We start from the raw sequence: 72,089 nt of genomic DNA, 5'->3' as shown, positions 1-72,089 counted from the left end.
GTTGGCAACCTTTCAGAAGTTATGTGCCGAGTCTTCATTTATTTACTTTAATTTAAGGTTTCGCGTACCAGTAATGCATTTAAACATTTTTAGAAGGTCTCTCTCTGTAAGTCTATATATTATATAACTAAACTATTGTCGTATGTAAAGTAAACAAGGTTTTCAAAATGTTTAAGAAGTTTCATTTAAAATTAAATTAAAATGCTGATCTTATGCCGCTGGCCTGCTCAGCCCGCTGCCAGCCTAGGGTTCCGTTCACCGAGGCTGGCAGCGAGCTGAGCGGGGCCTGTGGCCAGGACCCCGGCTGGCAAGGGACTGGCAGCCAGAACCCCAGACTGGCAGCGGGCTGAGCAGGGCCGGTGGCCAGGACCCCAGACTGGCAGCGGGCTGAGCGGCTCAGCCCGCTGCCGCTCAGGGGTTCTGTCCGCCAGCTCCTGCCAGCCAGGTACCGGCTGCCGGCCCCACTGCCAGTCTGGGATCCCAGCCCTGCCCACAGGGAGTGGGTACCTACCTTCTCCCTGGTTCTAGCCCATTCTCTTCTCTCTCTGCACTGAGCTGAGGGTGGGAGTGCACTGAGCACAGGGCTGGGGGTGAGGAGCAGGCTGGGGTGCAGGGTCTGGCTAGGAGCTAGAATGAGGGAGGGGGCTCAGGGTTGGGGCAGGAGGTTTGGGTGTGGAGTGCTTACCTGGGCAGCTCTCATTTGGTGCGAGGGGTGCAGGTGGGAATGTGCGGAGGGGGGTGCAGGAGCTGCCATTTGGTGCGAGGGTTGGGGGTGGGAATGTGGAGGGTGCAAGAGTCAGAGTATGGAGTGGGGGGACTGGGGATGTGTGAGGAGCATGCAGGAGTCAGGGCAGAGGGCTGGGGGCAAGTGTGGGGGTGCTGGAGTCAGGGCGGGGTCGTGGGGTGGTGCAGGGATCAGGGCAGGAGGCTGGGGTGTGTGGAGGGTACAGGAGTCAAGGCAGAGGGCTGGGAGTGTGTGAGGGGGGTGCAGGGGTCAGGGCAGAGGGCTGGGAGGTGCAAAGGGAATGCAGGTGTCAGAGCAGAGGGCTTGAGGTGTGGGGGTTGCAGGAGTCAGGGCAGAGGGCTGGGGGGGTGCAAAGGGAATGCAGGGGTCAGGGCAGAGGGCTGGAGGTGTGTGAGGGGGTGCAGGGGTCAGGGCAGAGAGCTGGGAGTGTGTGTGGGGGTTCAGGGGTTAGGGCAGAGGGCTGGGTGTGTGAGGAGGTAGGGGTCAGGGCAGAGGGCTGGGTGTGTGAGGGGGGTGAAGGGGTCGGGGCTGGGGGCATGGGCTAGGGTCCTGGGGGTGCTCCCAGCCCCCTTCCCAGAGCGGCTCACTGCAGGGGGCTGGAGGAGATATGCCCTGATTCTCCTTCCTTCCCCAAGGCCCCATCCCCACCTCTTCTCTGCCTCCTCCCCGGAGCAGTGAGGGTGCTGCGGTTCCGCTTCTCCTGCTCCTCGCAAGAGAGAGGAGGAGGGGCAGGAACCCAGTACACTGGGGGAAGAGGCGGGGGGGGGGGACGACCTTGCCTGCCCTGCAGCAGTAGCTGCAGACCAAGCTTCTTCACCCTGCCCCCTCGGCAGGGGGGCGGGGGGAGGAAAGAAGGCACAGAAGCGCGGAGAAAAGCAGCTGGGGCGGGCAGGATTTTTAATGGCACACTGCTGCCTGCCGGGGTCCCAGCCGCCGGCCCCGCTCAGCCTACTCCGGCCTGGGTTCAGCACTGGGCTGAGCGGGGCCGGTGGCTGGGACCCATCAGGCAGCAGCATGCCATTAAAAATCGGCTCACGAGCCGTCTTTGGTACATGTGCCATAGGTTGCCGACCCCTGAATCAAATGGAGGATGAAATCCTGACCCCATTGAAGTCAATGGCAAAAATCCCAATGACTTCATTGGCACCAGAACTTCACCTGGAGTCTTTTGTCAGGAAATGCTCTTCCCCAGCCTACATATGAATCTTGAAGGTCTGTGCCAAGAAGTACATAGCGCTCCTCAGTGGCGCATGGATGTTGGCAAATATGTTTATAGATGCAAAAAAAAGATAAACCGTGACAGCTTCTTAATAAATCTGCAGTAGGAGATTCATTTACAGAGTAATTACATGGTAAATATAGCCAACGGAGACACATCAGGTGAAATGGAGTACTAGTCTTTCTCTCCCCCAAGATACACACAAACTAAAACATTTTCAGGGACTAAGTCATCTGGGTGCTTAATGAAGGAGGTAATTTTTAAATTTAATTTCCCTGTAGCCCATCTGATTTCCAATTGAAGCAACTACATTCTAAATGATGGTACTTTCAATTTCTATGGGATACTGTATTATCTTTACTTCCTGCCCTAAACAGAAATAAACCAGAGATGCAAAATTTGGATGCAGATTTCAAACAGCCCAAAGTTCCTGGGAGATATCACATCTGGGGGTGTGTGCCAAAATTTTCAAACTTGGGTGTGTAAACTGTGGCACCTAAATCCAAATTTAGGTGTAGTGGCCCTACAGATTTTAAAAATAATTGGTTTTGTTTTCCCTTCAGGCCTGAGTCTGATATTTTAGTGAGCAGAGGAATTTCCAATATCATCACCAGGACATGAGAGCTTAGCCCCATGACCCTGTGTAACTGTGCATCAGATGTTTTGAATTCTGGACTACATTTATGACTCAGACCTCTATTTCTCCAATGTTATCACCCAGGCTTCTGGCACTTCACTATCCTGCATGTACTCAGTGCTTAATTTGTGCCAGGGCTGAGCCCAAGTGCCTCTGGACTTGCTGCATCAGTTATGAATGTAAAAAAAATTGCTTTCACCCCGGCTCCGCTTTCATTATAACTTAAGGTACTTATGCTGCGACTCACATAATAACGTCTGAATAATACTTTATAATACTGTATTTTTGTTCAGCTATGTTCTTATCTGGCAATATTACAACTCTACTCTTTTATAAGGTGGTGAATTACCTGGCTCTCATTACAATACATCTCTTTTAATAATATATGCCTTGTTCACATATAAGACCAAAGGCAAAATCCTGATCCGATTGAAGTCAGTGACAAAATTCCCATTGACTTCAACGGGGCCAAGATTTTGTCCAGAATCTTCAAATATGGCCTCCAGATTACATGCACACACTCATTGGGGTAACAATTCTAGTACGATTTTTAACAAAATAAATCTCTGTAATAAACCTCACATTTATTTGCTAAAATGCGCTCACAGAGGATACATTATAACCAAATTGTGCTGATCACTTGAGGCCATGCAGAAATTCCCCCCATCAAATAAAAACTCAATTAGGTACATTATGGTGCAGGGATGGGGCGGAGATGAGGGAGGTTATCATCTTTCTCTGAAGCGTCTGGTTCCTCCCACTGTCAGCAACAGGATTCCATGACAGCACCTAACATATCAGTCATCGTGAACCAACAGGCTATGACTGGGTGGGCAGACTACGGCCTGTGGGTTGGATCCAGCCCATCAGGGCTTTGGATCCAGCCCGCAGGATTGCCACCCCTGTGGCACCACAGGCCCTGCGCCGCTCCCGGAAGCAGCCAGCACCACGTCCCTGCAGTCCCTGGGGGATGGGAGACAGAGGGCTCCACGCGCTGCCCTCGCCTGTGGTACCTCCCTAGCAGGCTAGGGCATCACGCGGAGCACTCTATCTCCCCGCCCCCCAGGGCCGCAAGGACGTGGTGCCGTCCACTTCTGGGAATGGCATGTGCAGGGCCAGGGCAGGCAGGCAGGGTGCCTGCCCTGACGCACCCCGCTACCATCCCGGAGCTGCTCCAGGTAAGTGGCGCCGGGCCAGAGCCCGCGCCCTGAACCCTTCCTGCACCCCGCACCCATCCTGCACCCCAACCCTCTTCCCTGAGCCCCCTGCTGCACCCCTCCTGCAATCCCAAACCCCCTGCTGCACCTCAACCCCCTGCCCTGAGCCCCCTGCCACACTCCTCCTGCACCCCGCACCCCTCCTACACCCCACACCCCTCCTGCCGCACCTCAACCCCCTGCCCTGAGCCCCCTGCCGCACCCTGCACCCCTCCTGCACCCCAACCCCCCGCTGCACTCCTTCTACACCCCAATCCCCTGCCCTGAGCTCTCTGCCACACCTCACACCCCTCCTGCACCCTAACCCCCTGCCCTGAGCTCCCTCGTACATCACACCCCTCCTGCGCCCCAGCCCCTTGCCCTGAGCCCCTTCCTTCACACTGCACCCCCTCCCAGCCCTACATTCATGGCCTTGCATGCAATTTCCCCACCCAGATGTGACACTCGGGCCAAAAAGTTTGCCCATCCCTGGGCTATGACAAAAAATGTCAGTTGTGAACCAGCTTGCTAATATTTCAACAAGATTATAAAGCCCAAAGAATGGTACCAATAACTGCAGGGAGGGATGTGTTTTGCTCTACTTCTGACAAAAGCAGGTCTGAGTTATTTTAAAACACCCAAATTCTTGATTTGGCTACAGCTTTGCGTATGTTCTCTTTGATTTCAAAAATACATTTGCTTCTTACAGTCACCATAACAACTTTCAGAGTAGCAGCCGTGTTAGTCTGTATTCGCAAAAGAAAAAGGAGTACTTGTGGCACCTTAGAGACTAACAAATTTATTAGAGCATAAGCTTTCATGAGCTACAGCTCACTTCTGTAGCTCACGAAAGCTTATGCTCAAATAAATTTGTTAGTCTCTAAGGTGCCACAAGTACTCCTTTTCATAACAACTTTGTGTGCATAAAGAAATACAAGAAAACTTTCTTTCCTTTAGAGAAATGTCCTTTTTCATTGGCTTACTTGACTCATTTTATTGTGGCCTTTCTGAGTGGATTTTGTAAAGGATGATAGGCCTCAAGTTCAAATCCACATCAGGCACTTTCAGTACAACTCTCCCAGGGATTGAAATTCATTTATATTTTTATTTTCAGAGCGATAGCCCAGGACCAGTCCTTGTAAAAAATGTACTGGTCTTGAAAATATTTGTACCGGTCTTCCCTAAGTGTTTGTAGCCCTCGCAGGTCACAAGATTCACATCATTCTGATTATCTTGTTCTCCAAATACACTTAATTCCTAACATGATTTTAGTAACTGCTGTCTTGAAATCATCAAGCACCAGAAATCATTGTTTCATGCTTTTTCAGAGCCTGGAATCCCAGTTAATGATATAAAGCATTATTCTTTACCTCTGACGTTTCTTGAGATATCAGCTAAAACCCATTTTGTGCTTAAAACACACACGTTTGGAATTGGAATTGAAATTGGGAGAGGGCAAAGCAAGAAGGTAATAAGAATGATGCGACTTCAAGGGCAGATGGTTTTCAAGATATTGGACATGAAATTGTAATTGATCTCTTCAGTCTAGCGGGTTTATTTTGACATTGGTCCAGGACTGAATATAAAACTAGAACTTGGACCAGGGCCTACAGCCCCTTAACCTTTTGTCTATCAAATCTGTGTTCGGGCATGAATCTCAAAAACCCGGGCATTCAATTCCATGTGCATAATTACATGCTTAATTTGTACATGAAGTTACTGCTGTTGTGCACATAAACCAGGTATCTGTGCACACAGCCATTTGTGTGTCCAACTATGCTTGCAGTTGTAATAATTTTGCATGCAAATTAAGCATGCAATTGCATGTATACTTTTGTATGCATACAGTACTTGAAAAGCAGGCTCTATATGTAAAATTACATTGCTGATCCTTAAAGTAAGCCACCAATTCAGTGTCCTGTTTATCCTATGGATCTTTGCAGCTTACAAAGTAGTTCCTTCAATCTTGCACTTCTTGTCTCATGACAAGATCAACATTTAAATCAAAGCTGTCTGGAAATCATTCTTTTAGCAACCGTGCTCTTTTGATTTGGAATTCTGCGTAGCAGCAGAAATTCATCAAACAAATTCCCTCTCTGGTTTTAAAACCAAAGCTGAAACCGGACCTGTTTTATTTGGTACAGAATGAATGAGCTTTGATGTGATTTGATTTTTATCATATTTCATTTGAACTTTTACATCTCCTAGGGACCCTTGTGAGCAAAAACCTTCATAAATAAAAATTGTATTGAATTTCCAATCTCTGTCTGACTCTTAAAAGTTATTTGATAATTTTTGACCATGAAATCTTATCTCCATAAAACACCAATATGCGGAAGGTGACTGCAGATGTTTAGTAATGGAGCTAGATGTCTCTGTAGGGTTTTTCTAATGGGTTTTCCTTTCCCTTATTAAAATAGGGGATAGGTTGTATTACTAACCCATAAACAGTTTTTTTGCATTCTGACTCGTGGGAAAGCCCTGAAATGCTATTGATATTTCCATTATTCCCTGACTTCAGTTTTGCTTTGAATGGTTTTGTTAACATCAAATTAATGGTAAGGTGTTTAATTGACATCCCCCCAAAAGCTGCTATAATTTAAGTAGAGCAGATGGTGTTTGTAGTCGCTTAGTAGACTTAGGTGATTAGAATTTTTATACTGAATCCTTAAGAAGTTTCGCAAAAAGAAAAGGAGTACTTGTGGCACCTTAGAGACTAACAAATTTATTTGCCACAAGTACTCCTTTTCTTTTTGCGAATATAGACTAACACGGCTGCTACTCTGAAACCTTAAGAAGTTTGGGTCCCTCTGCCTTAGAAATGATTCTTCTGGTAATTTTTGGTGGAACAGTGACTTCCAGCAACTGGTTAGGTTAATCACAGCCATGTATTCCAGATGGATATCCCATGAGATATCTTAACTCTTGCTTTCCTACTTAAAATTCATATTGTGGATGCAGATTAAGCATATATTTCTCACCAAGTCTGGTTCATTTTTTAAGTCACCTTTTAATGCCTACTTATTTCCATATCTCAGAGTGGGCTCCTCTGAGTGCCAATGGACTTACAACAGAGGTCTGACCATGCTCCCACTGCAGTCAATGGCAAAAATCCTACCGATTTCAGCTGGAGCTCAATCAAGTCCACAGGGTGGTATCCTTCCCACTTGTGGTATAGAATGGATTATGCCCCTCTGATGTGTAACCAGAAATATCATTTAAAGGTGGTCTAACCAACATTTACTTTAGAGTCATATTTGGAAAGATTTATTTTCCTGTTGCTGCAAGAGATCAGCTAAGCAAATAAATCAGAATCTAGACGTTGATCTATACAATTTCACAGAACCACAAGAATGTTAAAAATTCTCCTTGAACTCAAAAGAGCTAGGACACTGGCCAATTGAAACGTTCAGGAGACAAGTCTGCTGTGCCCCCAGAAAAGTTAACACTCTGAGTTTTACAGACATTATCAAGTGGCAGAGATATTTTCATGGTACATTTTTAATACTGTGTCTTTTTTGAACTTTTTTGCCCCCCATCAGTTAAGGGATTCAGCTGTTCAGGGAAAATATCAAGTTTCTTCGCACAATAAGTACACTAGATGACTGTTCCAAGCTGCATTACTTCACATGGGAGGACACTCATTCAATTTTTAAATAAGTATTTTAACACAGAAGGTTGTATCATATATCAGATATGAACAGTGGGAAGGAGCTTTCAACACCATGGCCTTGTGCCTGTTCTCCTTGGTATCCTGGTATGAGAACATGGGCAGGCCAACAAATGGCAAAATACTTAAGCTATTAACGTGCAAATCACTGAAGAACCCAGGTTCTTGTGCATAATGATTATTGCTGCATGTGTTGCCTTTGCCTATTTGCCTCCATAAGGGATTCCAGAGAATGAGACTTACAGGTCCAAATTCAGAGTGAGGTGCATGCTGCTATGTGTCAGTCTGCCTTATACTCCCTCACCAACACATACATGACTGTAAGGGAATTTAAGCCAGTGTAACTGAGGAACTGGAAGGTATAAGTCACATCCTCTGGTTAGTTGCTTTTCTTGCTACATTCTTCTCTTCTTCCCTTTCAGCATGTGAGTGAAACCGTTTGAGACTCTCTTACATTCAGCTACCTGCAGCAGGCACAATTCAGAGGTGATGGGTGAGGACAGAAAGGACAGTTTGGAAAGTGGGAGTGCATCCCGCAAATCAGGATGTTTAAGGGAATCAAAGTATGTGTATGGGACTGTAGGAGGTGTTTAAATTGGTGCAACATGTGGTTATATCAACTTAGACTCCTCTAGATTCACCCCTGAATTTGTCCTGCTGTCTGAAGGGTATTCTGATGTAAACGTTTCACACAATGACTACGGATCAAATCTTGGTCACACTGAAGTCAATGGGAAATTTGCCATTGACTTCAGTGGGATCACAATTTGGCCCCCTGGCGTCACTACTCAAGGCACCTTAAAAGAATTAGTGTATTAAGAATGCTCAAGTTATTGTATCTTCTGAATTACAGGTGAAATTTGCAAACACCTTGCAATCTAGGAATGCATGTTGTGTGAAGGATGTCCTGTTTAGCACGAGCAACTTAGAAAAGACCTCTTCAAACTTGTTTGCTATGGCCCTTCCCAGCAGCTAGCAAGGAAGCCAGAGGACAAACCAGTAACCCCACATCCATTCAGGGAGCACACCACTTTCTACTGACATTTTCATCTTGGCTATTATGTAATAGGGGCAATGGATTCTATCACTGGCATACATTATAATAGACAAAGTTCCTATGGCAGCCACCTACGAAAGCAATCTCCATATAAAATACTTGGCAGGATCAACTCCTTCCATTGGTTTATCATGGGATTTTTTTTTAATCATCAGGAAAAGCCCAAGGCACCTGTTCTTAGAGATTTGGTTAGAGACTAAGTTATACCAGCATAAACGTACTGATTTCAGTGGTATTCTCAGTATAACAGAGAGCAGAATTTGACCCTCAGCTCAAAGACATCTTAGGGCACACCAGACTGACAACTTTGCCCATCATTCTGAGAGGTTTTTATCCAGGCACAGTAATAAGCATACCAAAACTTAACACGGCTGAAGTGTCTGCTGTGACATTTGGGACTGAGACAAAATATTGCCTTTCTCCTCTCCACAGGTGTTAAGATGACCTTAGCTCGATAACTGGTTACACTGTTTTTAAAATGTTCTTTTCTACTGTGAGTGGAGCCAGACAACAGCTAAGGTGAGTTTAAAGACAAGGCTAGGTCTGAGAGAGGGTTCTTCTTCCCCCACCCTACCCCTTTCTATTTATATTCTTACATCTGAAAAGGAGGAGTGTAGTGCTCATGAGAGATGCCAGACTGACAGGCCTGGGTGTTGACCCCTTCCCATCCATAGAAGAGGTACAACTACAAGCAACAGCAATGCAAGCTTCCTCCAGACTGTTATGTCAATGTTCCTCAACCCTGACCTGGAGGAATGATGTCTGAGGGTCAGAGCGGAATGTGAATCTCCATAGTCCATTTAGACCTTGACCTTTCTTCTCAGAGTGCCAACAAGGAAACCAACCATGATGATACTTTTTTTTAGTAACTTGGATATCTATCCACTAGGAGCTAAACTGAGACCCACCAACTCACTTCACATGGGACAATGCGCAGCCATCAGCTGGGAATGACTTTCAAACCCTGCTGACCATCACTAGATTTGAACCAGTGATCCAGAAGGAAAGGTGCACTATTCTAGTAGCAATCCCTCAAGTCATGTATTCCTTTTTCCTTTTCTGGTTCACTACAGAAAGGAAGAATCCAACACTGTGAGCCTCTTTCTGAGATGAGTTTGAATTTGGGGAAAATATTAGGCCTGATTCTCCTCTCACTTACACTTTTATTACATAAGCTTTCATGAGCTACAGCACACTTCATCGGATGCATTCCAATGTGAGCTGTAGCTCACGAAAGCTTATGCTCAAATAAATTTGTTAGTCTCTAAGGTGCCACAAGTACTCCTTTTCTTTTTGCAAATACAGACTAACATGGCTGCTACTCTGAAACCTACTTTTATTACACCAGTGCAACTCCATTGACTTCAAAAGAGTCAGACCTATTTTACACCAGTGCAATGGAGTAAAAGTCAGGCCCCCTTCTCTTTTTATATTAGTGTTTACTCACTATTTGCTTGCTTCCTTTCCTTCTTTAAGAAGTTATCAATTAACTCTAACACAGGCTTTCAATTTAAAAGGTCAAGTGAAACAAAGCAACTAAACCAGCTTCCTAATTAAAATCAATCTTGTCCTGCAGCATAAACTTCACTGTGTATTTTATCACTGCAAACCACAGCAAACAGTCAACATACCTCACCACTGATTAAAAAATAAAGGTGATCTCTGCACAATTTGCCCATCACTGGAAGAAGGGAACTTTTGGGACCCAGAGCTTAAGCCTTATAAATTATTTGTTGGGTCAGCTAATATTAACTACATCTGCAGAAGGATGGATATGGCCTCATTAATCTGTGTTGTAACTCCAGTAATTTCAACAAATAGATCTCGCTATGTTTACTTTTAACCAAGTCCTGATGCTCCCTCTAATAAATATTCTTTTACAGGTAATTTCTTTGGCACAACTGTGCCTTGAAGCAGCCAGTTAGGTGAATGGCAGATGTATATTCCTTATAGGAATCCCAAGAGATTTCCAACAGCTGCTTGCCTAATCAAAGCTAGTGAGGTGTATAGTCTAAATTCAGCTCAGGTATCAGTTACCCAGTGAGTCTACTACGCCCCTATAAACCACCTTCTATTTTCTGCCTATTACCAATTGTTGATGGCTGTCTGTGCACTTTGTCAAATTACATCATTTACTAAATCAGAAACACTTTCATAAGAAGCACAATTTATTTATTTTTAATGATTATAGCTCAAGTTTAGCTCCAAAGAGTGACCTCTTTCATTTCTGTGATTAGTGCTGCATCTCTAGAAACATTACTAGCAGCCAAGGAGTACACATATACACCTTGTTTCTCCCTTCCCTAGATAATGTACAGTGTTTCTTATACATGAATTGATAACCTTTATTGCCTTTCCTGTTAAGCAGTGCACAAAACACTCCTTGTTATCTGCAAATACCCAATATCTCCTAACGCAAGAAGAATAGGTTTCTGAGAGCTTTGAAGAATGGTGTTGACAAAACCAGAGGGATAGCAATTGTAGAGTAATGATAAAACTTTGCCTTTCTATAGTGCTTTTGATCTGTGGATCTCAAAGTGATTTACAGACAATTAATTACACCTCCTACAGCAAAGAGCATAAAGTAAATGTGTTTTTATATGTGCTTTATTCATGGCTAAACCAAGACACAACAAAGTTACGTGATTTGCCCAAGTTACAGAGCTGGAAAAACAAACCAGGAGTTCTAATTCCCCCACCTGTGCTCTTTCCTCTAGACAACTCTCTCTGCACTTGCTTCTGTATTAGAAAGTTCACATTTATTTACCTGACTCTAACTGGGAATCACTGTTTTTAATTTTAAAATACTGTGGTGATCTCACCAGCATTTTTGAAGGAAGGGGTCAGGTATAGGGTCAATGTGAGAAATGGGTTCTCTTGCATTACTGTATGCATAGTGAGGTAAGTTTTCCCCACTCTGAAGCCAAGGAATGAGAAAATGAAATTGTGGAGCTGTATAACATTTTAGCACCAGCACTTTACTTCTGGTAACGAAGAACCAGAAGCACCAGCAGGCCAGAATAGGGTATGTTCTCCATAGAAAAGCTGGCAAAATCATGCAATTTTACAAAGGGTGACTAGGAAAAGGCGAAATTCAGAATAAATATCTATATTAAGACTTTACACATTAGAGACTGGGTTCTCTAGTGAGATGGAGCCCTTTGTAGTCACAGGAAAGAATCTGGTCTTAGGTAATAACCCACCCTGCAAAAGGGAAGGTAGTATCATCTGTGTTTCAGACTCTTTGTGCGGCAACTGGAGTTCAAAGATCAGAGACAATAGTAATACTTTGCACAGGTTACTATTATTGGTGTGGCATGAACAATGTACTAGGCACTTGGTTCTGTTCTTTTACCTAGTCCTTTTCTTCCAAAAATCTCAGAACCATTACAAACACTAATTAATCCTCCCACCCCATTCTGAGATGTGTCAGTATCATTATGTCCATTTAACAGATAGTGGAACTAAAGCAGACTGGTAAAGTGACTTGCCCAAGGTCACACAATGAGACTGTAGCAGAACTGTGACTACAACTCAGGTCTCCTAGCTCTGAGGTTTGTGTTGTAGCCATAAGACCAAGGACATTGCAAAGCCCAGCAAATATAGAGAAAGAGGTGATCTTTATTAGCCATGAGACTTTGAGCTGCAAAATTTTGGATGGGATCTGAACTTCCCCCAGTGTTGGGGTGCTTTAATCCAGGGATTCAGTATGGGATCCTCTGTATTCTTTGAGTATGTCTACATTGCAATTAAAAACCCAAAGCTGGCCTGTGCCAGCTGACTCTAGCTCACAATGCTTGAGCTATGGGAGTGTTTAATTGTGGTGTAGACATTTTAGCTCGGGCTGCAGCCCAAGCCTGAATATCTACACCACAATTAAACAGCCCTGCAAGCCCCAGTCAGCTGGCATGGGCCAACTGTGGGTTTTTAAATGCAGTGTAGACATACCCTCTAAAGCTAGAATGGTTCATGGAACAGAGGGATCTTAAAGCGGTTTTGGAGGAAGAGGAGGAGAAGGAAGCTAGGTAGGGTAAACATCAATGGAGACGTTGTTCTAAGCCTAAGGGATGGCGTGGAAGTAGGAGAGAAGCTGGAAGCTTGCCAAGGAGACAAATGGAATGATCAAGAGAGAAACTAGATCATAGAGCATGGGATGAGATGTAGGCTGACGTGAGAGGAAAGATATAGGGATGGCCAGAGTTGTGCAAGACTTTGAAAATGAGGATGGGAAGCTTTGAACTTCATCTGGAAGGAGAGTGGCAGGCACTGAAGGGATTGGAGAAGCAGGAAGACATGGTGAAAGCATCTAGCCCTAGTAAGTTGCCTGGGGCCTGAGGAAAAAAAGGTATCTTTTCAATTCAATTGATTTAAAGCAGAGAATGTTAGAAACACAGAGGATTTTCCAATCCAGTTATTGGTCCCTGTTCAATAAGGTACTTCAGCACGTGTCAGACGTTAAACATGTGAATAGTCCCTTTGAATCCAGTGAGAATATTCACATGCTTAAAGGCAAGCACATGTTTATACTTTGCTAAGTTGGGACTTGGGCAGAATTGCCATGTGGCTTGGTGGAAATGACCACATCTCCTGCAGTAAAGAACTTATGGAAAAAAAATATCTAGAATTAAGATACACAGCATATCTATTACAGAATGCATTATTATGTGACATATAATTTAATAACACTTCCTGTAGTGAGGAAGGTCTGCCTATATGGTGTCACTACCCTCTAACACTCTGCTGCTCTTTGCACTGTGCAGCATAAATTCACGACCCATATTGCAGACTACACTGTGACTGAAATCAGAGGGTGGGTTATTAAATCATTCCATCAAACACTCAGAGGGGATGATACAACATACATGGAGATGAGATGTTTGCCAAGGAAAATAAGGGTGGTGCACTTATGAGCACATATATATATTTCAGCCAATTTTTAATAAATCCTTTACTTTCAACCTCAAAGTATCAGATGGTAGTAAACTGCTAACGTTCTAGTTCCAGCTGAGCAAAACTGGGGGTGAAATGCCTTCTTTTGGAAAATGCTGGTACATGATCTGTTATGTTTGCTTCAAAACCTTTAGGGACAGGCGCAAGTGTAGCTGATATTCTGACCTATGGATTCAAAGCATGATGGTTCATGAATCAAATTGCCAGAAGGGCTTCATATGCCATAATAGAGAAAGAGAGGACTCAAAACCAAAAATTCAACCAGTGGGAAAAACAGATGTTAAAAAGAATACCCTAGTTTTACAGATTTGTAGGAAGCCAACAAAATATAGACCTTCATGAACATGGTCAAACATTTTTTGCATTCCTTTTTCAAAAAAATAATTTTTAGCATGTTTTTATTGCACCTAAACTGATTGAAGGGACTCATTATACATTTTAAATTATTTGGATGAATTGGGTATAAATGTGAGGTGCAGGGATTAATCCTCCCATGTCTCTGAGCTCAGGTATGTGGAAAGTGGGGTAGGGGGGTGCCATTCTACTCCAACTTGGCTCCAGTGTGTATTAGAGCATCATAGAAGGTGCCCTAAATTACATCACTGCTGTAGACCCTTCATGGATCCTATGCCAGTGGAGGATTTGCATAGTAGAGCTCCACTATGCCCTCAATCCACCCCCTATGCTGGAGTGTATATGGGGGGTGCTGGTGCGGGAGCTAGTTCTGACGACTTTATACCCACCAGGGGAATTATTTGCTGGCAAATTAAGGCCAGAATCCAGTTCTTTTGAGCTAATTGAGACACACAAAGGGGCAAAAACACAATGCAGAATCTGGCCACCAGTCTTTCAGAACTGCACACATACACACTAGTGTGTGTGTGTGTGTGTGTGTATATATATATATATAATAACTGCACATGCAAACTATGGTCCCCCAAGCAATCACAATCACTGTTTGTGCAAATGGACAATTAGATATCTACTAGTGGATTGTTTGCATGCACAGTTACCATGAGTGCATGTAGAAACACAATGATTAGATGTGCAAATGATGAACATGGATATTTGTGCATTCAGTTGTGCATGGACACCACTAAAAAAAACCCAAGACAGAATGGACATAGCGCCAAGTAACTTTTTATAGAGTTTTAATTTTTTCCTCCTCTCCTTTGTTTGCAATACTCTAAATTACCTCTCAATTGTCCCTTCCAATTTGGCAAACGGTGATGTATTTCAGAGTTCCAAGTAAAACTGAAATTAACATGTCTGCTTTTGCTTAACAGCCTCCATTTATACAGTGCCACATCTTTCCAATACTTCTTTGTTTGCATACTAGCATTATGGATGTCAGCACTGCCTTGGGAAAAATCTGAGTTAACATGTTAAAGGGCAACTTTACTGTCATTTTGATTCTGTCAGTAAAGAGCATTTAAAAACCTGAGTGTTGAGGAGAGCTCTTAAGAACTGGCCACCTCAGTTAACCAGAGATGGGCCATGGATGAAACAAATAATTATTGCGGGTATGTGCGAACTTTCCCATGAGTGTGAAATTAACTCTGAAATCATGAAGGTGGCAGTGGGGTTGCAAGAATCAAAAGATGTGAGAAAGACTTTGGCTTAAAACTGTTTCTACCAATAAGCTTTTTTGCTCCTGTCCCTGTCAAGCTTTTATTACAGTACTAATTATTGGTTTAGAAAGTTTAGAGAACCTGGGTTTTCCAGATCTTTTAGAGATTGACCACAGAATTTCCAGAATTCCACCCTGAGCAATTGTATTGGACTTTCCACCATGAGACACTTGGGTGGCTTCAGCAAAATTTAAAAGCCCCATCTTCTCCCCGCCACCCCCCCCAAAGAGCAGAAACAACAACTCCAAAGCAAGACAATCCTCGCCCCACAAGAAGAAAGGAAAATGAGTTCAGGACAAGGGACGAAAGTTTTGCTAGCTTTGATTAGAATGCTGAGCAGTGCTCCGGGCCTGCCAAGGCTGATTGAGCTCCTGCACTTCATGGAGGTATCTCTAATGGGAGGAGGCCACATTAAATGACAACAGCCCCCAGAACCTACCCCAGCTCTGACAGCGGGATCCAAACACACAATTGGTACTGCCTTCTGTGAGCAAGACAGACCTTGATGGACTACACAGTTTTCAACCAGTTTTTTCAATAACTATACAAAAAACAATAGATATGGAGTGGGGAGGAAATTCATCCCAGGCGTGCAAGCTTGATAGAGGGGCTTTAACTTTGTCCACCACAAACCTGAATGTCCCCACTTAAGTCCCCCTAGGATCTTCAGGGGCAGCTCTCTATAATGGAGTGTATTTCACATCCCCTGTAGATCTATTTAAGTTTTAAACCTTAGGAAATTTAGAAGCCAGAGCAGGAGTAGTCATAAAAACAAAGAAAAACAACACTTTTCCCCCCACTAAGCTGTAAATGAAAAATAATAAAGGAAAGAAACAAACTGATAGATGTTGATGTAGTGTTCAAAGTAACCTTGAGGATAGATACTATGTCTTTAAGAACTTTCCACCTAAGTGAGTTGTCATTCAAGAGTATCACTCCTTGTCAGCTAGAAAGCTTTGTAGCTGAACTGTAATGACTCAACAAAGCAGATATCATTTTTCTGCAGTAAAAGCAAGGGTTAAGGAAAATGTCCTTTGTTACGATTTAAGAAATTGTGCAAACTCTAGTATTTTTTAGAACACGTTAACGGGCAACTTTAATGTCACCTGGGTGCTGACAGCAAAGAGCATTTAAAAACCCAGGTTTTCAGAAGAGATCCTAAGAACTGGCCACCTTAGCTTGTACCACGGAGGCAATCTTGGCAACAGCACTGCCCTAAAGTTACACTAGGTCACATGTCAACATAGGAAAGGAACAAGAATGATTTAATGTTACAAAGGCAAGAGACACAAATGTGAACGTTTAGACTGTCAAACATATCCTGCCTAGGCAACATGCAGGGAGATACAGGCTGAGTCATAAGGCTCACAGCCTCATTTCTTCTTTCCTTCTAAAAACCAAAATACCCACCGCCCCATTGACCCTCAGTGCAGTACTGTATGCATCGAGCAACCTTTGGTGAACTTCCGGTTGAGTGTTTTTTTAAATAGATTGATAGTCCCACTGGATAGTCAAGGGAATAGTTAGTGAATCACAGAAATCACAGAGCTGGGAAAGGCCATTCAGGTCATCTTCTCCATCCCTCCTGCTACTAGTCACAGCAGGGAGAATGATAAACTGCTGGAACTTTTGCAACCAAATATAGGATTCAAGAAGAGTGTGGAGCACCATTCCAGTATTTGAATCCTGCTCTGCAAGTGACTGTCCTCAAACTCTCGGAGGGGACTCAGGCTGTCTTTCCTGATCACTTCTTGCACGTTTTGTTGTTGGTCTTGTGACCCAAAGCAGCAACGTCTTGAGCATTTCAGCACTTTATAACATATTGCTATGTTCTCCAAAGATGGTCTCATTTTATGAATAAAGCAGCATCCTCTCAATTGTAGTTTCAGCCCAACAGAACTGTTCAGCTTCCCAATCCCCTTGCCTGTACTGCCTAGGAATTGACACTCAGATACACTATGAGGCAGGCACCAGAGTACACATGAAAGGATATTACTAATTCAAACTGGATATCAGCTACCTGGCGAGACTTTAGCACATTTCTAGTCTACTGTCATCTAATCCTGTGAACCTAATGCTGCTTCAAGAAGCTTGTCAAGGTTCCTTCCCCACTCTGAACTCTAGGGTACAGATGTGGGGACCTGCATGAAAACCTCCTAAGCTTACTTTTACCAGTTTAGGTTAAAACTTCCCCAAGGTACAAACTATTTTACCTTTTGTCCTTGGACTTTCGCTGCCACCACCAAACGTCTAACCGGGTTTATTATTGGGGAAGAGGCGTTTGGAAACGTCTTTCCCCCCACGTCTTTCCCCACCAAAACCTTGCACCCCCCTTCCTGGGGAAGGTTTGATAAAAATCCTCACCAATTTGCATAGGTGACCACAGACCCAAACCCTTGGTTCTTAAGAACAATGAAAAAAAACATTCAGTTTCTTACAAGAAGAATTTTAATAGAAGAAAAAGTAAAAAATCACCTCTGTAAAATCAGGATAGTAAATACCTTACAGGGTAATTAGATTCAAAACATAGAGAATCCCTCTAGGCAAAACCTTAAATTACAAAAAGATAAAGACAGGAATATCCATTCCATTCAGCACAGATTATTTTCTCAGCCATTTAAAGAAATCATAATCTAACGCATATCTAGCTAGCTTACTTACTAAGTTCTAAGACTCCATTCCTGTTCTGTCCCCAGCAAAAGCATCACAGACAGACCCAACCCTTTATTTCTCCCCCTCTCCAGCTTTGAAAGTATCTTGTCTCCTCATTGGTCATTTTGGTCAGGTGCCAGCGAGGTTATCCTAGCTTCTTAACCCTTTACAGGTGAAAGGGCTTTTCCTCTGGCCAGGAGGGATTTTAAAGGTGTTTACCCTTCCCTTTATATTTATGACAAAGCTCAATGTGATCATTCTGTCTGAACTACTCTTAAGTCCCTCTGGAAAAAGCAAAATCTTTCTTTTGGTGCAGAGTTTATCCCAATGCTACATGAAAGCTACTTCTATTTAAACAATAGCCTGATATAAACAACAACTGCTAAACTGCTGAGGAGCTGCTGTCGGAATCTTTGTTCTCTTTGTGTGGATGCATGACAGCATCTCTCATTTGCTGATAAAGTTGGTTTAATTTTTTATTTTTGTGTTTCATTTCTCTCCCCCCCATTTCAAATATTGTATTCAAAGTTCTAACTAAGAAGGGTTTTAAAACTGAGCCAGATTGTACCTTCAAGGTACTGGCTACACCTGGTCACACAGCAGCACAAGCCCCTGAGCATTGGATTTCCTCCTGACACTGGTGCAGGAGCTTCAGAATCCTGAGAGAAGATGCAGGATGCTTTCCCCCAAAACTGGTTCACCTCCAGAGGGGGTGGCAGGGCCACAGCCTACATTCATCCCAACCTCTTTAAGGTAGTTAGTATTACTCTTTGCTCTAGTCTGTGCTCCCTACTGGGACTATGCTTGGCCCCTCTGCAGGAATGCAAAAGAAAGGAAGGCTCCTTGCCTCTTCTCTCCCACTACCACAGCTCATGCACTGGGCTCCCCTTTGGGCAACTGTACGAATTTCAGACCAAGTTCTGCTAGCTCTTAACACCCTTGTTAACCCTGCTGAAATCAATAGGGTGCACAGCATGTAAGTGAAGACGGAATCTTCCCTTGAAACTTTATCTGCACCTGCTAGGGCTCTCATTCAGTTGTGCTGCTTTACCCTGCAATGGGCCTTGGGCTGCAACTATGATGGTGAGGCTAAGGCCCACAGTAGCCCAACCTGCATTGTACATTAGAGCTTTCGTGGCTAAACGATGAAGTGCTGTGGTAGGGTGCCTGGGCCAACTCCAGAGGCTTATTGGGATGGGAAGCCTATAGTATCAATCACAAAAGCTTGAAGTACCAATACTGAGTACATAGCAGTGGCTGAGATCACAGGTCTAAGGCGCTGCTTGCTTGAGCATGTCACAGACTCATCTCTGTAGAACCCAATTTTCACCTCAGGTCACTTCCAAGGTCGAGCTGCACATCTCTCTCTATTCTGAGCTCTTCAGCTACAACAGAATCTGTAAGCACAAGGAACAACTTCATTTCTATTGATCCACTAGGTCAGAGGGTGGGGGGATAAGATCTCGGGGGTTCAGTCTAGCTACAAGACAGACATCGTAGCTGTCATGCATGAGGACGTTGATGGCCACCACATTCCACTGGTTTTCCCACGTATCCAGCTCTAGGATCTCTTTGGTGATAATTTCATGGCGAGCTGAAAAATAGTAGCAACAACAAAATATCAAAGGCAAAGTCAACAGGGTCAAAGAAGTTTGCAAAATTAATGAATTAATCCTCTCTCTTTGTGAGGAACTTGTCATAAACAATCAGGGTAGAACAACCACATTAAATCACAGCCTTTCTTACAACAAAATGCTTTTTATTGAGGCTGACAAATCTTAACTTAACAAAAGACTCACCAGAGAAGGGAGAATTTTGCTTCTTTAGATGCAGCACTGCATTACACTTCCTGGAAAAAGGAAAAACCTTTTCTTTGCTAACACAAGACCTGAACTTTCCAGCAGTTTCACTACTCAAAGCCAAGTTTTTTTTCTATAAATGAAAAGGGCCTTTCATTTTCCTCACTTTTTCTTTTCCATTTCAAAGTTAGGTTCTCACAGCAAGTGACCTTAATCTAAACTTTTCTTACTTTGAGAAGAGGATGTCAATGTGTTTTGCTACCAGTCTCCTTCCTCCACATCAGATGACTCTCTAGATGGCTTTACTAAAAGCTGAGTCTCAAAGATTCGCAAGCACAGGCATTTCACAAATACCAGGAGAAGAACTATCACAATAAGAAACATTAAATCCCCACCATATTTTCTCTGAGACTTAATCTGGTGACAGGTTTCATTGTGCAGTGTGTCCAGACTGGCACTCCCATTCATCTCTTCTTTAGAGGCGGCTCTTGATCCTTTTTTTACATGCCCTCAAAACCTATGCCTTTATCTCTAGTGAGTGCGTGTGAGAGCATTTGTACCTTTCCCTTCTTTGAGGCTGACAGCAATTTTGCTTTGTGGATCAACCAGCAAAGGAAAGAAGAGGAAAGAAAATGCTGAAGTTCCAGAGAGCTGCAAAGCTCGTAACCTTGGGAGCACAGGCCATTCATTCTCTCCCATGAGAACAGTCTTAGCAGTTCCCCAGTCTTATCCACAACATCCATGTCTTCTTATGATTTAGAAGCAACAGGTGAAAACAAATTGTGTCACGATGGCTCAATATCATGAGACCTAACATACATCCAGGGCTCTTCAACTGTCCTGGAAGGTTGGCTTTCAGGATGTGGGGGACTGTCATGTGGAAAAGAGAATTTCAGGATAAGTTTCCCCATCCTGATAACTGGGGGTAAATCTACATTAGTGTAGCTCTCCCACATTGACTGGTGTGGTGAGCACTCAAAGCCAACCCTGTTTCCAATTACCTGTGCCTTCTGCCATGTGTTCATTCCTAAAGAAACTATTCACCAACTCCGATCAAATCGTTTCTCATATGGTAACACAAGGAGATGCGTCTGTCTCAGTTCAGAACCCCAAATCATAATTTTTTCTCAGTTTTGCCCACAATTAATTGTGGAAGAGGGGAAAACAAGTTTGAACAAGGGGTAGGCTGCATTTTTTACTGGACTAAATCCTGAACCCTTACTTTAGCTTTAATTCCCCTTCAGGAGTTTGCTTGAGGAAAGCCTGAATACAACCTGAGTAAGACCTCCGTTAGGATTTGTCCCTATCTAAATAGCCCTTGTTCCATTTCTTCATATAGCCTGGGGGGAGCTAACCAGTCGTGATGTTTTGCTTATCAAACTCATGCAGTTCAGCAAGGAACGAGGAAGAATAATAGGTAGGAAAGCACCATCCATCCATGAAAGAAGAGAACAAGCTGCTAAAACACCCAGTTAAAATACGGAGAAGAAAGGTTTGATTGACAGAGACTGTAAACAAATGACATCTACAAGCACCAGCAAAGAGCTCTTGTTTCTATATGACCCAGCAGGAGTGAGAAAGGTTTTTTTCAAAGAAAACAGGAAGACACAAGCAGCCCCAATATGTGACACTGGAGGCTCCAGTCCTGTTATTTATTATTAGATCAACTCCTTTATGACATAAATTATGCCAGGAATTTATTTGGCGTGGGTCACGACAAAATGAGACAATCAAGTGAGAAAATCAAATAGTGGAACTGTCTAAAACATTCTGTGGAGGATTGCAACACTTGAGAAAAAAAATTCTAATTAAAACATCAAAGGAAGATTCAGAAATCCTTCCCACAAGTCTTGCTGTGTCTTTTCCTGACCCTCATGACTCATAACCTTTAATGTCTTTTGTTTCTCTTTTTTGTAGGCTGTTGTAATCAGTTTTGTTCCTCTCTCTACGAATTCTGTTTTCCAGCACATGGGGTGTTAGTTAACTCTCAACTCGAGAGAAAAAAAAAAAAAAAAAGAGTCTATGTTGTTGAAATAAAGGATGCAATAATTTCTCTAGTTTTATCTCGCTTAACTTAAAAGGAAACTACACCCATTTGGTTCAGAAAGTTCACATAAAGAGAATTATCTGAGACAAAGAAAAAATATATTAACAAAAAATGGGCTAAAATTGGTTCTTCATCTCTGAAGCCCTTTGAATTTTGGTGGGAATCAAATTCAAATCACTGAATTCAAATGTGGTTCTGTGATTCTGGTTGCAGATTTTGGGTCTAAAAACAGAAAGGACCAATGCTGCAGATCCAGTTTGTGCACAGCCGATGCATTCTTGCAAGGTTTCAGCCAAACAGGGTAGAAATCTCACAAAAAGAGATGATCTCATGAGACTTACAGTGCTATGTAAGAGCTAAGTATTATTTATTGTCACTATTGTCTAATATTATTTTGGGCCAAAATTTTGCAAGAATACCTTGTGTGAGTTTGGGGCCATTGGTTCCAGTCTCTAGTTTGGATTCAGGCTTTAATGCGAATCCCAAACCTTAGCTTAGAGGTAACTCAAGTGATGCTCTAAGCACTGTCTCATCAGTTTCTCTATTATTTTAATTACAACTTCAATCTCTTATAGTAGCTTATTTTGCTGAAAAGTGATTTTATGAGTGCACAGTAGAACCTACACTCACTCAAGAGATCACCCTTATTGGGCAACTTCTCTTAAGAAACCACCCCACAGTATCCCCAACCAAATTTAGCACAGTTCTGCTCCACTTTTATTAGTCAACCACCTACATTAAGCAAATTATTTCTTTTTAGTGACTCAAATGGTCACTTAATAGATTTCACTGTTACACAAAGATTTCATTCTGCTAGAGATACAGATTGAACCATCTGAAGTAATCCTGAGAGGTATTTTTTTGAGTAAGATCCATAAGATTTCCTCACAGGAGCCTACATAGGACAGACACGTTCTCCTACAATACACTATATATGGATTCAGAGAGTAGTCCAGTTTAACACTCCCTGAAGAACAATGGGATATCCTGCTAGAAATCCAGCCAAGCACACAGACTAGTAAAGCACCAGTGGGGATGCAGTTCCATGGGTCTAGATTGGGTAGGACTTTGCAGAGCGGATGCTTCACCCATGGTAGGCTAGCTCCGGTTAACTCTGCCTATGGGCTTGTCTACAGACAGAAGTTGTACCACTTCTACATACTGGTAGAGTTAAAGTGGTGCAATACGCCCTCTCCCCAGTGAGAATGCAGTTATATCACTATAAAAGTATTTATAACAGTATAGCTTATTCTTATACAAGAAGGGGAATAGGCTATACCAGTATAAGGCATCTTTATACCAGTATAACTTTGTCAGACTAGAGATTGTGTTGATTCAACTATATTGGTAAAAATCACACCCCTCACTGGCATAGTTATACTGGTGCAAAATCTGTGTACAGACCAGGCCTAATACTGCACCTATAAAACCACCTTTTCCAGGCACTAAAGACCTTGTATTGTAATTGAGGCTTTAATTTGCCAATAAAAAACAACATTTCACATATGCAAACTATAATATTCTGCATGCAGAATTTGCAGGCATAATCTTCAAAATTCTGCTTAACACTTTGGCCCATAATGTTTTGTTTGTAAACAAAACGCTTATTATTTTTTACATAACAAAGTTTCTCTGGGTGTGTTTAAAGCAGGATGAAACTGACAGAGAGAGAATGTTACTTTTCAGTAAGATGGCCGCCTCCATCCATATGCTCAGAAATATCCAATTCTATTAAAAGCTATATTTTTAAATGCATTTCACTATCCAACATTACTGGACTGATTTTTCATTGCATGATTTCTCATGCTACTTGAATCAAGATGGACCATTGCATGTTGAGACCTACAGTATTGCTTCAGGCAATGCTATAAATAATTTGTTTTTCTGTTCTGTCAAATTGCATTCCATATGTGGTTTGGGGGTAACAACTTTCCCTTGTGGATATAGGTTATGTATTACTTCTGATCTCTTTAATATTTATTTTCCATCTTGTAGTGTAAGCACCACAAATCTTGCAAATCTAGCCAAGTATTTGCATGGCCCCATTACGGTATTATCTGAGCTGCCCAGTCATGAATGAATCTACCCCAACAACACCCTTATTTTATCGGTATTAATTATTATTATTAATGTTTTACAAAAGGGAAACTGGGGCACAGGAAAATGAAGTGACTTGCCCAAGGTCACACAGGAATTCTGTAGCAGAGCTAGCAACTGGAACTCTGGAATTCCAGTCCAGTGCTTTAACCATAAGAGCATATGAGGAAGATATTTGAACAGCACTTTAGAGACAAGAGAACAAACTAATCCTTACTAATTTTACTTCAGTGGAGTTACACCCAGCACAAATTTGGTCCAGTATCTAATCAATCCTTAATAGCCTGTTGGTGTCAATATTATTGCCTCCATTTTACAGATGAGGAAACTGATGCATGAAGTGATTAAGAGGTTCGACAAAGGCCACACGTATGTCAGTGTCACAGCTGGAATTAGCATTCATGTGTCTGCTTCTCACCAGTAGCTTCTGTGGTCTGTGAAATTCCTCTCCCAAGCTCCTTTCTGCACACCTGCTGATCTCAGTTCTGGCTTTTCCACCCTACTCTACTTGCGCTACATTGATGACATCTTCATCATCTGGACCCATGGAAAAGAAGCTCTTGAGGAATTCCACCATGATTTCAACAATTTCCATCCCACCATCAACCTCAGCCTGGACCAGTCCACACAAGAGATCCACTTCCTGGACACTACGGTGCTAATAAGCGATGGTCACATAAACACCACCCTATATCGGAAACCTACTGACCGCTATTCCTACCTACATGCCTCTAGCTTTCATCCAGATCATACCACTCGATCCATTGTCTACAGCCAAGCGCTACGATATAACCGCATTTGCTCCAACCCCTCAGACAGAGACAAACACCTACAAGATCTCTATCATGCATTCCTACAACTACAATACCCACCTGCTGAAGTGAAGAAACAGATTGACAGAGCCAGAAGAGTACCCAGAAGTCACCTACTACAGGACAGGCCCAACAAAGAAAACAACAGAACGCCACTAGCCATCACCTTCAGCCCCCAACTAAAACCTCTCCAACGCATCATCAAGGATCTACAACCTATCCTGAAGGACGAGCCATCGCTCTCTCAGATCTTGGGAGACAGGCCAGTCCTTGCTTACAGACAGCCCCCCAATCTGAAGCAAATACTCACCAGCAACCACACACCACATAACAGAACCACTAACCCAGGAACCTATCCTTGCAACAAAGCCCGTTGCCAACTCTGTCCACATATCTATTCAGGCGATACCATAATAGGGCCTAATCACATCAGCCACTCTATCAGAGGCTCGTTCACCTGCGCATCTCCAATGTGATATATGCCATCATGTGCCAGCAATGCCCCTCTGCCATGTACATTGGTCAAACTGGACAGTCTCTACGTAAAAGAATGAATGGGCACAAATCAGACGTCAAGAATTATAACATTCAAAAACCAGTTGGAGAACACTTCAGTCTCTCTGGTCACTCGATTACAGACCTAAGAGTGGCTATCCTTCAACAAAAAAGCTTCAAAAAACAGACTCCATCGAGAGACTGCTGAATTGGAATTAATTTGCAAACTGGATACAATTAATTTAGGCTTGAATAGAGACTGGGAATGGATGAGTCATTACACAAAGTAAAACTATTTCCCCATGGTATTTCTCCCCCCCCCCCCCCACCGTTCCTCTGATATTCTTGTTAACTGCTGGAATTAGCCTACCTTGCTTGTCACCATGAAAGGTTTTCCTCCTTCCCCCCCCTGCTGCTGGTGATGGCTTATCTTAAGTGATCACTCTCCTTACAGTGTGTATGATAAACCCATTGTTTCATGTTCTCTGTGTGTGTGTGTGTGTGTGTGTGTGTGTGTGTGTGTGTGTGTGTGTGTGTGTGTGTGTGTGTGTGTGTGTGTGTGTGTATATATATATATATATATAAATCTCTCCTCTGTTTTTTCCACCAAATGCATCCGATGAAGTGAGCTGTAGCTCACGAAAGCTTATACTCTAATAAATTTGTTAGTCTCTAAGGTGCCACAAGTACTCCTTTTCTTTCCACCCACATCGTCATACCACTTTTCTATCTCTACTGCACCCTAACTCTTTGTCCTGGATCAGCTTCAAAACAGCCACTAAAACTCTAGTTGCTAAATTGTTAACTGGCTGCTCTTAGCTTTCCTTGAAGGATTCATTCAGGCATTACAGACCCACCAGATCCCCAAAATGTCTGGCAGATCTTCATTCTGGTCTTTTATTCTCCAACACCTCCAGCCATTGGCATTTAACAGCTATTTTAAATCTGACTTGGTGCTGTTGAAATGCTTTGATTCCAGCATTGGTTTGTTTACCCAATGGGGTTTTTACCTGTCTTTTTAAGGTCCTTTACAATTTACACGTCTGATTTCTGTGATTCTCTGTACCAGAAAACACATAATGTTCTCTCCATATAGCATGACTACACCACCACCTGCCACATTATTCATGGCCATTCATAGCTGCCTTCCTAATTACCTGTTACAGTGTTACAAGCTTGGGGGGAGGGGAATGCACATGCTTTTGCTGCAATGGGTTAAATGGTTTGTTAGCCTGTCACCATGGGAGACATGAAATCCTGACTTGCAATTGGACAAAAGAGAAAAATGTTTTCTCCAGGTCTGTCGTACTCAATCCCATTTCTGTCCATCACTAGGAGCCAGATCGTGAACCAGATCCTGTGTGCCCATGCAGGGGAACAAGGGGGCATACGGTGCCCCCTAACTCCTCTAAGCTGGCTACCCACATCATAGAGCACACCCTTTGCAGAGTCACTACATCTCCTTTATCTGTCCATGTGTGCAGGGAACAGGGAAAGCCTGGGCTTCACCCCTCAGCACACTGGCCAGTGCACATTGTGCCAGGCATAGAATTGGTGCAGGGTATGGACCCACCAGAGCTTGGGGAGAACTGGGAGGCACACAGTGACTTGAGTGTACAGTGGTGCAATGTAACTTACAGTTTGGTGCATCTGTACAGAGAATGAACCCAATTCAGACAAGGCCTCTATTGATCTGCCTACCTAGCGTCTAATGCTTCTAGCCCCACAGTCTCAACTTCATGAGCGGTCAGTGCACTCACGACCTATATGTTGTTTTTAAAAGGTGGATGTGGTGGCTTAGAGGGAGAACCTCCAATTTCCACTGCTATTTCAACTGTCTTTGTTTGGGTTTCAATATCCAGAACCTTTCTAATTATTTATCCTTTTATCTTGCATCCCTGAAGCTCATGCGTAGTCTCCTCAGGCCTGATTTTGTTCCCACTGAAGTTAATGGCAAAACTCACATCAACTTCAACGGTCACAAGATTAGGTGCATTGACTTAAGCAGCACATGAGTAAGGGCTGCAGGATCAGGCCCTTGTAGAAACAGAATTACTGGTCCCATTCTGTGCTAAGATCCCATTGATAAATGGTTTAGAAAGGATTAATAAATGTTATAAGCATGTTGTAGACACAAGCAGTATATTGTTATGAGGTGTGTGAAACATTGTTAGGGGTTGAATTAAAACTTCATTCAAACTGATGTACGACTAAGTCCCACATTTAAGACAGTTGTAAGAGATACTTAAGGGTCACACCTAAAACAAACCCTAAGAGAGTCTGCTCAGAAACTAGCAGCCGGTGAGCGGAGGGTTTGACTAGGCATTGTGACCAGGTGGGCTGGTGTGTGGGTGGAGAGAACACACACTGAAATGGTGAACAGGTAAGAAGAGAACAAAAGGAGAAGCAAAAAAACCACAAGAAAGCTTAGCAGTAGCCTCTCAGCACAGGGTGACCCTGGATAAAGCTACAGAGACAGCTTTTGGGTCTAAAGCGGCTTGGGTAGGATTGCCAACCCTTCAGGATTGTCCTGGAGTCTCCAGGAATTAAAGATTAATATTTAATTAAAGATTGTCATGTGATGAAACGTCCAGGAATACAGCCAGCCAAAACTGGCAACCCTAGGCTTGGGCTGTAAGCTAAGAAAGTGCTCCTTTTGTTCTTGGTTCCTTCTGCATTCAAAGACACAGGATTTTGTACATTCTTTATATGTGAACCAAACTGCATCAAAGAAATCCCAACTATCACCAGTTTCTGCTGCTAGCTGGAACAACCTACTAGACCCCCACATTTTGGCCCCAGGGGGTAACAATATGTTATAGACAGTTATAAGTACATCAGCAGATGTTATACATGGCTATAAGCCATGTTTATAAGCAACCTATTGGACTCTATAAAAATTGAACATTTATTAACACTTTCTAAACTAGATATAAATAGAAACTTGATCGGAAACGTGACTGGATTACTAATATCTTCCCATCAAACACGGGGTCAAATTCAGAACCTGTACCAAGCAGATCATCATTGCTTCTGTGATCTAATCAGCCTTAGTTACTGTAGTGTGTTTTAGGTTGATGAATGCTGGATAAGTGGGCAGCCATCTCTAGGAACAGAGCTTGCTAGAGCTCTCTCTCTTTCTCCCCCAAGAGCTGAATTACATATTACTCTGGTTAGTATGAAAATTAGGTGAAAGGTCATTTGGCAGCTTCTTAGTGTGGATTCCACATGCAGGCTTGATAGACGGTTGAGTGCCTGCAGCTTGACAGCCTATGATGAGCTAGCTCTGTGCAAAACATAACAGGGATTCTGCATCCCATTTATTAATAGGAAAAAGTATTCAAAACGTAACAACTGTGGACAGGAGAACTTAATATTCATTGTTACCTAGTAAATTCTAACTGATCAGGGAAACAAGCAGGGTTGCAAACAGGCAGCAATCAGCCAAGAACTTGCCCTCCTGCTTTATTTAACTGGGAACATAGCCGGATGCTTGAGAAACAGTTTTGTTCCAATCTCACAACCCCCAAACTTCACAAGTACAGTATTTGCTGTGCCAGGCTCCTTAATATGTCTAAATTTAATTTGCTTCAAGTAATGTACTGTAACCACTATAACCCAAAACAAGCACAACAATTATTCTCCATCTAAATCATATAACAGATGAGACTGAAGGGAGCAGACATTATGGTAGATTAGTCAAAATAAAAAACCGTTAAGCTAGTCCACTCTCAGGAAAGGATGATGCTGAGATCCAAACTCATTAGCTCAGCTGGAATACAGTAATTACAACATGGCACTGCCCTGCTAGAAACTAAACACTATTCCAATTTATATATTTGTTTTCAAGAGCAATTCATGTAAATACATTTGGGTTAGCTATTTAAATATCTGTATTGTGACAGGGTCGGGCCAGATGGCTACAGGAGAGTAATAGAAGGCAGATATATTAGCCCCAGGTTAAGTAGATCCCTTTTCCCTAAGTAAGGTAACAGGGAAGGTTCAAGAACAATCAGGAACCTTCTGGAGACAATTAAGACAGACAGGCTGATTAGAACACCTGCAGCTGATCAAGAAGCTGCCACAATCAATTAAGGCAGGCTAATCAGGGCACCTGGGTTTTAAAAAGGAGCTCACTTCAGTTTGTGGTGCGCGTGTAAGGAGCTGTGAGCAAGAGGTGCTAGGAGCTGAGAGTGAGAACGCAGACTGTTGGAGGACTGAGGAGTACAAGCATTATCAGACACCAGGAGGAAGATCCTATGGTGAGGATAAAGAAGGTGCTGGGAGGAGGCCATGGGGAAGTAGCCCAGGGAGTTGTAGCTGTTGCACAGCTGTTCCAGGAAGCACTCTAGACAGCTGCATTCCACAGGGCCCTGGGCTGGTACCCGGAGTAGAGGGCGGAGTACAGGTTCCCCCCAAACCTCCCAACTCCTGGTCAGACACAGGAGGAGTTGACCTGACTGTGGATTCACGAAAACAGCCAAACTGAGGGCTGCCGTAAAGCTCCAAGGTGAGCAAATCTGCCAATAAGCACAATACCCACTAAAGTAGAGGAGGAACTTTGTCACAGTATATAAACTGTAACAATTCCATGGTTGGCTAGGACTTCATGAGTGTCCCTATGCTGCATGCTGTGGCTACTTGGAACTTAATAACTACAAGGATGTAACTCAGACCCTCTTGCTCCAAAATCAGAGACTTCCCTACCACTTAAGCCAAAGGAGAATCTCCAGTTATTAACAGGATGGGTCCTATGACACACAGTTAAGCATCTCTGATTTCATCTAGGAGAAGACAGTGGTGCACAAACATACTAGCTACATCTTTAATTCATTGTAGCAACATTGGTATAAACATATATTACTGCTCTGAACTGTATTTGAGGTAGAGAAGGGGTTAACTGCCACTACAAATACACCTAGCTCAGTATCAAGTGGAGTTAATTGATGAGGATTGGAGGGACTTTTATATGTGATGGGCCAATAGCAGCAGACCCTGTGTTTGAGGTAGGGCCTTTAATAGCTGAATTCAGGTAGTTTCTTTTGTTTTGCAAGACAGCCACGGACATATGAGGGTGGGTAGTTTTGAGTGACAGTCTAGGCATGTGCTCTTAGCAAACAATAGCATTTAATTTTTAAAAATAAATTTAAAAATTATATCTGCACGTATGCCCAGAATGTATTCCTACAAATCTATTATTTATATAATTGGGTCAATATCTGTAAACAAAAACCCCTAGCAAAAGTACAGTTTCTACCAATTCCTCAGATCGATTCAATCCCTCCCCCCAAGCCTAGGAAAGCACATAAGCTTGACAACATGATGTGAAGGTCAACAAATTTGCACCTTGGCAAACCTAGAATGAAAGCAAACAACCCACTTCCAACAAGCACACGTGTGCGCGCACACACACACACACACACACACACACACACACACACACCCCTCCACGATTTTAACCCATGAACATTTTTATCTTCAGAATCAGTGAAAGCAATAGGAAACCCAACTGGCAGGCATTTTATAAATATGTAATGCTGAATAACTTAACATGAGCTTGCCACATCCTTCAGTGAAGCATGCTAATGTGACTGCTTATGCCATACACACAGCTCGTAACACTAATAGCTGTCAACCTGTGCAGGTGCTAGGGTTTCATTTTATGTAACAAGGCAAAGGAAATATAAAATGTATCAACAAGACCATTATGCAGGCGATCTACAAAAGCTGATTTAAAATCCATAGCTGTGGCAGTAGCTCAGCAAAACACCTAGTAGAACACGAGATGGCTATTGCCCATTGCATTATTCTGCATGTTCACTTTAAGAGCAGCACTTATTGTCATTGTCTGCAAAACAATAGATTAATTGTCAACAAGATTTTAATTAATTAAAACCACATTTCTGCGCATCTTGCTGGGGGCTGCAATATTGCTGACAGATAGCATTTGTGACATTGGAATGCCTGGGGGATCAGAGCGTTAGAGACAACTAGATTAATAATTCCTCCTGACTTAATACTAGTTCACTTCTTAGGAGAACCAAGCCAGTTAATGTGGACACCATTGTTTTAATGGCTACAGAATTAAGCTTCCCAAGTCAAGTTAAAGCAGATTTGAAACTGGAATTTCAGCAGAACAGAAATGGTTTTTCACATACCTAGAATGGCCAGGTTTCAGAGTAGCAGCTGTGTTAGTCTGTATTCACAAAAAGAAAAGGAGTACTTGTGGCACCTTAGAGACTAACAAATTTGAGCATGAGCTTTCGTGAGCTACTGAGCTGTAGCTCATGAAAGCTCATGCTCAAATAAATTTGTTAGTCTCTAAGGTGCCATAAGTACTCCTTTTCTTTTCGAGAATGGCCATTGTCAGAAGTAATATTACGGGAAGATGGCGGCTCTCAACAGGACAACACAGATGAGCCAGCGTCCAGATCTGGATCAAGGATCAAACTTTAAAAAAAAAAAAAAAGTGGTACTTTCCAAAGCTCCACCCACAAATCAAACCCTGCCCTACAGGAAACATCCAAACAAAATGTCATTATGCCATTCCTGGGGTTCAGAGGCCTACCAGGGCTCAGCTTACCCTTGGTGAGTCTTGCAGACATCTTGGGCTCAGCTCACCCTTGCACACTCTGCACTGTTTGGCATGCTCTTCTGGGTTCAGCTCACTCTCAGCAGGGCTCAGTAGGCCCATTGACTCCCCCTGCGTGGGGCGTTGGATTGTTGTCTGTGCAGTTGCTCCTCCTGTGCTGCTGAGGATGCTGTTACTGCTCCTCTGGCTGTTCTCTCTCAGGCAAGCCGAGAGACGTGAGAAGTGGCAATGAGTGGAGCTCCCAACCATGGGAGTTTAAAGCAATGGCACCCAGGGACTTGGTGGCAGGAGCAGTAGTTGGTGTGCAGTATTGACTTTCTCCTCATTCAAGTCTGGGGCCTTCAGATAGTTGACAGCTGGTGCTTTTGAGCCCAGGTGTGTGTTTGCATGTGGTGCCTCTGATTCTCCAGGGGTGCCGATAACAACTCAAGATGGCTATTGAGTGTCAGCTAGGCAGTGTGAAGGGCACAGGAGCAACATCAAAATGGCAGCCAGCCAAAAACATAAAACAAAAACAAACCATACCAGTTCACTAAGGAGGTGCAATGTGAGCCCTGGGCTAGATCCAGGTTAGGTTTAAGTACAAGCAAAAATGAATCAGGGCTGTGGGGGTTGGACTGATTTATTATTATAGGGAGAGTGGTAGAAACCTTGATATTTAGGTTGCCTAACAACTTCCATTATAAAAATAGCTTTTGGCCTTTTTTGAGAAGCTCTGACACCTCCAGAGTTCACAGCAGTGAGCAGCCCTTAGAAATTCGGCTGAGGTTACAGATGTGCCATGAGCTTGTCCTGTGAAATACCGTTTAGGTTTGGCTGAGTGATAAACATCTGAAAATTACCAGACCGCCTTCTCTCCGTTGCAGAGCCACCCGGGGGGGGGGGGGGCAAGTGGGGCAATTTGCCCCAGGCCCTGCAGGGGCCCCCGGGAAAGTTTTCAGGGGCCCCCAGGAGAGTTTTCAGCAAAGTGCCCCAAAGATTCGGAGCAGAAGGACCCCTGCCGCCAAAGACCCCAGGCCCCCTGAATGCTCTGGGCAGCCCTGCTCCATTGTGTGCCTGAGGAAAACGTTGCCAGAATGCCAAAATAGCAGCCAAACAGGAATATTCTAGAGAGCTGCACCCAGGCTGCTCCAAAGCAGCAGAGACAGCACACATTATTTTGGAAATGCTTGGGAGCTGCTGGAGTAGCTATGTGAGGGTGAGGAGAGCCCAGCCAGGCTTCCTCCATCAACCCCAGTCCTCACCCCAGCCCGAACCCAACACATGAGCACCAGGGGCTCATTCCTCCTTCTGCCTCAGTGGCACCACATGGGGCAGGAGCTCCTGCAATGTCCAGGGGACATGGCAGAGAAGAGAGAGAACCAAGCTTACCCCAACCACACCTCTGGCCCCAGCACATGTCCCATCTGCCCATTTTTGCCTCTGGAATAACAGCCTTTTGCTGCCAGTTAGTCCTGCAGTATGAGTGGTCAATGTCTGTGCTATCATGCTGATGACCTAGAGTTCAAACCCTCTTGATGATGTGTGATTGGTGGTTGCTAGAGTTGTATATAATAAAATCTGGCTTTACCTTTCTCCTTTAATGAAAGCCTCGGAAATTGTACCCAAAAAAAGAAAACCCTATGTAAAGGAACATCACTTAATTTGCAAAGTCAAGTGTTTGAAAGTAAGAAAACCAAACCGCCAGATTGACGGCTGTCGGTGCAGCTGTATTTTGGCCCCCTTATGCACAGGCATTAGGGATGCAGTTTTTAGTGACATGATTGCATCCTATTCTTCCTGCAGGGACCCTGCCTCATTAATGCATTCGGGGCAGAACAGAAGTTGTACTGGCAACTGTAAAACTGACATTTACTAACTTCCAAATGCTGGATTTGCAAGCTAAATAAAATATCCCACCTACATTAAAAGAATGTTATGTCATTATTTATTTTGCACTAATGGGGACCCATTATGCTGTCATTGTACAAACACATAACAGAAAGATTGCAAGAGGGGCAAATCAAAAAGCATCCACTCAAACCTAACTTCTGATAGTCCATAGATCCATACCCTGAAGGGATAATTATGATCATCTAGTCTGACTTCCCACCTAATGCACCCACAAAACTTCACTTGAGATTAAGTCTCAGGAAAAACTTCCTAACAGTAGAACAATGGAACGGACTACGTAAAGAGGTAGTGGAAGCTCCTTCACTGGAGGTTTTCAAAAGAAGGCTGGATAGCCATCTGTCTCTTGGATGGTTTAGCGACTGCGCACAACAAATCCTGCATCTTGGGAGGGGGTTAGACCACATGACCCTTGTGGTCCCTTCTAACCCTATGATTCTAAGATTTTAACCATCTTGAAATCCACCTGGGGACTTTCAGACACACACTCTGACTCCTCCCTCTTCTAATCCCAGTACCAGCACCCTCTACATATGATTCAGTGCCGAAGTGTGATGGTGTTCAGACTGGGTGTTTTTCATGTCTCTGAAGCTACCATAGTGCCCTTATTCAGAAAGTTTCATACTAAACAGTTAGTCATGATGAATGTAATTGCTTCATTTACTGTTGTATCTGATCAGTCTTTTGAAATTTGCACTTAGTTTAGGCTTTTTGTTTTTGAATCCGAATGTTGCTGTGAGAAACTAGTAAAACATGATGGCACAATGTTTGCCATGGAAACACAATGATGTGTCATAACCACTAGTGCTTTGAGGTCACAAAATTCTTGGCTCAAAGATGACACAAGAATATGCCTGTTAGATAATATTCATACTGTGACAAAGTTCCTCTCTCTTGGTGGGTCCTGCGCTTATTGGCGGATTTGCTCGCCTCAGAGGTTCACAGCAGCCCTCAGTTTGGCCACTTTCATAGTTCAAATCTGCCGTTCACTCAGTTAGCCTCATCACTGGCCAGCATAGGGAAAAGGAAGAAGAACAATCCCTGCAGTTTCTGCTGATCCACCTAGTGGATTGGGGAACAGGCCAGAGACCTTCACCTCTGGTGGAACCCACAGTCCAGGTCAATTCCTCCAGTAGGGAGCTGGAGAGAACCCAAGCCCGCCCTCTACTCCAGGTTCCAGCCCAGGGCCCTGTGGAGTGCAGCTGTCCACAATGGCTCCTGTAACAGCTGTGTGACAGCTACAACTCCCTGGGCTACTTCCCCATGGCCTCCTCCCAACACCTTCTTTATTCTCACCACAGGACCTTCCTCCTGATCTCTGATAAAGCTTGTACTTCTCAGTCTTCCAGCAATACACCTTCTCCCTCTCAGCTTCTTGTTCCCAGCTCCTTGCACGCACACCACAAACTGAAGTGAGCTCCTTTTTAAATCCAGGTACCCTGATTCACCTGCCTATCTTAATTGATTGTGGCAGCTTCTTGATTGGCTGCAGGTGTTCTAATCAGCCTGTCTGCTTTAATTGTTTCCAGAAAGTTCCTGATTGTTCTGGAACCTTCCCTGTTATCTTACCCAGGGAAAAGGGACCTACTTATTATTAACCTAGGGCTAATATATCTGCTTTCTATTACTCTCCTGTAGCCATCTGGCCTGACCCTGTCACAATACATAACCTTTTTTCCCCTCACAGTGGTAATGGGAAAGAAGGTGAGTTAGAAACCTATGTGACAAAACAGCATTATCATTCAACTAGACAGGCAGCTTTAAAGGAGAGTTTACTGCACAAGTAAAATGTATATGAAACTCAAAGCAACAAGAGTCATTGCCATGTGAAGGATACATGTCTCATAGTGATACCCTGTGAATACAGTTAGTCTGACATGACACTCAGTGCGGGAGAATATATCTGCCTATCCACTTTCTCCTAAAAAAAGAAATGGGGCAGCTGGTGCTATCTCAGGAGGTTTTGTATGTGCATATTTTATGCAGATAATAAAAGTGGGATGAAAATCACGTATATAAAACTACAAAGTGTTTTACAAAGGTTCTGTATACAGTGCAGTAACCTATGATATGGAGGGCAGATGCCAGCACACTGAGTGCAGATTGTTTAGCATAAGTAGTTAACACATATTTCAAGGTACCATTCAAGGTGAAGTAGCTCATTAATATCTCTCCAGCCATAGGATGGAAAGGGGGCAGGAAATGAGGTGCTCAAATACTGTGGTAATGAAGGCCAGGTAGCTATGCTGAATAGAAATTTTGACTCAGGACAAAGCCTTACTCTTAGAAAAATATCCAAAACTTTTTAGTGTGCCTAACATAGAAACTTAGGGTTTCTGATTTCAGGTACACTGATGTAAATCTGGAATCACTCTACTGAAGTTAGTGTAGTTTGATTTTCACAGGTGTAGCAGAGATCAGAATCTGGACCTTATGTGTTTCAGCCAAAAGTCTGAAAGCAAGTAAGCAGCATGACTCAATTTATATTGACATTAGGAATCAGAAATACAAATGGCTGAATCAACTCTGCTAGGGTGCAACTCTGTGGGGCTGGGGAACTTCGGTATTTTAAACCTGATGATTAGGCTACTCAGTCATCCCCTCAGTGACTGTATGTGTGATGGAATGGTAAAGCTTAAATTATGGAAGAAACATCAAACTCCTTTCAGATTATTCAATACCTGCTCCATGAAATCCTCCGCAGAGATATAGCTTCCCTTCCACCGAGCCTGCACTAGTGGAGTTGGTTCGTAAGCTGAGGAGAGGAGACGGCATTGGAGGCCCATCTCTCCAAAAATCCCCATCAGGGTTATAAATCTCCACTGCATCAAGACATTGCCGTGCCTGTCCCCTGTCTTGACCCAAGCAGCCAATTCCTCCTGCAGAGAAAGATATATTACAGATACACAGGACACCAAGACAGAAATATGGCAGTACCAGAGTGCCACTGAAACTGGCTGCTTTCTAGTCCTTATGGGGTTATTTTTTATTTACATGCTCTCAGTTTTTCTCCTAATAGATTTTCTCTCTTCATCTCCAGAAGCTTGGTAATAAGAGGCTTTCAAATTAAAAGCCACGCCCCTTTACTACAGAGTTCACTGCTGCCCCAAAGGAGCTCCATTCTCATCTAGATATGGCAGGCAGGACAAGAGGCACGTTTGCAAAATGCCAAGGTACTCAACTTACTTTTTTTTTTTTTAATTACACAGAAGAATTTGACTGTAGTTACTTGTTGTTTGATTGTTGTAGCCAGATCATATGATCATTCAGTTATAAGGATCAAAAATTACTTTCCAAAAGTAATTTGGTGTCAGTGGGTTTGCCCTTCACTCTCACTAATCAAGAGTCATTTGGATTTTGCAAAAGGTAGGAAAGAGTTTCATCCCTTTGTAAGGGCAAACTGGCTGCAGATAAAATAGTTGTCCAGTTTGCAGGAATGTCAGTTAAAGACAGTTAATATCTGTCTGACCTACCACCTGGGTATTAAGATGCCTGGTAAAACTTGCTGTGTACATATGAGATAGTGACTTTGAATGTCTGTAGGCATCTGATCTTGAAAATTCACTGCTTTATGGCTCTGGATATAGTGATCATTCAGTTGTAAGTCAAAACAAAACTTGACCAAACTGATCCTTACGGGATACCACTGTATTTCAGTGAAATGCATAGTAAGTATCAAATACATCAGTGCAAGTTTTCAGATAGATACTTAAAAATAGAGATATTTCATATAAATTTTGTTATTTGTACCTTCTACCAGAGGATCTCAAATTGCTGTAAATAATTTACATATGCTAACTGATTAAACTTCAGAACACCTCTGAGAGGCAGATGTTACAAAATCAATTTTATAGATGAGGAAACAGACATCAATTAAGTGATTTGGCCAAGGTCATATAACCAGTCAGTGTCAGATTCAAGATTAGAACCCAGTTTTCTTTAGTCTCAGTCTGTGTAGAGACTCAAGAAAGACTAGTCTCATAACATTCAAAAACCAGTAGGAGAACACTTCAATCTCCCTGGTCACTCAATAACAGACCTAAAAGTGGCAATTCTTCAACCAAAAAACTTCAGAAACAGACTCCAACGTGAAACTGCAGAACTGGGATTAATTTGCTAACTGGACACCATCAGATTAGACCTGAATAAAGACTGGGAGTGGTTGGGTCATTACAAAACCTAAACCTAATTTCCCCAATACTAATTTCCCCCTATTGTTACTCACACCTTCTTGTCAACTGTCTGAAATGGGCCACTCTCATTACCACTTCAAAAGTTATTTTTCCTCCCTTGGTATCCTGCTGTTAATTGATTTGTCTCATTAGACTGACCTCATACTTGGTAAGGCAACTCACATCTTTTCATGTATCTATACCTGCTCCTGTATTTTCCACTCTATGCATCTGATGAAGTGGATTCTAGCCCACGAAAGCTTATGCCCAAATAAATTTGTTAGTCTCTAAAGTGCCACAAGGACTCCTCCTTGTTTTTGCTGATATAGACTAACACGGCTACCACTCTGAAACTAGTCCCATAATGGTACAAATGGGTAAATATGTAGGGTTTTATATTTCTTTCAAATTCTGTTCTCAGACCACATTCCAAATGTAAACACACAATGCATTGTGCAGTAGAATTTTAATTCTTGTTTTTCTTCTGAGTTAAAACAAGCCCTACCGGTTGAGACTTAATTAGAATGTCTGGATTCTGTTTCTAGAATGGCTGGGCCTTCAAAAAACTGCTCCTGGTTTTTATTTCTTGGAACATATTGCAACATTCAGCACCAGTATCTTCCCATCCTCACTCCATCTTCAGTGTGCAACGTTTGCACACTGAAACTGTACGGCAGGCACTGTGTCTCTAAATATTTTCCAGTGAGCAGCTCTGGGTTTTGAATTCACAGCCTTTAGATCTCAAGGATTAATATGCTGATGTACTCCAGCAGGTTCTGCATCTGTGCCACTCGATACAATACCCTATAATGAGCATTGATGGCATCTCCATGCTAAAGCAGCTCTTTTGTGTGTGCATGTGTGCATGTGCCCACTTTTAAATATAAAATGACAGCAATATTCATGCAATTTCCAAATTAATGGCCAGATTTCCAACGGGCCTCCAAATACACATGCCCATTCAGGACCCCACAAGTTTATGAGACAAAAATGGATGCTTCTGAACTTAATTACTCACTTGCGTTTAAAAGGGTATGGCTGCAAATATTGCTAGTGCAGTTTTGGGAAGGGGCCTTTTGAAACTTTGCCCCTAAAATGGTGTCACTTAAATGGCCAGTCAGTGAAAGGAGCCTACAGTACGTAATGTTTTTAATAGTTTTTTTTATCTGCCTCTTCATTGGGATTGTTTTTAACTAGGGCTGTTGATTAATCACAATTAACTCATGACATTAACTCAAAAAAATTAATATTAATTGCACTGTTAAACAATAGAATACCAACTGAAATTTATTAAATATTTGTGGATTTTTTTTACGTTTTCAAATATATTAATTTCTATTACAAACACAGAATACAAAGTGTACAGTGCTCACTTTATATTATTTTTTATTATAAATCTTATAATAAATTATAAAAAATAGTATTTTTCAATTTACCTCATACAACTACTGTAGTGCAATCTCTTTATTGTGAAAGTGTAATTTACAAATGTAGATTGTTTTTGTTACATAATTGCACTCAAAAACAAAACAATGTAAAACTTTAGAGCCTACAAGTCCATTCAGTCCTACTTCTTGTTCAGCCAATCGCTAAGACAAATAAGTTTGTTTACATTTATGGGAGATACTGCTGCCTGCTTCTGAGATACACTGGGGGGGGAATCGATCTAAGTTACGCAACTTCAGGTACATGAATAACGTAGCTAAAGTCGATGTACTTAGATCTACTCACCGCGGTGTCTTCACTGCGGTGAGTCGACTGCTGCCACTCCCTCGTCAACTCTGCCTGCACCTCTCATGCCAGTGGAGTAGAAGAGTTGATGGGAGAGCGCTTGGGGGTCAATTTATCGTGTCTAGACTAGACACAATAAATCAACCCCTGCTGGATCGATTGCTGCCCGCTGATCCGGCGGGTAGTATAGACATACCCTTATTTACAATGTCACCTGAAAATGAGAACAGGCGTTCGCATGGCACTTCTGTAGCCAGCATTGCAAGGTATTTACGTGCCAGATATGCTTAACATTTGTATGCTTCAGCTACCATTCTGGAGGTCATGCTTCCATGCTGATGACGTTCGTTACAAAAACAGTGTGTTAATTAAATTTGTGACTGAACTCCTTGGGGGAGAATTGTATGTCCCTTGCTTTGTTTTACCTGCATTCTGCCATATATTTCATGGTATAGCAGTCTCGGATGATGACGCAGCACATGTTGTTTGATTTACAAACACTGTCACTGCAGATTTGACAAAGTGCAAAGAAAGTACCAATGTGAGATTTCTAAAAATAGCTATAGCACTCAACCCAAGGTTTAAGAATTTGAAGTGCTTTCCAAAATCTGAGAGGGACAAGGTGTGGAGCATACTTCCAGAAGTCTTAAAAGAGCAACATTCAGATGCGGACACTACAGAACCCGAACCACCAAAAAGAAAATTAATCTTCTGCTGGTTGTATCTGACTCAGATGATGAAAATGAACATGCTTCAGTCTGCTCTGCTTTGGATCATTATCGAGCAGAACCCATCATCAGCATGGATACATGTCCTCTGGAATGGTGGTTGAAGCTTGAAGGGACATATGAATCTTTAGCGCATCTGGCATGTAAATATCTTGCGACACCGGTTACAACAGTGCCATATGAATGTCTGCTTTCACTTTCAGGTGACACTGTAAACAAGAAGCAGGCAGCATTATCTCCGCAAATGTAAACAAACTTGTTTGTCTGAGCAATTGGCCGAAGTAGGACTGAGTGGACTTGTAGGCGCTAAAGTTTTACATTGTTTTATTTTTGAATGCAGTTATTTTTTTGTACATAATTCTACATTTGCAAGTTCAACTTTCATGATAGAGATTGCACTACAGTACTTGTATTAGGTGAATTGAAAAATACTATTTTTTTTGTTTTTTACAGTGCAAATATTTGTAATCAAAAATAAATATAAAGTGAGCACTGTACATTTTGTATTTTGTGTTGTAATTGAAATCAATATATTTGAAAATGTAGAAAACATCCAAAAATATTTAAATAAATGGTATTCTATTAGTGTTTAACAGTGCGATTAATTGTGTCATTAATTGATTAATTTTTTTTAATAGTTTGCCAGCCCTATTTTTAACCTTTTGTACCATCTCCAAAGGCATTTGTGAGGGGCTCTGTAAAGGCGGGGGCTGTAATGCCCTAGGCGCATCTCGCTATTCCTGATCAGTATTTTAGAGCAACCAAAGAGGAGACCACCCATCCCCACTTTTACCTTGAGTTCACAGCAGTGAACTGATACAGGAATGTTGAAGCCTAGGGCCTGATCCAAAGCCCAGTAAAGCCAATGAAAAATCTCCCTCCCATTTATTTTAATGTGCCTTGGATCATTATTATTATTTATTTGTATTACCATAGCACCTAGACGCCCTGGTTATGGCCAGGCATGAAATCAGTGTTGTGTATATATCGCTGATCAAAAAAGTTTCATAGTCATATACCTCACCATCAAGGGTCAGTGGGTTCATTCTAACAGGCCATACATCTGGGAGCTGTGGGGCTTTCAGGTAGCTGAGGATGCTCATTTCTACTTTACCTGACCTGGTTGGGGCAGTTGTGCAATTGATTCAGAGTTTGGCTGGGCCTGGGGGTTGGTTGAGGGCAAGATGGCTGAAGCTGATCCACACCCAAGATGGAGATAATGTGGATAGGTTGGTGAGGCATCTAGAAAAAGTGGCAGAGATGGGAAGTGATAGCTGTTTGGGGGAGGCTGTTGTTCTGCAGAGCAATCTGGTAGGAGAGCATTGATATAATGGGGCAAGGTCTCTTTATTCTGGACTTTTACCCTTTTGATTGTGCATATCAAACTGTCTAGAGCTGTGTAAAGGTGCTAGAAAATATAAGTGATGTGGTTCCAGTGGCCCACAACTCCGGCACAGGGTGTGCGGAGGGGCAGTAACTGCTATTTCAGCCAACAGACTGGACCGACAGCTGTGGAAGGTCTGTAATTTACTCAGTGTTCAGCTGCAAGTGGCAGGTTGGATGAGGGTGAGCTGACCAAAACTCAACCGACACACAGTGGAGATACTGTGGACAGGATGGATAAGTATCCAGAAAAAATGACAGTGGTTCCATCAATCCTATTGATCGACAGAGGAAGAGCACATGCTGCCTCTTGCACAGGTTTGCAGTTGGAGGTCATATTAGATCCTAAGCTACTCCAAGAGGCACAGGTGGCAGTTGTGATCAAAACTGCTCTTTTCTATCTGTTCCTGGTGAGAAAAAGGCAACCTGTTCCTTCAATTCACACCTTCTACGGTTATCCATGCCTTCGTTATAATCCCATTTCAGTGGAGCTATGCCTTAGGACTATTTGGCAATGAAAGTTTGGACAGCTGAATTCTGCACTCTTATTAAATGGTGCTTCATACCAAGAGCATACTACACTGGTGCACAGTACTCGGCCCTTACTCTTTAATAGTTCCTAGAGAATTTAAGATGCTGGTCTTAACCTATAAAGGTGGGACACTGTATCTTCCTTAGCTGACCATGTTTTTGTTTCTCAAGGGTACCTTTAAAGTACCTCTTGGTCCTTTAATATGACAGCCAGGCTGTTTAATCAAGTGGCCTCCCAAAAGCACTGCTTCTATGGTATCCACTTGTGAAATGTGAATAACAGTGTAAGGTGCAGAAGTATCTGGTCCTACATGGATCCTGCATCTGAAGGATGGAAGATCTTTGTTGTTTAAATTAAAGCTGTGAATAGCAGTGGATGGGGATGGCAGTAAGTTTATTTGACTCTGATTAGTTGCCTAGCTTTTGTGAACATGGTATTGTCCCAAATGCCTCACTGGGAGAGCCACCTCTGGAACTTTCTAAGGAACATTATTACCGTTCTTTTAATCGTCTTGTGAATTTTGTAACTACAATAAAAAATGCAATAATTATGGGCACTGCAATTTTTGGAAGGAATGAAAAGGACAATTTACATTGCACCAGAATAGAATTCAATCAGCACCATGTGTGCAACATGCCAGTAATCTGCTTTGGCAGAAAATCCAAAACTTCACCAACTAATACAGGAACTCATGCTGGCAATTCTGGAAAAGAAGACTGAAACATTTTCCTTGTATAATTATTAAAGAAATAAACTTTAATAATCTATCACCAGTCACTTTCAAAGCCTAAACTAAAGACTAGTATATTAAAAAATTAAATAAACTGCCATCAACTAGTTTAGGCCTTAAATTTGACCTGTCTAAAAGTAGTTATAATCAGAGGGGAAAAGTCCTCTAGATATGAAATATCTAAGTTTTTATGCGTACCTTACCAAGCCATTACAGAGAAATCCAATTTCAGCTTCATTCAAGACAGACAAAAATCAATGCTTGGCAAACAGAAAATGAGAAACAAAAATCAGATGGGAATAAAATATAATTTTCAAGCTTCTAAAAGGGTATTCTAAGCAATGAGGAATCAGACCCAGAGGAGAATGGCTTTATGCTTCTCTTTTAAGATAATGCTAACACTGAAATAAGCTAGCAGATAATGCAAAGGAATCTGCAAACTCCAGATACTGCTAGAGTTGCTTAGCCACACACTTGCAGGCAGCAACTCAAAGCTCCTGCACTGTCTCCAGAATCTCAGTAGGCATGACTTGCCTATACTCCAAGAAAGAAGACACAGATTCTGTTCCGCAGAGGCTGACAATTCAGGCCCATCCTTTCAACTTTTATCCACAATGCAGAAATTCCTTACAGTGAAGGACACTCAAATTGGCCCTTGAGTGGAGGCATGATTAGAGATGGTTGGAAATGAAGAAACTTTTCTTTGTCAGAATCTACTGTATATTGCAACTGCTCACACTCCAGCCCAGAGGATTCTACCTTATTGCCCTTCCTGTACAATGAGTTTATGAAGTCAGACCATGTGGTCTGCTGTGGTACTTTCAGGCTGCGGAGGACACTCATTTCTACCTCATTTGACCTGGCTGCAGCAGTTAAGTAACTGACTTGGTGTTTGGCTGAGACTGGGAAGTGGATGAGGGAGAACTGTCTGAAGCTCAATCCACACAAGATGGAAATAGTGTGAAAAGCCTCAGGAAGCATACAGAAAAAACAGAAGAGATTGGATGTGGTAGCTGATTGGGGGAGGCAGCTGTCCTGCCTAATGTTCTGGCAGGACAATGTTGATATGATGGGGGCATGCCTCTCTATTCTGGACTTTTACCCTTTTAAATGTGCATATCTTAAACTACCTAGAGCTGTGGAGAGGTGCCATGAAAAATAAATGGCTCCACTGACCCAAATCTCCTGTATATGGTGTGTGAAGGAGCAGCAACTGCTGTTTCAGCCTATAGTCTGGAACGGCAGCTAGAAGGTCTGCATTGTTTTCCCCTTCCCCCGCCCCACCTCCCTGTGGACTTTTGCCATTAACAGAGTGGGTGAATTCAATCTCTTTCCACCACCACCCAGCTTAGTTCTCTGCACAAAGCCTGAATACTTGACCTTTGTGCGGGGAGAGGTGGATTTCACTCTGGGAGTTTTGAACATTTCTCTGCCTGTCATTTTCACATCTGTCACAAAAGAGGATTTAATTCCAGAGCACTATCCCTTGCAAATACACCGTTTCAACATATAGACTCTTTATGTTATTTTCTTTCCCCAGGAGACAGTTCAGATGCCACTGTGGGACTAAAATAAGTCGGCAAAGCCACCTTTGTGTTCCCAAAGCCGTTAATGCTTCAGAGCTTTCCCTATCATGCTTGGATGGTTCTGCAATCAAACACTCTTTCAAGGGCACTCTGGAAGCAGCAGTTCTAATGGACTTTAAATTTAACCTGAGGCTCCATTAGTAAAATAAATATATAAATACAATACATAGTCTTTATTAAGAAATCAGGATTACAAGACAAGGCTTTTGATGAAAGAAGACGACGCAGGGTAGGTGATGTGATAAGTACATCCTCAGAATTTCAATGAGATACAGTGCTGTGCCTTACATATACCCACACATTGTTGTTGATTGGCTGAAGGAAAAGAATATTGTTTCACTTTAGGACAACTCTCTTCCCCTCCACCTCCCTTATTCTTACACAATGAGACTAAATGGGATTTGAGTCACATCCATCACAATAACTAAACATAGGAAACGGTACAGGGAACAAAAAGAAAAGGAGTACTTGTGGCACCTTAGAGACTAACAAATTTATTAGAGCATAAGCTTTCGTGAGCTACAGCTCACTTCATCGGATGCATTTGGTGGAAAAAACAGAGGAGAGATTTATATACGCACACACAGAGAACATGAAACAATGGGTTTATCATACACACTGCAAGGAGAGTGATCACTCAAGATAAGCCATCACCAACAGCAGGGGGGGGGAAGGAGGAAAACCCCCCACGGCGACAAGCAGGTAGGCTAATTCCAGCAGTTAACAAGAATATCAGAGGAACAGTGGGGGGTGGGGTGGGAGGGAGAAACACCATGGGGAAATAGTTCCACTCCGTGCAATGACTCACCCATTCCCAGTCTCCATTCAAGCCCAAGTTAATTGTATCCAGTTTGCAAATTAATTCCAATTCAGCAGTCTCCCGCCGGAGTCCGCTCCCGAAGCTTTTCCGTTGAAGTATAGCCACTCCTAGGTCCGCGATCGAGTGACCAGAGAGACCGAAGTGCTCTCCAACTGGTTCCCGAATGCCATAATTCTCGACGCCTGACCCGCGTCCATCCACCCTCCCACGCAGAGACCGTCCAGCCCGGCCAATGCACATGGCAGAGGGGCATCGCCGGCACACGACGGCACACATCACACCGGCAGATGCGCAGGTGAACGAGCCCCCGACAGCGCGGCCGATGTGACCAGGCCCCACGACGGCATCCCCCGAACAGACATGCGGACAGAGCTGGCAACGGGCCTTGCTGCAAGGACAGGTTCCTGGGCCAGTGGCCCTGCCGTGTGGCGTGTGGTCGCCGGCGAGCACCCGCTTCAGACTGGGGGGCCGTCTGCAAGCAAGGACCGGTCCATCCCCCAAGATCCGAGAGAGCGATGGCCCGTCCCTCAGGATAGGCCGCAGATCCCCGACGATGCGCCGGAGAGGTTCCAGCCGGGGGCTGAAGGTGATGGCCAGCGGCGCTCTGTTGTTTTCCCCGTTGGGCCTGTCCTGCAGCAGGCGACCTCCGGGCACTCCTCTGGCTCTGCCAATCTGCCTCTCCACCTCAGCAGGTGGGCACTGTAGCTGCAGGAATGAATGATAGAGATCCTGCAGGCGCCTGCATGCCTCTGGCTTTCATCCGGATCGTGCCACTCGGTCCATTGTCTGCAGCCAAGCGCTACGATGTGGCCGCGTTTGCTCCGGCCCCTCGGACGGAGGCGGACGCCTGCAGGATCTCTATCATGCATTCCTGCAGCTACAGTGCCCACCTGCTGAGGTGGAGAGGCAGATTGGCAGAGCCAGAGGAGTGCCCGGAGGTCGCCTGCTGCAGGACAGGCCCAACGGGGAAAACAACAGAGCGCCGCTGGCCATCACCTTCAGCCCCCGGCTGGAACCTCTCCGGCGCATCGTCGGGGATCTGCGGCCTATCCTGAGGGACGGGCCATCGCTCTCTCGGATCTTGGGGGACGGACCGGTCCTTGCTTGCAGACGGCCCCCCAGTCTGAAGCGGGTGCTCGCTGGCGACCACACGCCACACGGCAGGGCCACTGGCCCAGGAACCTGTCCTTGCAGCAAGGCCCGTTGCCAGCTCTGTCCGCATGTCTGTTCGGGGGATGCCGTCGTGGGGCCTGGTCACATCGGCCGCGCTGTCGGGGGCTTGTTCACCTGCGCATCTGCCGGTGTGATGTGTGCCGTCGTGTGCCGGCGATGCCCCTCTGCCATGTGCATTGGCCGGGCTGGACGGTCTCTGCGTGGGAGGGTGGATGGACGCGGGTCAGGCGTCGAGAATTATGGCATTCGGGAACCAGTTGGAGAGCACTTCGGTCTCTCTGGTCACTCGATCGCGGACCTAGGAGTGGCTATACTTCAACGGAAAAGCTTCGGGAGCGGACTCCGGCGGGAGACTGCTGAATTGGAATTAATTTGCAAACTGGATACAATTAACTTGGGCTTGAATGGAGACTGGGAATGGGTGAGTCATTGCACGGAGTGGAACTATTTCCCCATGGTGTTTCTCCCTCCCACCCCACCCCCCACTGTTCCTCTGATATTCTTGTTAACTGCTGGAATTAGCCTACCTGCTTGTCGCCGTGGGGGGTTTTCCTCCTTCCCCCCCCTGCTGTTGGTGATGGCTTATCTTGAGTGATCACTCTCCTTGCAGTGTGTATGATAAACCCATTGTTTCATGTTCTCTGTGTGTGTGTATATAAATCTCTCCTCTGTTTTTTCCACCAAATGCATCCGATGAAGTGAGCTGTAGCTCACGAAAGCTTATGCTCTAATAAATTTGTTAGTCTCTAAGGTGCCACAAGTACTCCTTTTCTTTTTGCGAATACAGACTAACACGGCTGCTACTCTGAAACCTGGTACAGGGAACAGTGGTATGAAAAGATGGGTAAACTTAAACTCATGGTAAAATTGAGTATTCAGGATTTTGGGGGGGTATCTCTGTAGAGATGGTGGGGGAGGGATGGAAGTAACTAGTAGTACTTCCCTGTGATAGTGCTTAGTTGGAATGGTGATTAAAGCCTTAAAATACCCATAAATATATCCCTTTTGTGCGGGAGTGGGGGTTGGGTCTGATACCGACCTCGGCATCAAGAGACATGTGTTATATTATCTCAGCCATGCTACTGAAGCCTAAATTTCCGAAAATGGCCACTAATTTTGGGTGCCTTAATTCACTGACACTCAACTTGAGACACATGGGGCTTGATTTTCAGTAGAACTGAGCACCCACAAAGCCCACAAACTTCCATGACCGTGGTGGGTATTTGCCACCGAGGGGTCCCAAGTTGGTTGTGCAAAATAAATGTATGCAGCTGAAATTTCAGATCATCTAAGCTCTGTCAAATGGGGACTGTAATACTTCCCCACCTTCTCACACCCTTTGATCACAATATACAGGCAGTGTAAAGTATTCTCAAGCGCTTATTTGAATTACTATCAAAGAGAAATGAAGATGAAAAAACAGAGCAGGTTCACCAATAAGCAAGTGAAATTTAAGCTCCTTCGCTACCTCTCTTTCTGTAAAATAATTCACTATTAAATTCACCTCTGGAATCCACAATGGATTTAATAGCTCTAAACCCTTATGTAACATTTCCCTTCATTACTCTTTAACAGCACTCAAGCTGAGTATTAGGACTTGCATTGCTCTCTCACTCGCTGTAAACCAGTGCTGCATAATTGCTTTCAGGGAGAAATAAGGGAGCCATAATGCTAGCTCTGACAGACTCTTACGGAGATGGAATTGAAAACCACCTGCCATTCTTTACTATTGCAGAGGAAACAGATGACGTAATGTGTCTTGTAGCAAAACATGAAGGAAAAGCGTGACTGGAAGCAGGCATGAGAAAAGCAAACGGTTGCCAACAAGCCACAATTTCAGTTCCAGCTTCTCCTCCAACCTAGCCTCTCAATGACATGGGGGAGCTTCTGATAGCCAGAATCATGCCAAATTCTGCTCTTGGTTCAACTGCCATGCAAGCTCACTTACCACAGTCAGACGTGAACTGGGGTAACCAAGGGCAGAATTGGGCCCATTATCTGCTACTCAGAGGAAATCCAGAATGTATTTATGAATAGACATGTTTACTTCAGAAGCACCATAAATTTATTCAAAGGCTCAGTTAATACTGAAACATGAAAGTTAAAATTTCTCCTTCTACTTCCTCCTACACAAACCTTCCTTCCCAGAGAGACCCCTGAGTACCACATGCAAATAAGTATTTTATGAGGGAGACATTCAGAATTTAATTGAACCTCATTTAACTGCTTAAAACTTTAAAGAGAAGCTCTCAGCAAGAGCTCAGGGAAAACTCTATTTTAATGAGGTGGTATTCCAGAGTAAGGAGGATAAACAAAGATTCTTTGATTCCCAAGTCCTTACTAACAGGATTTTTCATTTAATTCCTTCTATATTTTCTTATTTATAAAAACAGGGATTACATAACATAAAAACAGTGCAGAACTAATGCCCTTATGCTGATGCAATATCACTTACCACTGACCTATATTTCAAAGACTGCAGTTCTTTTGAAAGTGTTTTAGCATGAGCTGGTGCATTTGGCAGGTCTTTTTCTAATTTACTCATCAGTCGTAATGAGTTTTCACAGTCTCAGATGCAAAGGATTTCTTTTTTTTTTTTAAGCAAGAGATTAAAATGCATGACCTTAAATAGAGCCTTCCCATCTGGTTTTCTTCCAGAAGTATCTCAATTGGCTCTGTCATTAAGAACACAATACCACTCTTTCTTGAGCTTTCTAACGAATATAGTTATGTTCCTGGGAAAATATGGAGAGAAAGAGCTAAGATCAGTTGAATGTGCTGAATAGGAGAAAGGATTTTGAGCCTCAGGAAAGGCTGTTCATTTACTTGGAAAGATTATGTATGCCATTTAAATAGCATAAGAGTCTCCAGGAACATTATCTCTTGCAACAACCAATTCTAAGTAGAACAGCTGATAAAAGACACATGGTATAGGTTCTATGAACAATACAATCACTCAAACAGTATGAGTGTTTCTCACATCACTTACATCAGTGTAACACAGGAATAACTTAATTTAAGTAAGTGGAATTACATAGGTGTAAAGTTGGTGTGTGACCAGAATCAGGCCTTATGTAGTTATCAATGCGTATTTCTAGTTTGGAATTTAAATAAAGCACAGTCCATATTCTGACATAAGTTCTCTCACACCAAAGGATCTGGAGTTAGTTCTCCAGGGTCAGCATGTTCAGTTCTCATTTGGATTGAGAATATTCTTGGGCAGTGCCTGTGGATTCTATGTTCTGTGCCAAGAGTAATACATGAAAGACTGAAAGCCAGATACTGATCTCAGTTAGAATGGTGTAAGTCCGGAGTATTGCCACTGAAGTCAGTTACACCATGGAACTGAGAGCAGAATCTGGATCCGAATATAAAAAATTATGTTATGGCAATTTACTCAAAGCAAATATGGCATGCATGCCTTTTGCTTCACATTGGTCTTAGCTAATTTCTTTAGTTATTTATTTGAATTGCAGTAGCACCCAGAGGCCCTAGTCCTGCTTGGGGCCTCATGGTGCTGATTGCTGTTCAAACATACAGGAAGACACAGACCCTGCTTCAAAAAAACCCAAAATCTTATTTAGTTTGGATGTAGGTGTTAAATTTTGTTTGAAATGAGTTAAGTCTAGCCTTTCTGCAATACCATTCTTATGAGCTGAGCATTTATTCAAGGAGAGGCTATAGTCTCTCCCTTTTATTTATTTAAATCATACAAGCAGCAGGGATCTTCATGAGCTTTCTTTCATGGAGTTTCCTTCTCATCATTCTATTAAGACAGGGTTTTCCCTTATGGAAGCGGGGGCGGGGGAGGTGAGATTTGTTCCACAAACCAGTGGACCTTCTAAGATGCATGCAGCTCTCAGGGAACCCACGGAGACACTGTTCTTCCACACAAAGGCCACAACTACATTTACATCAGATACCATAAGTGCAGCCTGAGAAGAGGGTAGCACTGGGAGGGAGAGAAGCATGGTCAGAGTCTCTGCACAGTAGGTTTGTTCAGTGCCTCCTCAGATGTTCCCAAAAGCAGAGCTTGTATAGAACCCTGGCGGGAATTAAAGCCATACCCATCATCTGAAATCCTCACCGAGGGTAGAGGGAAGAACACTACCTCACCTCCACTAGAGTAACTCTCTCCCCAGGTCACAGTAACTTAGCAACACAGGGAGGTAAAGTTACGCTTCCCTTTGCCAGATCTACTGAAATTACATCATAATCTGCAAATTGGCTGCAGATTTAACAAATCTGCATAGCTTCTCTGGAATGGCATATCTAGCCATAATGCATAGTATCGGTGGGGGACACGGTATACAGGGACTCCCTCAGAAAGTCTTCAGAATCTGGCTTTTGGAACAAATTGGCATTGTCAGTCTTTTTTTAGCCTCCCACAGTGCTTGACATTCCCTGTGAAACAATGTAATGTCCTGAGGATCCATACCTTTGAGCAGCTGTCCATGGATTTTAACCATTCCCCATGACAGTTATTATTCTTTGACCTGTCCACATCAGCCCTGGTTGTTTCCACTCATTCTCTCATGGATATCATCTGCATGACCAAGAACTTTGGCAACCAGATTAAGAAAGCTTTCAACTTGTTCTTTCTACTGTCACGAGTTGTCTGTCTGCCTAGCAAAGACACCATCACAATTGTCTTTATAAGGAGAAGTGTATCCATTTTTGTAGCCCAACAATCTGAGAATTCACAAGGTAACACACACTTGTCACTGTGAATAAACCATGGCGTGTATTTTTTGTGTAAGATTTTAATTCTAGTTGGCATGTGGAAGCCTAGTGCCAGAGACAAGACCATTTGTGACACTAGCAGAATGAAACACCAATATCAGTGACTATCAGGCTGTCACCAACCTGTTTTAATATTAGAATTCTTTTGCAGCTGGGAGAGGGAAAATGGTTTGCAATCTTTTACACAGGACTCTCAGATGGTTACTATTAGGAATTCTAAATGCAATTGTGCCCTCAATTGCATTGGTGTAAATCTGCAGTAATTCTGCTGATATAACAGAGTTTCTGCAGTGTATTTAAAGGCACAATGTGTCCAGAAATCTGTCTTGTTTTCTTTCTGTAGGATTTTTTATTATTATTTTACTAGAAGAAACTGTCTTGTAAGCAAGGCGGTCACTGCCAGCACCAGCCTACAAAATGCCAATTTCAACTGAAGTGCAAATATTGTCAGTAGTGTGACTGGAAACATAGCACTGTCTTTCTCCAGAGAGCTGCTTCCTGGAGCAGATTTTGATCTCAGTTAATGCCAATGTAAATTCCAAGTAACTCTACTCGCTTCAGTGGAGTTACTTCCAATTTACACTGTTATATGAGAGATCAGATTCTGGCCTCTGTGCCTTTAATCCCATTTGCTTATTTTTAGCAACAAAACTAAAGGTCTGTGGCAGCACAGCATCCTATACCCCTTTGTGACCTGCTGTGACATATTGCAGCAGTGACACTATCTGTTCCCCTCCTAGTCCCAACTACTGTCCTGCAACAGACTCTGTCAAGTAGCAGCCTCCAGTCCAAAGAAAATATAAGACAAAAGGGTCTTCTGCCCACCATAGGCTACCCTCCACTCTTGTAGAATGCTGACCTTCTCCTTAAGAGGCTCTGCTCCTACCAAGCTGCTGACCCTCTAGGCTTCTTCCCTGGATTCCCTCCCCCAGTCAGATTCTCCCCAGACTGCATCCTTAATCCCAACCTACCTCCAGCCTATCTGCTTGGGAGTTGTCTTTTTCCTAGGCCTGCCCCAGGAGACTCCTTCTTCCCTACCACCTCTTCCCCTCAGGGCCTATCACAAGACACAATCACCCTCCCATAAGCTCTCTTCCACTAATAAGCTCTCTCACCCAACTCTTCACCATCTGGGTCTGATAAGTGAATTGAGCCACCTGATCCCCAGCTGATCATGATCAGCTGGGTGGGGAGGGTAGCTGATCTGTCACAGGTGAACCTAAGTCCAAATCCTCTTGAAGGACCAGCAAGCCTATGACAGGGCCTAATCCTGCAAATCCTTACTCACATGAATAATCCCCTTGATTTCAGTGGAGCTGCTATAATGGAAGGACTATGCATGTAAAGGTATGCAAGGTCAGCCGCAATGTTTTAACCTCCTTTTGCTCCTGTTAGACCGGAAGAATTGACACAGTGATGGGAGAGGGAGCAGGCTTCTAGTCTGGCTCGCACATCATCAACAGAATTGCTAGCAAAGTCCCATATACAGAATCTTTGTTATTGGTATTGACTGGCAAGCAAGAGAGAACACAACTTCACGTTCGGAACCCTGGCTCAGTTTGTAGCACTGACAGTTTTAAATAGCAGAATACAGCTTTTCACTTGTGAAGGAAGCAAATCTTGAGTTAAGGAAGAGACCATAAACATGGCACTCCACAATGCTATTCTTGCAGCCACTTTTCAGACTAAAATGGCACTTTCAGCAAAACTATATATTTCATTCTTTTATTCATTGCGATACACGTTTCTTGCCATGTGACATTTTAGACTGAGGACACTGAATATAGTTTTTCTTTACTAACCACAGCTCTTCAGAAAGCTTCTCTGTGTCACAGTATCATATTTACTGTACAGAAAACTGCCAATCTATTTAATCAAATGCATCCCAAGACTGCTTCATTTTTCTCTCCCTGCCTTTTTTGTATCATCACAGAATTCTTGGTCTTGCTCTCGGGACACTTGTTCCTGAAATACTTGAATAGAGCCTCCTTCTTCATTGCTATTGCTGCTGCCTCTACTTACGCACTACATGGCCTGTTTCAACCTTTCATTATTGTACCTACCACAGAGGACTGGACTTAATCTATATTTGGTCACTCAAAGCACCTTTGAACCTACATAGGCAATACTATCTTTATCTGACAACATGCTGAAGTTCACCTGCCAGTGACCTTTGGCAATAACCATGTTCCACTTTTTGATACTTATTCCTGACTATGCCTATGGGGACACTCGGTTCCGCTGAAGACAAGGGTCTCTCTAAACCAAGATAAGGGCAGGGTGGAAGACATTTTCCTCCTCTGCTACCCAAGGATACTCCCCTCATATCACTCCCCTCTTGGAAACCCTCTACTGACTGCCTCTTTTATTCCATGTCACATTCAAGTTTCTCACCCTCATCTTCAAGGCCTTGCACAGTCAAGCCCTTGCCTATAATTCTGCTCTCTTTTCCTCCCATTCCCCTTTCTGTTGTCTACTCTCCTTCCAAGTTATGTATTTTTCCTGCTTTTTCCCCCTATGCCTTTCCCTATGCCTGAAACACCTTCATTCTTTTTCTGCATTAAACCATCACCTTCTCTTCGTTCTGGTTTATCTTTATTTTCCAAGATGTTTGATAGTAGCAAAGTGGATGGGAATCTTCCCATTGACTTTAATGGAAGTTGCACGGGACCCCAAAATAAAAAAGGCTGGTCTTGAGGTTAAGGCATGAGATTGGGATAGCTGGGGTCTAGTCTCTCCCTGCCAGATCTCTTGGGCAAGTTACTTCACCTTTCTGGACTTCAGTTTCTTCAGCTGTAAAATGGTAGTAATGATACTTCCCTACCCAAAAGGGCTGTGTTGTGAGTCTTAATTCATTAATATTGAGATCCTCAGATGGAAGGGGTTAAAGAAATTATATTAAGCCAGAGCAATAAAGTTTTATTTCAGCTTCACCTAACTGAATTTAAGAATGCAAGAAATTATGAAAAAAAAAATAAAAAACTCAATCCTTTTAGTCCAATATACTTTGCCCTACTGTTGAAAACAAAAGGGGCAGTCTTTCATTTCACAGAGGCAAATTGCTGGAAAAAATAAAAAGTGGTTGTGCTATCTGTTAAAAATCTGTTTCCTCTTACCCACGACATAAATCTCACTGTTGACTACAGCTGTGCTGAAACGGTATTTGGAGTACTTCATTGGTGTGCACTCTGTCCATTTGTCTTGGCCTGGGTCATACTGCAACATTCTGTTACTTAATCGATCCAGCTCATCGTCAGGGAGATCCATCTGTATGAAATATGACAGTCATATAATAATACAACATTTGGAGCCCTCTGGACACGCCTGCATGCAATTAATCACAGCAGACAGCTGAGCAGATAAATAACATAAACACATCAATTATAGCTGTGAAGTGATTAATACTCACTACGATTTACCAGCACCCATGACTTGTGGCTAGAAGTACATTGTAGAAGACAGATGAATAACAGTGCATTTATATTCTATAGCAAAAAAGCTGAGGATTTGGGTAATAACAAAATATCTATGGATGCAGTTCTGACAGAACATAGCTCTTTTACGAGGCTTCTGTGAAGCTCTAAGAATAAGTCAAAACCTTTCCTCCTGAAGACTGAATTTCTGTTTACTTGGTTACTGATGCTATACCACGAGTTTTGATGGGGTACTTTAAAGGCTGCTCTAAGAACCTCTTTATATATAATATTTGTTCTGAATTAATGTCTATTTATTTAATCAACAAATAATTAAAACTGAACAATTGCTAGTCTTTCCATTTAATAGTTTTAATAATAACCCCCTGGCTTCCAACTACAGCTTTGTTCCCATTATACCCCTCCCATACCCACTCCTGCTCCCCCTGTTCATTCCAGTCTTCCTACCCATTTTCTCCCTCTTTTGGTGTTACGTAAGCAGCTATAATTATGTTTTTCAGCTATAATTATGTTACGGCCCCTTTAAATGTAAGTAGTCTGCTGTGGGGGAGGGCTCTGAAGTATTTCAATGAGAGAGAGAGAGCACACACACGCATACTCTGCTTACTCATGGGGTTGTTATATTTGTTCTTTTTTGCTTATTGTTTTCCTTAGTAAAAAGACACTCTGACATCATGGCAATGGGCAAGGAATTAAAGGCTAGATAATGAATGTAATTTACACTGAATGTGCACGCTTTGCTTTTTGTGTACAGAACACTCAACTTCATACTTTTCTTCCATTCTGCTCCCAGAGTCCACAACCATCTCACTGCCCTCATCAGCCTCCTCCCAAACCTACCTGTGATGGCGGCCCTTACTCCTTGAGCAGCCTCTCAGTATAGCATCACAATTACATCCCTGCCTCAGTTTCCACAGTGGGCTTTCACTAAGGGCAACAAGACACAAGTGTATTGAACTGGGCCCCTGCAGGGGTCTAGTTTATGTAACCCAAAGGTGGAACAGTATACAAACAGGCCTCCCCCTCAGCATCTCGAGCTGAAGAGGGAGGGGGCTGAATTAACCTTAGTCCATCAACCCCACTTATGTCCAGGTCCCTTACCAGCAAGGTCCTCTTGTCCCAGAATCATCTTCTGGAGCCAGGGCCTTTTGTCATTGGCTGGGGAAGAGGCTCTCATTCTGGGTCAAGATCCTCACAGAGATCAAACCATGACCACCCATCCTCAGAACAGCCTAGGATTCCTCTGATCAGGGGCTTTTGTTCCTACCTGATGAAGTCCTTCCACAGGGGCCACTGAGCCTTGGCATTCATAGCTCCTCCCCTTCGGAGCCTCTCCCACCTAGGAACATTCTTTATTGGTTTCCTTTTCCGGTGAGTCCCCTCACCAGGCTCCCCTTGAGAACTTTCTCCTTGTAGGGACAGTTCCCTTCCCCAGGAATCTCTATTCTCTGGCCCACCCCCACTGAGAGTAGCTTCCTTTTATTATGCCGAGGTGCTTCCCTGCCTAATTAACGGCCTCTCAGTTATTCAATGAGGTAATTAGTCCCAGGTGAACCTGGGCTGTCTCATGTACCCCTTGTTGAGCCTTCATAGGTAGGCTGAGCCCCTGACCCCCTCAGAGGGCCAGCTACCCTCTGACAGAACCCCTTCATAAAATCCTTCTTTCCTTCTCGTTATTAACAACTCCCAGTTCCATAGGCCTGATTGATACACACGGCACTACTCCAATTTTACATTGACGTCAGTGCAGTTACACTAGTGCAGAACTGGAGTAATGCTGTGGTGAGTCAGGCCCTCCCTCTCCTGAGCTGTTGTTATATGTCCTGTCTTGAGTTTGCCTTGTCTTATTTCAATTTTAAAGTCGAAGGGGGGAGGGCATGACTTTGACTATGTTGTGTGAACTGACATGTACACTTATGGCACTATCGCACTGTTATATTATTAATCTTTGTCAAGGCTGATGGAGTGAGTGCTCAGGGTTGTGCAAATATAAAGATAATCCCTAACCTGAGAAACTTTAATATGCTTTCATACTGCTCATTTGACAATATCATACATATACACCAGGGGCGGGCAAACTTTTTGGCCCAAGGGCCACATCTGGGTATGGAAATAGTATGGTGGGCCATGAACACTCATAAAATTGGGGTTGGGATGCAGGAGGGGGTGAGGGCTCTGGCTGGGGATGTGGGCTCTGGGGTGGGACCAGAAATGAGGAATTCAGGGTGCGGGAGGGGGCTCTGGGCTGGAGGTGCAGGCTCTGGGGTGGGGCTAGGGATGAGGGGTTTGGGGTTCAAGAAGGTGCTCCAGGCTGGGATCGAGGGGTTCAGAGGGTGGGAGGGGGATCAGGGCTGGGGCAGAGGGTTGGGGCATGGGAGGGGTTCAGGGGTGCAAGCTCTGGGCAGCGCTTACCTCAAGCAGCTCCCAGAAACAGTGGCATGTGCCCCCTCCGGCTCCTACACAGAGGTGCAGCCAGGTGCTTCTGTGCACTGCCCCATCTGTAGGCGCCACCCCTGCAGCTCCCATTGGCCACAATTCCCTGCCAGTGGGAGCTGCGGGGGTGGCGCTTGGGGTGGGGGCAGCACGCAGATTCCCCTGGCTGCCCCTAAATGGGGGAGCCGGAGCGGGGACATGCCGCTGCTTGTGGGATTCTCGTGGAGTGATGGTATGCACATGCCTAGCGGCGCCCGACCCCACGCTCCAGCTGGAGTGCGGGAGCAGGGCAAGCCCCAGACTCCACTCCTCAGCAGGAGCTCAAGAGCTGGATTAAATTGGCTGGCAGGTCGGATGTTGCCCGCGGGCCATAGTTTGCCCACCCCTGATATACACCCTTAGTGCCTGAGAGGGGAATACTAATACTGAAGCAACACACCTACCGCTGGGTCATTGGTCTTAAAATCTTTATTTCACCACTGTGGCTAATGCATTCTGACCTTTGCAGATAGATTCTTATGTAACTCCTTATTAGTTAATGCTAAACTGCTCATCCCAAACAATTGTATGCATAGATACGTACTCCTGAATTGTCACAGAAAGTGCTAGTTGGCAGGTATCAGTTCCCAGGTGCGTGTATTTTTACCAGTCTTGGTTCAATATTCAGGACAATAGCTTCTCAGGCATTTTTCTCCTTAGTTTTAGAGAGCTGGGTGTCTACCTTAACATCTATCTTTGTTATATTACACACCACCCAGCTTGAGCTTTTTACCGCCATATTATTTCCATGTTAAGTATGTTCTTGTATTTTAATTATTTAAAAAAGAGAAAGTATCTTTGCTCAGTTTCAATGTCAGACCTACTCTCTTAACATTCTATTTCCTCCTTAGGGATTTCCAAACTCAGAATATGTTAACAGATGGAAATTGTGTTTTCTGAACATGTTTTAGTCTTAAATTTTTAAAGATTTGATTCTAAAAAGTGGTCCCAAACCAATGAGATGTGATCACATTTTTAATATCCTACAGACAACAACATATATTATAAATGTCCCAAATAAAGTCTAACAAATTTTTCTTGTGGAAAATTGCATTTGTGACCAAAATAATTTTTTGATGAAAAGCATCTGCTTTTCCACTGAAAGTTTTAACTTTTTATAAACAAACAAACAAACAAATCCAAACACCTAAAAACAGAAAAGATTCCCCAAGAAATGGATCTGAGCTGTGAAGCTTGTATATGGATTTGGACCTGAAATTTACCAAAGTTTATAGGGGTTGGATTTTGGATTCCAGTACGGGTCCATGTCTTAGAATCATAGAACTTAGAGTTAGAAGGGACCGCAAGGGTCATCTAGTCCAGGAGTTCTCAAACTATGGGTCAGGACCCCAAAGTGGGTCATGACCCTGTTTTAATGGGGTCACCAGGGCTGGTGTTAGACTTGCTGGGGCCTGAGGCTGAAGTCTGAACCCCACCACTTGGGGCCAAAGCCGAGCCAAGGGCTTCAGCCCTGGGTGGCAGTGTGGCTCAGGTTACAGGCCGCCTGCCTGGGGCTGAAGCCCTGGGCTTCGGCTTTGCCCCACTTCCCACATGGGGTGGTGAGGCTTGAGCTTTGGCCCCGGCACCTGGGGTGGCGGTGCTCAGGTGGGCTGAGGCTTCGATCCTGCCTCCTGAGGTCATGTAGTAATTTTTGTTGTCAGAAGAGGGTGGCGGTGCAATGAAGTTTGAGAACCACTGATCTAGTCTAACACCCTGCCAAGTTGCAGGATTTGTTGTGTGTCTTATTTAAACACAATTATTTGCTGCTGATAGAAAAGTTATAGAGGACAATTATTAACTAGTGGGATGTGAAAGTGCCAAGGAAGAGCCAAGTATAATCATCACCACGATTTCTTTTTAATTAATGTTTCGCTGGATTAAAAATTGAGTAAGGACTTCAGGATTTATCCCATGACTATTTAAAAATGGAACATGAGTGAAATTGTGTTTAGACGGGATGCATTTTTAATTTTTTCTCACTGAGAATTCCCTTTGAAACAACTGCCTTTATTACAGGTAGCATATAAATTGAAGATTATATGACATGGACATTATTTCTCCTTGGCCTGCTTGATTTTCCCATTAAAAATGTGAGAGGAATGAGTGCAATTTATTTTTTGCTTATAATTGAGGTATTTTAACTATGCAAGAAGAGTCACAAAATTAGGCAGCATATAAGCCAGGTTAGCTAGCTCTTATAGAATAAAATAATTAGTGCACTTCTTTACCTGTGGTGTCCAGCCTCCCATCACATAGAGTTTATTATTTACTGTTACCACAGCATGGCAGGCCAGTTGCACTGGAAGAGGTGCCACGCTTCTCCAGCTATCTTGCTCCATGGAATACTTCTCAACACAGTTTGTGACCAGATATTGATTTTTCAGTTTCATTTGCCCTCCTATGACATACAGGTCATTATGAACAGTGCCCAAGGCATAGAGTTCACGAAACTGAGCAGTGCACAAACTTTGCCAAAACCTGTTTCCTCTATTGTGGTACCTGTAGGAAAATCCAAAATTAGAAACTGTGGTTCTGATAAAATCATATCAATTTTGTATTTAAATCTCCCTTCTCCAGTTTCAGATGATGTTACAGTGACAACAGAAGTTCTTTCTCTTGTCAACAGAGAAGAAACGTTTCTAGCCTTGAACTTTGTGGGATTAGTCATGTGCATTAAATTACTCTCATGCATAAGTGTTTGCACTATCAGGGCTTTAGTAGGGACTTAAGAACCTAATTCTAGGCACCCAAGTTTGAAAATGTTGACCACAATTCAAGTGTCCTTATTTTGCATGAGCTGAGCACTCATAACTCCCACTGCACTCAGTGAAAGCTGCAGTAGCACCTCTGAAAGAAAGGCCACATTTATTTGTCTAATTGTGGATTTATGCACCTCAATTTAGGCCTCACATTTGCTGATATTGGCTTCAGTATTTAATCAGTCTTGATTCTGGCAAAGCTCCTATGTTCCTTAATGTAGGTTTATCTGAGTGAGGAATGAGTAAAACAGAGTGAAGGTTTCAATATTTATTAATTATTAATATTTATTTATTTATTATGATGATTATGATTATTGCATTTTAGCTCCCAGGCATCATCAGCATGGTATAGTTAAAGCTGGGTGTAGATTCACGAATGACCAAACTCATTAATTAACTTCCACATCTCAGACATCAGCACCACTATTAAATAAATGACCTGGAGGAATGAGCCAGGAAAGAAAATACTAACAAACTGATGACCTTTCAGTTAGGGGAATATGAGGTATACAGAAAGAGACTTAGGATGAAATCCAGTTCACTTTACTTATACAAGGATTCCATCTAAGTCAATGGGCCTTCTCATGAGTAAAAGGGTCAGGATTTGGGCCTAAATATAGAAGGATACCTCAGTGTTTCATGGAGAGGGACAGATTGCCCTTTGTAACAAATTGCTTTGGGTAACTGAAATCCGTATACAAACATATGGGGAGAAGAATGCTTTCTCTAGTGGCCTTTTCCTGCTCCAGGAACATTATTTATTGTTTAACTTTAAAACAATGATTAATTTTTTCCTCCCGTTTGAGGATACACACCTATAAATTTCAATGTTCTTGGTTTTTTGTCTAGACGTTTTGGCAGCACTGGCCTCCCCTGCCACAATAATATCGTTGTTCTCAGTGACAACACCGGTACACACACATCCTAAACCCTCACCATACTTTGGGGAGGAAATGAAATAAGTCTTTTGTGTTGCAGGAGCGTAACAAAAACTGGCATCTGCATAGCTACCATGTCTTGATCGAATCCCCAGAGAATTATTGCCGATGCAAAGTAGAAGACTGGTGGTCTCCATGCCATAGCGAAGACTGAGAGAGGGGTGGGTGGATTTCTTTATAGTTTCTAATGCTCCATCAATCATATCATGACATTCTGAGTTAGAGAGAAGCACCGTGTTCCTTTTCCGAGCTTCCACTAGGAAAGAAGGACTTACAAGTTCCAGTCTCACTTGCTTCAGGAGTTCAATCAGGTACTTGACACGTGATTTTCTGCTATGGTTCACCCATCTGAGGACCAAGTCCAAAATGCTCTCCTCCCGGGATACATTCAGATCATCTGATCTTATGAGACTCAGCAATTGCTGTGCTTCAATCTCTAATATTTCTTCATGCAAGCTCACCTCAGCAAAGTGCTGATACAAATATTGCCTGGTTTGATCGGACAATTCTTCTGCTCCAATGTGCTTTGCAAAATAGTAGATCCCCACGCAGTTGGAAGCATCCATATGGTCCATCATGTATTTCTGACACACATTGAAAACATCTTCCATCTGCATAAAAAATGCAGCAACAGCAACACTTTGGACATTGAAATTAGTGAGCTGCAAATCTGCACTGTACATGTAGTTGAGTATTATGGACACACTCTCTGATGAGATGTCATAGAGCACCACTTCTCTTTGGGTGCACTCAAGCAAGCCACAGGTAAACATAGCTTTGAAATAGGGACTGAATGCAGCCAATATCAGTTTATGGCAGGGGAACTTCTCACCTTCTGCTACAAGGATCACATCAACCATTTGTGTTAATTCTTTCATACTGTTTAATTGATCCAGTAAAGTCAAGCTATGTCGCTGCTTCCTTTTCCCTTCAGTCTTGTGATCCATGATAAAATTCCAAATTTTCTATTTTTAAATCTCTTCAAAGACTTGCTTGATTTTTGGAAGGGCTATTTGCATGTCTGATTGCTCTCAAAGTGATATGCCTTCATCAAAAAATATTTCTGGGGGGAAGAAAGCATATAATTTTCTTATAAGACTAAATCCTCTGACAATTGAATTTTGCTGTTAAATCCTAATGATAGTAAGCATTTCTAAAGGACAGGTTATAAAACATTAATACATACTTGAGCATGTATAACAGTTTCATTTTCAAACTGAGCTTGATTCCAAGATGAGGATTATATTATTTTCACTCTCGTTTTTGATGCCTGAACAAACGAAATATAGTTTTCATTCTGCATCTAAAATTGATACATATTTTAACATTCTGACAGGTCACTGGCATTTAATAGAAAAAATACTGTATTATAGTAATGTTCTAATGATATAATGCATGCTACCAAATATTTATGGTATTGTTTAGAGAGATCCAAGAAATTAAATATTACCTCCCAATTGGAACTAAAATTACAAGGACAAGTCCTCCAGGCCTCAGTCAATCAAAACTCTTACTGATATTATATGTAGACATCCACCTACCTGCTAACTGAAAATCAGGTCCTGTGTTTCTGCTTAGCCTAAAAATCAGATATTGGTATTGACACTCATCAATTGAGCCTATTTTGACGTACACTGTCAGGTTAAAAGTCATATATTTTATTGACCTTACCTATGTGACAAATAGCTTTCACACTTCAGATTATTAAAATTAAAAGAAATTAAAAATTTACTTGTCACCATTACCTTTTACATTTATCTCAGCCTGGATTCTGAGAATCAATTGGTCAGTTTCACTTCTGTTTATAGTCCATTTAGAATCACTTTCAGGCTGTCATAGGCTAACACAATGTTCTAGTATTTGCCTTGTAAACTCTGCAACCCTGCAGGGTTGATCCCTAACTAAAGTCTTTTGGCTGCCTTGACTAGTTTTAGAGGTGATAAAACTCCAAGGGAAAAAATATACTTTCAACTACTATAATTTTATCTCTGCCATTTGGCTCTCAGTTTTTTTCCCTTTTTCCTGACAAGTCACAGATATAAAAATTAAATACAAAGGGCCTGATTTCAGGGCATTTACACTGGCAAATAACTGGAATAACACTTCGTGAGTCAGTGTTCTCCAAAGACAAAGGCCACCTCAAATGATCTTTGGGGTTCAGTAATTTTTCCCTTTTCTCCCCTCAGTTTTCTTGTCAAAGAAACCCCAAACATCCCTTTCAGAGTTCTCTTTTGTGGCTCCCTGCTGTCACCTCTCTTAGGGCCTGATCCAAAGTCTATTAAAGCAAATGGAAAGATTCTCAACGACTGTAGAAGTCCATGGATCAGGCCTTCAAGCTTCAGTTCACACACACCCATAAAGAAAACCAGTCCACCACACAGATGCTGAAGGTCACCTTATAGTTCAGCTCATTTAGCTCAGACCGCTTGATTATTTTGAAATCATCTAGTCCATCAGTGGCACACTTCAGTGCTCACTGTTCCTTAAAGACTTCAGCAGGAGTTTTGTCTGGGTAAGGACTGCAGGAAAAGGCTAACAACAATCGTGGGCTTGATTCTTCATTACGTCACACCTTGTATAGTCATTTACACTTCTGTGAAGCAGGTGTAAAATATGACCACCAATGCAAGTCAGTGAAGAATTCAGATTCACTACCATTTTACACCAGAGTAAATGTACATAACGCAAGGTAATAGAGATTCAAGCCTACTGAGTCCATAGAAAGGGACTGTTTACACAACAGACCTGGTTCTCTGTTCAAACTGGAGTCATTCTGTTATAATTCTGCTTAAGTCAAAGACGTAATGGGCAATGGGCAGACATTGGGTGGCACCACCTATCCATTTGTCCCCACTGCATCTCCCGGCTCTGCTCCCAGCATGCAGAAGGGTATTGAGAGAAAATCCCTGCACTTCTGTCCTCCCACTAGCAGGGACAGCCATGAAGCAGCCTCCTACTCGGTGCAGTAACAGATACCACCCTGCCTCTCCCCCTGCTGGCAGCCTTCTCTGTGGGTTTGAGGAGAAGAGTAGATATCACTGAGGAGAGGCAACCCTAGACCTGATGCTCGCATGGCAAGGTAGGGGAAGAGGACGCCAGGTGAGCCGGGGAAAGGCTGCAGGAAGTGGGGAGAGCCCCTTGTGGATACATAGGGTTGGGGATTGTTCTTAGATCTGAGGACAGTGCACTGGGGGCGGGGGAGAGGACGAACATCGGAACCAGTAGAGGGAAAGCAGAAGAAAGAGGTATGGAGGGAGAGAGTTAGGTTCTATCTACCTTCCTACCTACCCATCACCATCACATCTGAGGGCCTCCACTCTTCCCGCATGTTTAAAAATACAGTCCTGTCTGCCTGCACTATGAAATTTACCATGTTGGAAAACCCCGTTAAAACATGGCCATTCCTCCCAGCATGGTTATTAACTTAAAATAATATGATTTGGTAGTGTTGTTGGGAGGGGCCTGGGACTAAATAATGTTCCTGAGTCTATATTGTCTTACACTAGTGTAACTCCGTTTACTACTGATTTGCACCAGGATATCTGAGGGGAGAATCCGGCCTATGTTTCTAAACTGTATGCTACAGCCTTTCCGAAGGCCTTTATGTAATTCAGTGACATAGTTTAACAAGGTTTGATGCCATTTATAGTGGCCCCAGATGGTATTTTAATTGAATTTTAATTATTTATATACTGTATCTTTATGTTTATCCATAGGGAAAAAATGTGAAGGACACGGTGGTTTTGTAATCTTTTTCTTTGTGCCCCACAACCTCCCCAATTCAGTTTAACAAGCTATGGACTTGGAGATGCACTGACATAAAACCGGTGTGAGAGGAGAATGAGGCCTTGTAAATCTGTGCCAATGCACATGTATCTGTCATGTCTAGAGGCATCGGTGTTTTAACACAGTTTTTGTTTGTAGCGTGATAATGAGACAGTACTGTTACAGAACTGTGTTAAGGAATCATGTCACAGGATAAATGATTTGTAGACAGGCTGTAAAGCCATGGTATAGCCATGTTTGAAAGCTGTTATAAATATTGTCATAAACCTGTTTCCAAATCCTGCAAACACTAAATAGGACTATTCAAATAAGAAACATTATACACAAGCAGGAGCAGGATCTCAGACTGCAGCAGTGGTGAGCAGCTTCCTGAAGCTTTAACAAGAAGAATCTAGGCTGTAGGCTTATTTTTGTTAAAAAAAAAATACATCACTATGAAAACGTAAGTGTATGAAATTATCAAAAAAATCCACTAAGGGGCTCCTCATGGCAGAGTCCACATCTCTCTGTAGTGTCAAAGTTTAGAAATCATAATTATCTCCCAAGTGAGGAAGGGCTGTGCAGCTACAGTACCAGCCCCAGGACTGTGCTTTCAGTTGTTAAGATGTTTGCATAACTAGTCATCATGCTGTTTTAGGAAGTTGTGGATTTCTTACACTGAACCTACAGTGAAAGCCAGACACATCAATTGACTTTGTCACTTCTTTCCGTTTTTCAAGTCTTGAGCTCAACACAACAAATTTGAGCAACGGATCAGGATTATTACCACATTTTAAAAATGTATCTGGAAAACAAACCATAACTTCGTAGTCTCTCTGAGGGCCAAATTTGAGCTTATGACTCAGTTTGTACTCAGTGAAAGGAAATGAGAGTTTTGCTGGAATAAAGACTTAGGGGAGAATGAAAAAGGATCTCAGAATTGGGCCCTGTGCTTGTGAAAGATGACAGTACAGCCATTTTTTGCTGTCTACATTGAAACTGAATATTTGAGAACCCATTACACTATTGATCTGGTAACTGACATCACTGGGAGTTCTGGATATGGAGAGCTTGTAAGATTAATTGGGCCTTAAAGTTGAATAGCAAATAATTTTTTAAGTAGGAGTTGTCTTTTTTTTATACTTTGTTATGAAGAAGGATGAAAATTACTTCAACTTTAACTGCAGAGTTAACTTTTCAGATCTGAAGTTATAATATTTACCTCCCTTCATAAGAACTGTGCATTTCTTTAGCCTCCTCCAATCAAAGATCTCGAAGTGCTTCCACAAACATTACTGAATGAAATCTTACAACCCGCCTTGTGAGGTAGGGATTTTTCCCCATTCTACAGATGAGGAAACTTTGGCACAAAGAACTGAAAGGTTACTGAGGAAGATTGAAGACGAACCAGGAATAAAACCCAAGGGTGAAAAAATCCTTTCATTGACTTCAGTGGGTCCAGAATTTCACTCCTATGCTTCGGCTACAAAACCACCATTCTCTTCCTGACTTTTAGTTAACATTTCATTTAGGTGAGGTAACTGGAAGGACATTACTACTCTCACTTACACTATTGGAAAGGTTATTAAAAGGATAATAATAAAACGGGACTGCTCTGCTTTCTGCTCTGGTTTATAAAGGGAAAAGGTAGAACATTTATATCAAGGAGAGGATAAATGAGACACAAATGTAAATTGCAGCCAGATACTGTATTTATATCAAGCAAAGGGCTTGGATGTCATTATAAAACCTCCAGTATAATGCTTGAGTGCTTTGTAAGGTCACCAGACGCCCAAAATATATTTATAGCCTTGTTTGCTGATTTCATATTTTTTGGCTGTGAAAAATGGATCCAACTGCAAATCTTCAATTGCAAATGTTACCTTATTTCAGAGCAACATTGTTGATATACCTCCTGTTCTGATCTGCTACCTTTATTTTTGTTTTACCTGTTTTGTTAGTTTAATTTAATATTCTTCTTTGTGAAGTGAACCTTATTAATAATAATAATACATAATGTTATGCAGAAACTAAAGTTTACCCTCTCCGAGGCTCTAGGGTGCTGCAGGAACAGTTAAAAATATAAATAAAAACACAGGTGTGATCTCAGAATCATGAATTTCGGCTTTTATGAAGCTATCATACTGTAAGCGTACTCTGTCCTCGATTCTCAGTTCTACTACAGCCCCTTGCGCTGCTCCAATGCAAAGGAACTGTAAACCAGGTAGAGCTACCCCCCCACTTCACCACCACCATGAATTTCCCTTGTATAGAGAGATTTCTCAATTGGAATAGAGTCAGCACTGTGAGTCTGTCATTCCTTCTTAGTCCCTACACAGGTGGCCTGGCTGAGGGAAAGGAGTGTGGCTGGATTACCTTTGTGCTCCATCAATTCCCATTTATCAGAATAAGCCCTGGTGGAAGATGGCAGTCAAATGTAAGATAGAGCAGCCTTCAGGCCAGTCCTAGAATCTGGAGGATACAAAGGTGGTACAAAGCCTCCTTTGTCCCATCTTCCTTTGGGTTCTGTACCAAGCACTGCTCAGTCAAAGCTAAGAACTGGGGCCTCTGCCTACATATTCTTTATGTTTTCTGTGCTCTGATGAGCTATGAAGAAAATATGTTGATTAAATATACTTTTATGCCTTGGCTAGCAGCCACTGGAGAGGTAAATCAATATCAGGGTGATAACATTATAAACCGTGTGTTTAGAATCCCAATATTATATTACTGTACGGCCTTTAGATGTTGTTAGTAATGGGCTTTACTTTCTATAAAACCACCTAAATGACTTGGAAGCCCAAGTCCCATTTTCAAAAGTGATTTCGGCTTTCACTGTGACATTTTTGAAAATTTTGCCCATCGGGCCTGATCCAAGTCCCAGTGAAGTCAAAGGAATGGCTCCCATTGATTTAAATGGGACCTGGATCAGACCTATAACTAATGTCTCTTCATTGTTCTAGGTGATGTGCACTGAGTTGCTTTGAGCTGGAAGGGATGGGGGTGATGAGTCTTTACACTTTTCTGAAGTTGTAGACATTGCAAGTAGAATTCTGTCCGTGGGATAAGATTGGTCCATGTAACATACAGTGTGAGTGTATTTTGCTCATTTCTTCTTTCAAAACCCTTTAGTATATATTTATTTTCACGCAGTCCTAGGAAATGTGAGGTCTTATGCACCCCACACATGGGCTGGCTTCTGCTAGAAAGCTTGTTGCTAGACATGCTCTTGATAGGCTCCCCAGGGATCTTCAGTGTGCAAATGGTATGCATGAGAACTTTCATTAAAAAAAAAACAGGATCATGACTGACAAGCAGCATACATGACCTTGTGTTCCCTACTGTGATGTATTGTATATAGCTATGTAACTGTTATGACCCTGTTTGTGTGTTCTGTACTTTTAAAATGCTAACTGCTGTCAGCAGAGACTGGTAGCCATTTTGTGTTATGTTCAGGTCAGATTGTTACAGAGGACACACACACACACATACTGCTCCCTCATGGACACGTCTTCTTCCTGGTTTTGTTGCTCTCTTAAAGTAAAAATAATTCGGACTGAACATAACGTTTTGCTCTTTGTGTGTGGAGAAACAACACAACACCTAACAATGGGTTTTTCAGCATTTTACAATGCTACAAAAACTGTTGGCTGTGTCTTTGATCAGTGGATACTTGAAGGTGCTTTGATTGCTTTTCAAAGGGGTTGTGTGGTGTGTGATCCTGAAAGGTTTTGACACTGAGAGAGGCATTTATTGCCAGCCCAGAGCCCTGAAGTGGAGTTAGATTAATACTGATTCAATCTCAGCAAATACCAGGAATGGTTTTTTTTCTTTAAAATCTTATAGATTCATAAATATCAAAGAGCTAGGAATAAAATGACCAGGTGGGCTACCTTTTCAATGATGCCTTAGCCTGACTTTAATTCGAGAATGCTCCAAAACCCTGGGAAATCAATGAAGAGACTCCCATTGACTGTAGTGGGCATTAGATCAGGCACTTTGTGCACATAAAAATTAGCACAAGCAAATTCCTGTATGGGCAGTTTTTGTGCACTAATCAGCGGTACGTGAAAGTGATATAAGTTATACACACAAAACCCATTTTTGTTCAGTTTGCATTGCATTTTGCAGATGGTTTTTGCGTATATAAAAATATTATTTGCACAGAGAAGTGACAGTGAACAAAAAGTGCATGCACAAGTATTTTACACACCTAAAATTATATTTTGCCAGAAAATGAGGCCATTTTTCTAAAATTTGATCTGTTAGCTAAATCCATCTTCCAAAGCTCTCAAGTTTCTCTTTTTGTTTGCCTAAAACATGTTTGATATACCAGAAAATACTGGAAAGCTTGAAATATTATTCATGTTTTTTGCTTTTATAAATTGTTTGGACTATTTTGCAACTACAATACGTGTAATTTAATAATTTGTATAAACCAATTTCCACTTTCATTTTTGAAATTGGCAAAACTTGTGAAATATAATTGACAATAATTACTTGAAACTTTCACTTACCAGAGCAATCACCTGGTTAGCAAATGCTAGTGTTCTAAGAGTTAACATCTCCTGTCGATCAACAATGAGATTCAAATAGCTTGCTGGTTGTAGAACCCTGACCCCTTGACATCAGCATTTCACTAGTTACTGTGCAATTTATGTGAATCTATCCTTTCTTATAACTTCCCCTAGTTTCAGTTTCAGTCAGTAGCAGGAAAATATCATTGTAGGGCTATTTCCCCCCCCGCCCCCACCAACTACCCCGCAACCCATGGCAACAACATAGCAGTAAATCTGGAACAACCCCACAATACCGGTTCAATTCATAACAACCCCACAATTCACAATGACACACCTACACTACAAATTCAGAACTCCACGGTCCAGGCCAGACCTAGGCACATGAAAATCCTAAAACAGCAGAGCAACTGGTTCTCCAAGAGCCCTTGCTGAAAGTGCATGTAATTTTCAGATTTGTGGAGAGTGCAAAGGTCCCTATATTGGTGTGTGCAGCACTGGGACCCCCAAATTTCTACATCCGCAGAGAGTCTCTGTTTTCACATCTACTGCAAACCCACATAAGTACCAGACCACCGGTCTGATGTTCTCAGCGGTTCCTATGTTGAGATCCCTGGGAATGAGTCCCATTTGTCCATTTTGAAATCTACAGAGAGCCCTATATGGAAGCGAGAGGGCCTTGTTTCAGCATCTCCAGGGGGTGCCCAACAGTGCAATGGGCTCCAATTTATCTGCCTCATGTAACTGCCAATGGGCCCCAGTTTTTACATTCCTAAGTGACCCCCTAAGATCTTCAGGGCCTCTCCAACCCTGCCCATGACAATAACACCCACCCAACAATCCACAGTGGCATTTGCTCACTGCTTGTGAGCCTCAGCAGCAAATTCCCTTCTCTCTTGTGCCTAGAGATGGGAGTGGATATATCTACCTTTTTCCCTATTGTCCCCGACGCCTCTGGTTCTGCATATGTCTGGGAGACTGTGAGAGAGAGAGATGGGGGGGCAAATGGGAGTGAAAGAGATACCTCATATGGCTGCTGCTTATCTGAGAGCCTCATGTGGATAGAGAGGGAGCCAGGGGCTATTATTAGGCCTGGCTGGGTTCCTGGCTGTGAGAGGGAGCCATATTAATGTCACATGCAGAATACATTAGGACTAAATGAAAGACCTTGGGACTGGCACTGGCGTCTCCCCACTACCCCTCTTCCTTCTACTAACTGATTTGTCATAAGCCACATATAGCCACTAAGAAAACATTGGGATCCTTGCTTGACCAGACAGCTGCCACTGCACCTTCTCACTGGCAGAAGTTAAGTTTATAGATCTGTCCTAAATGGATCCATCAGCCCTTCTCCGCTCCCACATAAAAAGAAATGTGGACTGGGGCTTCAGTAGAAAATGGTTCTACTCTTGCTCTGATAGGGTAGGATTCTGTCCCAAACCCAAGGGTATGGGTTGCCACTCTGCCAAGCACATTTAGACTAGGGTTTGAGTTATCATAGTGACGGATTAAGGGTAGAGTTCCATCCATAATTCTAAGAACCAAGTTTTTCTTCAGATATATGTGCACAACTCCCGTTGAGTATGGATGGCAGGATCTGGCGCTTAGTGTGTTATCAGTACAGAATATTCTCTTATTTCTATGGTGCCTTTTGCAGTTCCTATATTACAGAGGTATGAACTCCTTCAGGCCTATTGGCACTGATTCTGCCCCCACAACTCCATTCCTCCTGCTCTGTGCCACTCCAACTACCTTGGATATTCCCCAGTTCAGGAAAATCCCTGGAAGGCACAGAGGCCACATTATAGTTCTATGCCACCCACTCACAATCCCTGACATAGAGGGCTTAGCATGGGCATTGGGCTAAAATACCTCTCTGTTCCAGTTATTCTTGGCTTCTGTAATGGCCTTTTAGGTAGCTCTAACTTAGGCCAGGGATCAAACTGGTTTCCATCTGCCCCAGAATTCTGGGAGCCACAATGGTGGTGAACACCATCATTTGGTCCACAACCACTCCCTAAGATGCATTGCATTCTGCTTGAACACAGCTCAGAATCAGGGACACTGGCTTTGCAGCATCCAAGAGGCACTTTTTCTCCCCCCACCTGCCATTTGTCCCTCTCTTCTGCTCTTACAAGGTCGCTTAAAAGCTGAGGTAGCTCAGTAAGGGACATTGGGGCCTTTTATAAGGGAAGCATTAAGTTTTAAAACTACGGTTTTGGGGTTGTTCCTGAACAAAGTTGAACTTTGAGACCTTAACTCTCAGCTCTGAGCAGAAAAAAAAGGGAAGGGCATTTTAGGTTAGAGATTTAGATATGAAGACGTGAGGGTTTGATTCTCCTCTCACATTGGTGTGAATCAGGAGTAAATCCCCTGATGTCAAGAGGCCAGGTCAATGAATCTACAGTACACTGATTTACACTAGCTGAGGATATGAGCCAATATAGTTCTACCAGTGTAAAACAGTGTAAATGAGAGGAGAATCTGAAGGACAAAAAAGATATATCTTAGAATTAAGGTAACACAATGGATTAATTTTATGCCTACAGTTTTACTTGAAAGGGCTATTAAAGCAGGTCTCATGGTACTGAAATCTTTTTTCCTCTCTTTTTATTTTATAAACACACTGTTGATTAATTGTAATAGCTTCGAAATTGAAACTGGAAATATGTTTCCTTATCAAGATTTTTATTCCGCTACTTGCATTCAATGGTTTGTTATAAGTTTTTCAAAAGCACAGAAAGAACATTCAGATGCACTCAGCTGCTTAACGCTGATTTTGTTTGCATTTAAGATGATTGTCCCAAGGTATGTAATTCTTTTGAAAAAAAATACCTATACAAAAAATTGCCATAGAATTTCCAGTTGAACTAAAGAAAAATTAAGCTGGTAAAATTTTATGCCTGCTCCTCTCTTCTGTTGAACAATTTGCATGGATATATGGTTGTATAAATTACTAGATTGTTCTTGTTAAAACTTCAGCTTTATCTTGGAAATAAAAATATCCAGTCTGACACCATATTTTTTTTTAGAAGCCAAGAAGGAACATTAGACTGGGGATGAAATGCCACAGCCTGTGATAAAAGTGAATGATATCCTCCAAACTGCCTTGTTCCC

At 42.7% G+C, this 72,089-nt stretch overlaps 1 protein-coding gene across 1 annotated transcript; it reads right to left on the bottom strand.

The window, feature by feature from the left end:
* Positions 1-18,004: 18,004 nt before the first annotated feature.
* Positions 18,005-69,970, bottom strand: KBTBD12 (kelch repeat and BTB domain containing 12). Its single transcript, XM_038410804.2, has 6 exons — positions 69,901-69,970; positions 60,568-61,753; positions 59,222-59,492; positions 54,204-54,354; positions 36,171-36,368; positions 18,005-19,351 (listed from the first exon to the last, which is right to left on the bottom strand). The coding sequence occupies exons 2-6, from the start codon at positions 61,635-61,637 to the stop codon at positions 19,182-19,184; spliced, it is 1,860 nt and encodes a 619-aa protein (XP_038266732.1). The 5' UTR covers positions 61,638-61,753; positions 69,901-69,970; the 3' UTR covers positions 18,005-19,181.
* Positions 69,971-72,089: the final 2,119 nt, after the last annotated feature.

The sequence above is a fragment of the Dermochelys coriacea genome, chromosome 7 (genome assembly GCF_009764565.3).
Source record: "Dermochelys coriacea isolate rDerCor1 chromosome 7, rDerCor1.pri.v4, whole genome shotgun sequence".
NCBI classification, from domain to species: domain Eukaryota; kingdom Metazoa; phylum Chordata; order Testudines; family Dermochelyidae; genus Dermochelys; species Dermochelys coriacea.
This window is presented reverse-complemented; position numbering and strand designations above follow the sequence as displayed.

What these genes read in the sequence shown, in the direction of transcription:
- KBTBD12 (XM_038410804.2), bottom strand. Translation starts at nt 61,637, where the DNA reads ATGGATCACAAGACTGAAGGGAAAAGGAAGCAGCGACATAGCTTGACT. An exon ending in AAGAACATTGAAATTTATAG is followed by an intron (nt 59,493 to 60,567) that starts GTGTGTATCCTC and finishes ATTTTCCTACAG; the next exon opens with GTACCACAATAGAGGAAACA. An exon ending in CGGAGGATTTCATGGAGCAG is followed by an intron (nt 19,352 to 36,170) that starts GTATTGAATAAT and finishes ACTATTTTTCAG; the next exon opens with CTCGCCATGAAATTATCACC.